The following is a 72,089-nucleotide window of genomic DNA, read 5'->3' on the forward strand; positions in this document are numbered from 1 at the left end:
ATGTACTCAAGTATGAATCACAGGATAGGAGATTTCATATGTAGGAAAAATGGTTCGTCTCCTAGATTAGAAACATGCAGGGTATTACACTAAATCATCACACCAAACGAATTAGAAGCACAAATAACACTAAACCTATTTCGATAAATCAAAAACAAGAGCTTAACTAGGTTGGTTTCATGATCTTTCACTTTAAGTTTCCACTCTTTCTTTGACTTATATGAACTTTGTACACTCCTAACAACTTGTTCCACATATTATAACACATTTAAAACCATAAGGAACACATAGAACTCAATAGAATCCAACAAGATAGACTAGACAAGAAACTAGCTCAAGCTAGGAAGACTAGTTTTCTCTATTGAACTCTAATTGACTCTTTTAAGTACAAACTCACTTAGACTTAACTTGAAACCTTATAAACACATGTTTTAACACATTTATATCATTATCAACCATTATATCTTAGAATAATCCTCAAAACAAGGCTAAAAAGGCTAGAATAGGGATGCTAGAATGCATAAATACACCCAACATCAACAACCCCCTTGGTTTAAATATACATTAACTTAGGGAATTACACAACCACTTATGGTTCAATTTAAAAACCATTACGCTTCATTTACTTTTCACTTTATACAATAGGTCAAGAGTAGTTCAATATGCATACTTTTCATATTCAAAAACCAATTTCACAATATGAGGCTAAGGTCATAACCACTTCAAAAGTCACAAGTTTGGGAAAATTACAATACCTTAATTTATTTACCATACCCATGCATCAAATCGGTTTTAAAACCACCCTATAAACAAAAACCATACAGGGATAAACATGAATCATCACATAGACAACAGTTATTCAAAACCCTCAACCCATGTTTCAAAACCATTATCAATACCATACAAACAACACTTTAAAACATATATTTTCAACAAATTAGCAATTAGGGAACAGTAACATGCCTGAAATATCCAAGTTTATGGAAAGAATTCCACCCTTGAGATCTTGGATGACCTATTTCTTAAAAACCCTAAGTATGATTGCTTGAGAGACTCGAGAGAGTTTTTGATGTGTTTGATTATGCTATGAATGGGAAATAACTCCTCTTAAGTGTTTTATGAATGCGGGGTTTTAATTAGGTAAGGAGGAAATTGTCCAAAGTTCGCTTAATTTAAAAGCTGAAATTTAGTCGTTAGTGACTACGGGTCACTATACGACTCGTAACGTATCATTACGACACATTACTGTGAGTCATAACCAAGATAGTTTCCAGGGAACCCACACACTGTTGGACCTATGACTCAACTGCTATGACTCGTTAAGGGACTCTACGACTCGTAGGGTCCAGTCGTAGTCAACACAGAACCCATTTGAGGTAAGCACTGTGTAAGGATGGTAAGGTATTACCACCTTATATGTAACACTTTATTATTTATTCAAGGTTTTGAAAAGGCGGTTGCAAAAATCTAAGCCCCCATTACTAATGATAGCTCAAGGTGTACAAAATTTAGAGAATATGTTCTTTTTTAAAAAGGTTGTGACACTATTAACTTCATTATTCAGAATTGAAATTTCCTCTGCCTATTTAAACATAGTCAACAGCCACCAAGATGTATTTCATTCCATGTGAGCTTACAAAGGGGCCCATAAAGTTAATGCCTCAAACATCAAAAAACTTGAGCTCAAGAATAGTCGTCATTCAAAGTTCATATATACACGAGAATTTCCCTTTCCTTTGACATTGGTCACAAGTCTAAGAATAGTCATGTGCATCCTTATACATGGTGGGCCATTAGAAACCAAATTGTAAGATTTTATGTGCGGTCCGTGCATCTCCATGATGACCCCCCAACTAGTGATGAGTGACATTTCTTTAAGATATATTCATTTTCTCAACCTCAGGAACACATCTCATTACACCATCTGCACAAACTCAAAACAAGTATGGTTTATCCCCAAAAAACTTCCTCTCCTCATGCAAGAACCTATTTTGTTGTTGAAATAACATATCTTTGAAACTAGATCACTTTCCAAATAATTGGCAAAGTTTGTAAACCAGGGAATCAAGTCTTGTAATGTTGCCAACACCTGCTCGTCTGGAAAAGTATCATCAATTTTAAGCTCATCCCATAGTTTCAGCATTGCCTCCTCTCCAAGGTGTCATAACTAGCCGACCACTTGATTCTTAGTCTTTTTTCAATCCATGACCCCAAAGTCAAATTCCTACAAAAAGAACCATATAATAAAATTTGCACTTGTATATTTCTTTGCAATAAGGTGTTTAAGAGTTGCATGGCCAGTATGTACAATCACTTTTGTGCCAATCAAGTACCACTAGAATTTTCAGAATGCAAACACAATAACAAGCAACTCTTGTTTAGTTATAGTGTAATTCTTCAGAGTGGTCTTAAGTTTTTGCTTACATAATATATGGGATGTAATATTTTCTCTTGTATTTGGTCTAGGACTACACATATCAACATGCCATTTGTATCCCACATAACCTCTAACGGCAAACTCTAATCCAGATATACAATGATGGGGGTTAAAATTAACCTCTCTTTTAGACACCTAAATATCTTTAGACACGTTTTGTCTAACACAAAGTTTCCATCCTTCTTCAATAACTTACACAATGGATTCATAATTTTACAGAAGTCTTTGATGAATCATTGATAGAAACCTGCATGCCCCAAAGAGATATGAATGCCCTTCATAGAAATTGGTGGAGGCAATTTCTCAATCACCTCAATCTTTTCCTTGTTGAACTCAATCCCCTTCTTACAAATCTTATGACCAAGCACAGTTTCTTTTTTAACCATGAAGTGGCACTTCTCCTAATTCAGCACTAGGTTGCATTCTTCACATCTCCTCAGAACATTGGCAAGATGTGCCAAACAATTATCAAATGAGTTGCCCACAACTAAAAAGTCACCCATAAAACCTCAATAGTGTCCTCCATCGTGTTAAAAAAGATGGACACCGTATAACACTATAAAGTAGCAAGAGCATTACATAGACCAAAGAGCATCCTCTTAAATAAAAATGTCTCATATGGATAAGTAAAAGTGGTTTATTGGTCTTAGGGGGTGATAGAAATATGATTATACTCTGAATAACCACCTAGAAATAACATCATCCTCTGCCGGCAAGATAGTCTAATATCTAGTCTATGAAAGACATAGGAAAGTGATCCTTCTCAGTCTATGAATTCAGTTTCCTATAGTCTATGCAAACACACCATTTAGTGTTTGGCCTCATAGGAATCATCTTATTCTTTTCATTGGGAACCATAGTGATTAAACCCTTTTTTGGAACATATTGGATGGGGCTCACTCATTTGTTGTCAGCAATCAAATAAATTGTGTCTGCATCTAACTACTTAATGATCTCTTTCTTCTCAATCTTTTGCATGAGTGGATTTAATCTATGTTGGTTCTAAATACTAGGTGTACAATCCGACTCAAGTTGGATTTTATGAGTATAAATTCCAAGTGAAATTTTAATAATGTCAGCAACGGACCATCCTATGGCCCTTTTGAATCTCCGCAAAACAGACACTAAGGTCTCAACCTACCACTCTAATAAATTATCTGTAATGATGACTGAAAAGGTATTGTTGGTACCTAAAATTACATAGCACGAATGAGAGGTCCTTGAGCTCCAAAATGGGAAGCTGCTCAATAGACGGTTTAGTTGGCGGAGTCACTCTATTCTTCGTATCAAAATCAAGCTTCTTTTGAGCATAAGTATATGAACCCATACCAACAAGTGCGCTCACCATCTCATCATACTTTTCAATACCATTATTATTAAAATTCATTGTTATTACTGTAAGTACATCAAACCGAGTCTTTCCTCAATAGGAACTACCAACTCATCCTCAGCTATTGTGTCTATCATTTTGCTACTTCATGGACTAGCATACGTTAAAAGTAACCTACTCGATATTCAATTTAAACTTCATCTATCATGTTTTCGTATCAACCAATGTTCGTCTTGTTGTGAGAAAAGGCCTTTCCAAAATAATGGGCACCTCAAAATCAACCTCACAGTCAAGAATCATAAAGTTAATTATAAATATATAGGATGCTACCTTCACCAATATGTCATATAAGATTCCCAATGGCTTTTTCAAAGTATAATCTGCTATTAGGAGTCTCATAGAGGTCGATTTAGGCGACCCTAATCCCAAATACTTGTAAATGACTTACGTCATTAAGTTAATACTAGCACCCAAGTCATATAAGTCCATTGCAAAATCAAAGACCCAATAGTGCAAGGAGTCGTGAAATCTCCCAAATCTTTCTTCTACATAACTAGAGAGCAAGAAGAAATTGTACTATAATGCTGAACATTGTCCACTAATTCAAAAATCACTGTCCACTTCTGTCACTAAGTTCTTAATAAATTTTACATAGCCCGACATTTGCTCTAGAGCCTCCACAAAAGGGAAGTTCATCGATAACTCTTTCAGCATCAAAATAAACTTTTGATATTTTCCCTTTTCAGTTTTTTTTCAATCTTTGGGGAAAAGGATGAGATTGTGGAATGGGCTTCAATACTGATGTGACCTCCTTATGCTTTTCTTTATCAAACTTAGCCTCTTTTTGGGCAACTGGAGGCTTTTTGGATATATCCTCATTCACCACCAAATTCTTTGCTTCGTTCTCATCCACGTCATCGATGATCATGGGGTCATCTCTCTTTTCATCAACCATCGAGATAGGTAAATCAGTAGTAGCCTAACTAATTCGATTAGTAATGGTCAGACAATGGCTATCATTCCTTAGATCTTAGATGGTGTTGCTCAAAAGAGTGCTCGGTTGATATTGGTTCAGTGTGGTAAACATTTGCCTAAATTATTGCTCAAGCTATTTAATGATGGTCATATGAGATTCAACTTTTTGGCTCAACCTTGAGATATCTGCCCTAATATACTTAAGGCATTTTTATTGGGCAACTTAATTAAGGGAGACAAAAAAGTTTCAAAACTAAAAAAGAGTGATACAAGTCTTAAATATTGAGTAGAAGTGACAATTTTAAGATTAGTATTAATGACACTAATTTTAAAACCCTCAAGTTTTATTATTTACGCAACGATTCCTACGTCATATTTACACAAAGATCCCTACACCATCACCACCATTCCTCCTCCACAACCTTTTTGTTGCCGCCACGCCGCCTCCTCTTCTTTCACTATCACTATCATGATCATTTCCATCTCTTCCAGATTCATCATTATTTCCTCCCTCTACATAACTATCGTTTATTTTCTTCTTTCTCATTCACCACCATTGCTATCACACCGAAACAAATGTCATCTTCTCAGTCGGCGTCACCACCAGCACCACCACCTCCCCTTTTAACCATAAATATCACTTTTTTGTGGGTTCCTCCTCCAACCACATCTTTTTTCAGAAATTAAGTATCGAAGTTGCTACAACAACTTTGACAGTTGTTGTAACATAACAACTAATAGTAGTTGTTGCAGCAATTACCGTAACTATTGTAGCAACTTTCGTAATTGTTGAATTTGCTTAATTATTTCTTCATTCATTTTTAAAAGAAATCAAAAAATTTCTTTTCAAACTTCTCAATTTTTTTAAAAAAAATAGTTCATAAAGATTAAAAAAGGAAGAACAAAATGAAAAGAGAAAGAAAAAAAAAAGAGAAGATGGAAGAAGAGGAAAATCTAGAGAGAGAAAAAAAATAAGAAGAAGAAGAAGAAGAAGATGGGAAAGAAAGAAATTTGGAGAGAGAAAGGAAAAAAAAGGGATTGAAAGATAGGAAAGGGGAAAATTTTTGAAATTTGAAATTTGGAATTTGAGGACTTTTAAAAAGTTTAAAAAATTATATTTTACACCCCAATTTACTTTAATTACTAATTAAAAAGAATTTGACTTAAGTTGGTCAAAGTTGTCACCAATTTTAATTTTAAAACTTATTTGTCTCCCCACACTTAATTTTCTCAACTATGTACTCCCTCCACCTTAATTTATGTAACTCTATCTTTTTTATTAATTTCAAAAAGAATGACACATTTTTATATTTAGTATAATTTAACTTTGAAACATCCATTATACCTTTAACAAGAAGATTTATAACCTCTCAAATATCTATGATTTTATTTTAGACCAAAAACAACAACAACAATAAATTCGTTGTAATTCTATAAGAGAGATTTGGAGAGGATCGTGAGCATACAGACATTATCTCATTCTTAAAAAGGTAGAGAAATTTCTAATAGAACCTCGAAATAGAACGACTTTATTTTAGACCATTTCTATTTTAAACTACATGCATAGTGAAACATCATTACATAAATTAGGTAGGAGATAGTGTGACAGATCTAAATTATAGTAATGGTTACCTTTGAACTATGCATTCCACAAACCAGTTATTCAGTATGACTACTTATTTTAATTATTTGTCCTACTTTATTATCCCCTGTGATATTTCTTGTTCTCTCCCTACAATTTTTTACTCCTCTCTCTCATGATTTACATATGAAGAATCTAATGTCATTAATAGAGAATCTGTGAGCACTTGAGCAATAATGAAAAAAGAAGAAAATTTTGGAGTAAGTGTTGGATTCATTCATCCAATTAATCAGTTATGGAGTATTTTTACTCTTTGAAGAGCTTATGGAAAAATTTATTGAATAATAAGAACAAGCAGTGCACATGAGAAAAAGAAGCCCCCACTAGATATAGATGAAAAAGTTAACATAGGGATGTTTTAAGTTAAGTTTGAAAAACTTAAGATATGTTTTCAATTAAGTGAGATATCACAAGAATGTAGTAGAAGTTGAGATGAAACAATACGGATTATGTTGTCTGAGAAAACCTCGAGTATTAGAGGACCACCTGTAAACTTTTGTCACATTTTTCAATATTAATGCATTCTTGGATTTTTATTTTTTTTTCCTTTTTGCATAAAAATTTAGTATTCGAATTTTACTGATTCAATAGATCTACTAAGGGGAATAAAACCCTTCCTAATTGAAAATTTTTCCTTTCTAAAGATCAAAATCGAAACTTTTCAACTCCGCCAACAACCCCAAGTAGTCATGGACGAACTTAAAACTTAGGATTTTGTGTTATTTTCAAGAAAATTATTTATTTAAACCCTTAACTTTTAGAAGAGTGCAAATGCACCATTTCTTCGTAAAAGCACAAGTAATGTTCATAGGATGTTAAAGGAAAATGTATCTTGAGCTAGAACTCTTTTAAGTGAAATGCACCATTCATGAGCATCATCAATTTAGGAAAAATTGATAGATTTGCTTACCATTCTTAATGGAATATCAAGTACGACATGTATAATAATATTGTGTTGTTTTCGACAAACATCTAAGTTTTTAAGCAATTTTTTGTTGGCCTGGCCAGTAGGGGTGGGCATGGTACTGTACGGTACGGTATTTTGAAATTTGGTACGGTAACTTCGATTTTCGGTATCTAAAAGAACAATACCATTACCATACTAAAATAGTTCGGTATGGTTCGATATTTTTAAATTCGGTATTTTATGGTATGGTAATTCAGTAACCATACTTTATTTGATTTCTAATTACATATATTCATATAAAAAAACTATAACTTTAAATTTTAAAAACGCCTCAATCATGTTAAGCTAACAATTATCTTTGTTAATCAATTACACAAAAAGAACATTTCAATCACGATTGAATAGTCCGAGATGCAAACTCTGAACAACAGTACCTAAACTTAAGCATAATATTCCTAAATAATAAGCTTCCCAAAAAATTTATTTCTGAATAAAAGCTACTTTTGTGTTCAATTGGCTAATGGATGATATATAAATATATTTAATAATCTTAAATATAATATATATATATATATATATGGGTTTTATATGTTATTAAAAAATTTCGGTGTGGTATACGGTATTTCGGTATTTACTGTATAAATACCAAATATCGTACTAACTACCAAAATAATTTAAAATTCCTACCAAATACCATAACATCCATACCGCAATATAAAAATTTTTGATTTCGGTCTGGTATTCGGTATATACCATACTATGCCCACCCCTACTGGGCAGGCCCTTTTATTATTGGGAAATTTCAGAAATAGCAATTATAGAACCTTAATTGTAACTTTTATATCAACAGTTTCATAATTACGAAAATAGCAAATTATATTTTGTATTTAAGTAAATTGTTGCTATACAAATACATATACAACAAGATTTACTACCTTTGTTTTACTCAAATTAGTTGAGTTAAATAAGGAATAATTATCTCATCTAATTAAATTCTCATAAATTACTCTTATTTAAATTAGTAGAGTCTTTTTCCAAATCAAACTCAAATATAAAGATTATTATTCCCATGATCTTCAAAGTTTCAAAATATCATTCTCTTGTACCTTTAACTATTTTTTCTTGTTAGTTTTTCATTTTTTTATCTTTTTTATTTTAATTTTTTTTTCTTTTTCATTTTTTTTCCACTTTATTTTCTCTCTTCTACTTCTCTTCTTTTTTTTTTCTTTTTCATTTTTTTATTTATTCTTTTTCTTTTTCCATTTTTTTTTTTTCGTTTTCTCTTTTTTTTTTTACTCTCTCTGTTTAAAAAAGAATGACTTACTTTGACTTGGCACAAAGTTTAAGAAAATAAAGAAGACTTTTGAATCTTGTGGCCTTAAATTAAAGTTGTGTCAAATATACCAAAATGTCCTTTAATCTTGTGGTCCTAAACATGTCATGTGGAAAGTTGAAATTAAAGTATTGCCAAAAAGGGAAAGGGATCATTATTTTTTAAACGGACTAAAAATAAAAGTAGGTCTTTCTTTTTCAAACGGAGGGAGTAATTTTCTTCGCTTTTGTTTTTACACTTCTATTTCTAGTTTATATTTCTCTTTCTTCTTTTTTTCCTTTTTCACTTCTTTTTTTTTGAATTTTTATTTTTCATTTTTGTTTTTTCTATTTTTTTCTTTTTTTTTTACTCTTCTATCTCTATCTTTAATTTTTAAAAGACAAATATCTATATCATATATACATATTAAAAAATTTTACAAAATAAATAGACATACAAATTTGCATATATATTTACGGTAAAAAAACATACATATAAATTTGCATATGTATTTACAGAAATACATATCTGACTCACATGTATATATAAACATATAAGACACAAAATCTTTATAACAAAAATGACAATGATATATATATACACATAGGTAATAAAAAATTACATGATACATACCTTAAACAGTAAAAGAAAACAAATAAGTACATATGTTACCCTCTAGAGTGACATAGTATATACAGTTCAAAGACAAATTCAACACCATATAAAATACATATAGCTCTGTATATGTATTTACAGAATACATACATGATCCATATGTATATTCTTATTTTATATGAGTCACCTTTGTATTTCGCAAATATATATGAAGATATAGAGCATAGTTATGTTTGTTACTGTTTATTATGAATATGATATGTATTTCGTAAATACATATGTATGTTGTACTGAAATACATATCCAAATCTGTATGATTATGTATTTTGTATGTTTTTTTGAATATGTGTATGTGATATACTTATTTGTTTTTTCAAAATGAAAGTTAGAGATAGAAAAGTAAATAAAGGGAAAAAAACAAAAATATAAAAAGAAAAAAAATGAAAAAAGAGAAGTGAAAAGGAAAAAAAAGGAAGAAAGAGAAATAGAAGTGTAAAAATAAAAGAAAAAAAGAAACAAAATAAAATAGAAAAAAGAAGAACAAAATGAAAATAGAGAAAAAAAAAAGAAAACGAAAAAGGAAAAAAAAAATAGAAGATAGAAAATAATATGAAAAGAAAAAAATGAAAAATAAAAAGAAATCAAAATAAAAAATAAAATGATAAAAAAATAAGATGAAAAAAAACTAACAAGAAAAAAAAGCTAGAAATATAAAAGATTGAAAGATAGTAATGATGTTTTATATTGAAATTTTGAAAATCATGGAGATAATTATCTTCAAATATGAAAAAGAAAAAAAAAAGAAAAAATACGAAAAAAAAGAGAAATAGAAGAGAGAAAATAAAGTGAAAATAAAAAAATAAAAATAAAAATGGAATAAAAAAAATAAAATGATAAAAAAATAAGATGAAAAAAAGGATAAAAGATATGACTATATTTGGGAGAGGTGAAATAGTAGAGTAAAAATAGAAAAATATAATGTAGTGAGAGTAAAACATACACTTACCTAGTTAATGAGTAAAGTAATGTTAGTCTTGCTATAAATGTAATTTTACAAAAGTGTTGCTATTTATTATAATTATAGTCTTAAGTATGCTACTTTCTGTAATTTTTTCTTTATTAATAGTATAAATAATATAAATACCAACCCTTTTGAAAGTAATTACATTCTCTCCCACTTTTTTAATTACTTTACTTTCTATCCCTATTAATATACATAACATAGCCGACATATACATAACATTCTATGTATATCTTGAGATTTTTATAATATATTTAGAGAACTGAAATTTTTTGTAATATTGAAAACATAAGTTATGTATTTGTATAATTTTTATTTATTAATAATCAACAGAATTAAATTGGTTCGGCCATAGGCCCAAACTTAACAAAAAAATAGCAACAATTACATGATGATCGGGTTAAGCCCCACTACAAAACTGATCTGCTCCTTTTTATATATGTCTTCCTCTACTCTCATTGCTAGGGGTAGGCATGGTATGGTACGTATTTAAAATTTTGGTATGGTATTTTTAGTATTCGGTTTTTTTAAATATTATATTATTATCATACCATATTAATTCGGTATGGTTCGATATTTTAATGTTTGATTTTGATATTTTGCGGTATGGTAATCGATAACCATAGTTTGTTTAACTTTTACAATATATACTCGTATACTAAAGTATTATTACTTCGACTTTTCAAAAACATGTCTTAATTATATTATAAATGCACATTACACACGTAGAAATATTGAAAAAGAAGTACAAACAATTTCTTTTATTAGTCCATTACACCAAAAAGACATTTCAATCGGTGTAAAGACATTTCAATCAAAATAGAGTAGCGAAAGTTTCAATGTCTAAACATTTTTATATTAATACTAAGTATGTTTTTGTATATATATATATATGTATGTATGTATGTATGTATGTATATGTATATAAAAGTTACTTATGTAATTATATATACTTCAGTATGGTATTCGATATTTCGATATGTCATTTGTAAATACCGAATACCATACCATATACCAAAAAAATTTAAATTATATATCATATCAAATACCATAATACTAAAAATCACGATATCAAAAATTTTGATTCAGTATGATAATTCGGTGTATAAAATATCATGCCCACCCCCTACAAAGAGAAATATATGTTAGAGTTAGAATTAGAATTATAATATATGTTAGAATTAGAATTAGATCTAGAGTTAAAAAATTTAACTACAAAATTATTAAATTAATTATGCGAAGACCATTTAAAAATAGAAAAGCTTTTAGAAAAATTAAAGAATCTTTAATTAGTAATTATTCAGAATATATAAGTCTAAATAAAACAAAAGAAAACCCACAAAAATTAGCCTACTTAATTACACTAATATCTAGTATTGAATCAAAATTAATAACATATTTAAAATCTAGAAGAATGAAACACATACCACCTAATTATGATAAAATTAGATTTAGATATCCGCCAAGATATTATAAATATAATTTAAAATAAATAAAGTACAACAATACAAAGAATTAAAACAAATTATCTCTGAAGAACGTAAAGAATTAAAAATAAGAATAAAAAGACTACATTATAACATATTTGCCGGAGTTAGTAAAAACTCAATAAATACACAAAAAGATGAAATATCAAAATTAGAATCACAAATAGATAGTTTAGAATATATATATCAACATGAACTATTCACAATAAAATGAATAAAGAAGAATTTATAATAGATGAAAAAATATATGAAAACTATGAAGGATTAAAAATAAAAATAGTATTTTCTAATCTAGGACGAAGATATAAGAAAATAGGTGAACATTTATATCTAATGTTAGAAAAGGAAGAATTAAAATTAGAAGATAAATTGACAGCAATGGTAAGAATAGAAAAAGAAAATGAAGAGATAGATAGAAAAAAGGAAATAGAAAAAATAAAACAACAAACTACGGAAGAAATACGAAAAATAGAAGAAACTAAAAATAATAGGATTGCTGAATTAGAAAAAGAACTACAAATATTAAAAGAGTTCTATGAACAAAGACAAAAAGAAAAAGAAGAAAAAGATAGAGAATAGAAATTACTGAACGAGATAAATCAATTTAAGGAAAAATTAGAAATAAAAAATGAAGAATTAGAAATAAATAATATAGATGTTGAAGAGACAGAAACAGATAACTATGATTCTGAAGATAGTGAAACATATACAGAAATATTAACAAATACAAAAAATTTAGAAATCAATGAAGAACAAAAAGAAATTAATGAAGAAAACTTAGAAAATACCCACACAGAAATAAATACTCTTGATAAAAAAGAAAATGAAAATATAATACCTAAAACAACAGGAATAAGAAAACCTATATATTATAAGAATAAGTTTAAAAAATATAATGAATATGACAAATGGATACCAAAACAAATAGTGAATAAAAATTATAACTTTTTAGACCTAGACTGTGTAATAGATCCAGAAAAAACAATACAATTATGGATAGGATATATGACAAAACAATTATTAGATAATAATATAAATATAACAGATGCACCGGAATATATAAAAAAAACGCTAATAGGATCAGTAAAACTATGGTTTTCAAATTTAACTGAAAATAGCAAAAAAGTATTAAGAACTAATAAACCTATAGAAGGAACATCATCGACAACAACTAAACTAACCCCTATAGAATTATTAAAAAAATATGAAACTGCTATAAAAGATGAATTTGGTAGTACGACAACAATCGAAGAAGAACAAAATGAAGAAAAAAATACAAATAGAAATTTAATGTTAAAATTAGCAATATGTAATATGTGTTATATAGATGAATATACTTGCGCATTTAAAGAATATTATTACAAAGGAGCATATAGTATAGAAGAAAGTAAAGAAATAAGAAAATTATATTTTAATAAATTACCCGAGCCATTTAGTTCGAAAATAATAAAAAGTTGGGAAGAAGCAAAAATAGTAGATACGTTAGGAGCAAGAATAAAATTTTTACAACAATGGTATAGAAACTTATGTGAAAAATATAGAGAAGAATTAAAAATGGAAAAAACATTAATAAGAAATTTAGCATGCTGCAAAAATAAAATAACACCCCAATTTGGATGCGAAGAAAGATATTATAAGAAAAGAAAAAGACATAAGAAATATAAGAAATATAAAAGATCAAAATATAAATATAAGAAACCAAGAAAAAGATATTATGTAAAGAATTATAAACATAAAAGACCATATAGAAAGAAGAAATCTATAAAAGAATGTACTTGTTATAATTGTGGTAAGTTAGGACATTTAGCTAGAGATTGTAAATTACCTAAAAATCCAAAAAATAAACAAATATCAGAAATAAAAATAGATAATACAGAATATATGCAGATAGATTATATAGATTATGAATTAGAAAGTGAAGATAGTATATATAAAATTTCAGAAAACGAAACAGATAATGAAATAGATAGTGAAATAGATGAATCAAATGACTGAAGAAGATATAAAAATAATAACAAAGGAAGAATATTTAAATGATGAAGGAACGGAACAAAAAATAATATTTGATAGTAATATATTTGATGAAATAAAAAGAAAAGAATTAGATTTAAGTGTAGAGAAAATATTTAAAATACCAACAATAAAAAATATTTTTACTAGGAAAAAGGATGAATATTATGTAGTATGCCAAAAAGAACATGTAATAGACTGCAGACATGCAAAAGGCAAAGCTAGTATACTACTACTAACAAAAAGAATAATTAATAAAGAAATAAATTATATAAAAAGTAAAGGAGATCCAATAAAATATGTACACCTTGGAGGTACAGAGATATTAATAAAAGCATGTTTTAGAGAAGGAATAGATACACCAATAGAATTATATTTAGCAGATGATAGAATTATAAAACCTATAGAAAAAAGCATAATAACTGCCGTAAAAGGAAATCTAATATATCAAAAATTTAAATTTATAATAAGTGCAAATTATTCAGTAGCAGTAACAGATAGAAATATAGATAAATCACTCGTATTATATTGGAAAATATCAGGAATAGAATTAACCCCAGGAAGTAAAATATTTACAGCAAGATGTAAAAATCTATATGTATTAACAACAAAACATAAAATAACAGGAAAAAATAAGATTAACAAAATACAAATAGAAAGCCCATTCGAACAAATTGTAAAAACAATAGATTATAATAATTATACCTATAGAGACATAGATACAGAAGAAAATTTAGAAATAGTAAATGATAGAATAAGTACAACGAAAAGAATAGCTAATGAAAAACCAGAATCATCAAGCTCATCAAAAAGAACAAGTTATGAAACAAATTCAATAAGTAATTTAAACCAATATTACATAACAGGAAAAATAAATGAAAAAGAATATCTAATACTTTTGAATACAGGACAAGAAGAAAATTATATAGCAAAATATCTAGTAAAAAATGAAGAAATAAAGACCGACAATGATATATGCTCAGATCTACCAAGAAGTTTAATAAATAATAAAAATATAGCAGAAAAAGAAATAATAATAGGAGTTAGAAAAATAAAAATAGAATTTGAAGTAAAGGAAGAAATGCAAAAAGCAGATATAATATTAGGAATAAAATGGTTAGAACAAGTAAAACCATATAATATAGAACATACACAATTAACCTTAACATATAACAAAGAAAAGTTATTCTTAAAAAGAGCCTTAACATGAAATGAAGATATATGTATTAATGAAGATAGTAGTAGAAGGATATTACAGTAGATATTATACGCCTATGATAGATACAGGAGCAGAAGCTAATTTATGTAGATATAATTGCTTACCAGAAAGTAAATGGGATAAATTAAAAATACCAATAATAGTTAAAGGATTTAATAATGAAGGAAGCCTAATTACTTATAAAGCTAGGAATGTAAAAATACAAGTATGGGATAAGATATTAACAATAGAAGAAATTTATAATTATGAATTAACATCAAAAGATATACTTTTAGGAATGTCATTCTTAGATAAATTATACCCACATATAATAACCAAAACAGACTGGTGGTTTACAACACCATGTAAACAAAAAGTAAGAGCAAAAAGAGTTAATAATAAAATAAGAAAGAAAACTGATTGGATAAAAGGGAGTGAAAAAATTACACAAAAGTTAGAAAATATAAAAAATACTGAAGATACAATAGAACTAGTAGTATTTTCGATAAATAAAACAGAAATAACTATATTTTCAATAAATAAAATAGAAATAATTCAGAAAAAATTAGAACAATTATATAGTGAAGATCCATTAAAAGGATGGGAAAAACATAAAACTACTATAAAAATTGAATTAATAGATAAAAATAGCATAATAACCCAAAAACCATTAACATATAATTTTGACGATTTAAAAGAATTTAAAATGCATATAGATGAATTATTAGAAAAACAATATATACAAAAAAGTAATAGTAAACATAATAGTCCAGCATTTATAGTAAATAAACATAGTGAACAAAAAAGAGGAAAAAGTAGGATGGTTATTGACTATAGAAATTTAAATGCAAAAACTATAACATATAATTATCCAATACCAAATAAGATATTAAAAATAAGACAAATACAAGGATATAATTATTTTAGCAAATTCCATTGTAAATCAGGATTTTATCACCTAAAGCTAGAAGAAGAATCTAAAGAATTAACCGCATTTACAGTACCACAAGTATTTTATGAATGGAACGTATTACCATTTGGATATAAAAATGCACCAGGTAGATATCAACATTTTATGGATAATTATTTTAAACAATTATCTAATTGTATAGTGTACATAGATGATATATTATTATATACAAAAACCAAAGAAGAACATTTAAAATTATTAGAACAGTTCACAGATATAATAGAAAAATCGGGAATAAGTCTAAGCGAAAAGAAAGTTGAAATTATGAAAAACCAGATAGAATTTTTAGGAATACAAATAGATAAAAGTGGAGTAAAAATGCAACAACATATAATACAAAAAATAATAAATTCGAAAGAAGAATTAGATACAAAAAAGAAATTACAATCATTTTTAGGACTAGTAAACCAAGTAAGAGAATATATTCCAAAATTAGCAGAAACTTTAAAACCACTACAGAAAAAATTAAAAAAGGATATAGAATATAACTATGATGAAAAAGATAAAAAACAAATTCAAAAAATAAAATTACTTTGTAAAGAATTACCAAAATTACAATTTTCAGATGAAAATAGAAAATTTATATATATAGTAGAAGCAGATACTAGTGAGTACAGTTACGGAGGAGTACTTAAATATCGATATGAAGCAGCAAAAATAGAACACCATTGTAGATACTACTCAGGTACGTTCAACGAGACAGAAATAAAATGGGAAATAAATAGGAAAGAATTATGTTCATTATATAAATATTTATTAGCATTTGAGCCATATATTGTATATAACAAATTTATTGTACGAACAGATAATACACAGGTACGCTGGTGGTTAACAAAGAAAATACAAAATTCAGTTACAACAAAAGAGATTCGGAGACTAGTTTTAAATATATTAAATTTCACATTTACAATTGAAGTGATCAGTACTAACAAAAATGTTATTGCAGATTACATATCAAGACAAAGCTACACAGACTGAAATAATAGAAGAAGATACTCTAGAAAAAATACTTAACACCCTAACTACGCTTTCAATGAAAGTGGACAGTATGGGTAATGAGATAGAAAAGCTAAAGACTAATGAAGATAAACTGAAGTCTATAGCTACAAATCAGCTAACTCAGCAGTGTGCAGAGCTATGTCGATCGGAAGACATTAAAGTTCCAGAGCTAGAAGGAGACGTTGGGACACTCCATAAAACCCATAACATTTATCAATCTACTTCTGCAGGTACAAGCAAAGGAGTTAATCGACCAAGATACCAAAATATAAATATGAATAAAATATTTGAAAAACCATTTACACCAAAAACACAAAAAGACCACTTATTCATACCCCCACAAGTTAATACATACCGAGATAGCCTAAACCAAGACAAAAAAGTTTACAACTACACCGCCCAGAAATACATAGAAAATATATACAGAGTACAAACCTTTCTAAACCATAACCCCAGAGCTACAAACATCAAAGAACCAAATACCAACTATATAACCCAAAAATTACAAGGATATAACAAACTAATTGCACTATCCAAAACTAACCCAAGCCTAGTTAAAACCTGTTTTGACTATGGACTACTAAACATCATATATACTCAAGACGGAGAAGAATTAACAGCTATGGAAGAATTATACAAGATATTCACCACCTACAAAAGAATAACAAAAGGAAATTTATTTTATATAAAGTGTTATACTGCACCGGCAGAGATACTATATGATGAAATAAAACCAGTTATACAAGTTGTAAAGATAGGATTAACTAGAGATATGATCATACCAGAAGATATTACGCAGCAACCGGAGATACCCAGAATTGAGATACCAGATTTTTATGCAAATAAACGACTTATTGGACTAGCTATGATCATTCAAGAACTAGCAAATAACTATACTAACGGAAACCCAATATGGAGCTATTATTCGAGAGATCATCAAATGATTTACTCAAATTCAAAAGAGCTACGACAAGCAGATATGGAAGATGTAAGACAATGGATAATGACGCTACTCAACCCAGAAAAACAATCTACCGCAAGAGCAATAAAAAAAGGATTTATTTCAGACGGACTGCTAACAAGATATTGTAAAAAAATTGGACACAAATATCCAGATCACCAATGTTCGAGGTGTAATGGAGAAGATAATATTATTCCAGAGGTACATCTAGAATAAAAATCAAGAAGACAAAATGTCAGCTGGAAAGATAAGAAAAGGAGCAATAATGGAGCAGATACGACAACAAAAGGAAAGATAAGATAAGGAGCAATAATGGAGCAGATACGACAACATCAAATCAACGGAAGATATTTGGACCTATTTATTGTACAAATTTTTACGATAAGATTATAATGTAGAGCATTTATGTAAAGTTTAACTTTTCTTAACTTTTTAGGGTAGGTAGCATAGCAGCCTAACCCCTTAGCCCCTTTTGTTGACTTTTTAGTTTTTTAGTTTTACAATTTTAAAAAACGTGTGATTGTAAAGATTATTTTTCATTCTATAAATAAAGAAAGCAGAAGGCATTGCAAAGGCAAGCCTTCATGCGTTGAAGCAACCTTTCTCTCCATTCCACAATAAATACTTTACTCAGTTAATTAAATAAACATATTTCAATGGAAAAAGCTATGGAGGAACAAAACTCAGAAATATCAAAACTACCCGAACAGGTATATTTATTTATGATTATGAATAGCTAAATTCATAATTCCCAACAATCATGATATGATAAAATAAATTCATATTAGTTACTTTATAGTAGAATTATTCGAAGAATAATATGTTAAGAAGTTTATTAACAAAGAGGAAACGGAGAAAAATCCCTAAGGACTATGCCATCCTAAAGGTGAAACCAATGAGGCAAGAAGCCGTGGCGGGGAGTAACCAGAGTAGAGGCGCTGTTTAAGGGAAAAAGTATCCGGATTACCATGTTAATAGTGACCGAAGAACATATTATTTAAGAATAATCTAGTATATAGTAAGCTAAGATGACCATATTTTGTTATGTACATGGTTGAAGGGAATATTTTGAAAAAAGCAATTTTATGAAAATGAATGATTATTTATCTGATGTGATGGTAGATAAATTCAAAATACTTATTTTGTATACACTTAGAGATATAAAAGTAGCAGATATAAGAAAAATCATATTAGAAAAAGCTTTTGGTAGAGACTACATGACTAGAGTAAATTATATACCATATCTACCTAACTACTCTTACAAATACTTACGATGATAAGTTACATAGAATTTTTAGAAAAAGATATAAGAAACATACAGTTACTAGAAAAACAGATAAAAATAAATATAGACAAATACATGGAAAATAAAGATATAAAATACATAGAATTTCTTAATGAAAATATGCAAAAACTACTAAGGCTAAAACAAACAACTACAAAATATTATAATAAAACCAATTTTAAAAGATAGATCATTTAGATTATCTTAAAGTATTAATCTTATATATACTTAAAGATATAGAAATTATAGATATTAAGAAAATAATATTAGATAAAGTAATAGACTACGAAATTGAAACTACAAATTGTCTAGAACAGTTATACGAAGAAATTTACCCAGTAGGATATTATTCAGATTAAGAGATGTTAGAATATATTAGAAAAACTAGAGAAAATCAAGAAAATCTAAATAATGAAATTAATTATAGAAACCGAATTAGAAAAATAATGGAAAATCTAAAAGAAAAATTAATATGGATAGAAAAAACCTTAGAAAATTTAGAAAAAAGTACATGTGATAGTTTATATAATTTAAAAAACTCACTACGAGAAGAACAACACAAGATAATAAATAACATTGAAAATATAGAATTAGATATACATTACAGTACAGATAGGATAAAATATTATACAGAAAATTGTAACTCTGCAATTACTACAGGATAAAATAATAAACCAAACAAATTAATGAATATATCTTACACAAAAAGTAAATCATTAAAAAAATATCCACGCATAAATAAAAATAGATTCACTAGAAACCTAATAAATCTATTAGAACTATTAAATCCGCGCACCCCCTACAAATGGTATCAAAGCCCAGCAATTTAAAAAGTATGGAAGAGAAATATATGTTAGACCATCAATATATGTTTTTGTGTGCTAACATAGTTTAGCCAAACTAGTTTTGCAGCTTTATAGACTATGTGTCATGGGGCAAACATTGATGTAAATATTGATGTTGGTACCTCTGCTTGTCTCCCCTTTAGTGCCCGATGTAAATATCTCATTTTTTTTCTACGAAGGGTTTATCAATCTCTTCTCAACTTAAATATTTCAATTCCCTAAAGTTGGAGAACTACATTAAATATCTCATTTTTTTCTATGAAGGGTTTATCAATATCTTTTTCAACTTAATTATTTCAATTTCCTATGATAAGAGTTTCTTTTAGAATCCTAGGACAACCGGCAGCCGCTACAATCTCTGCCCTTCAGGTGAGCACTTTGTGCATACCCGGTAAATCACCCATTTTTTAATAATCTATAAACCACATAGGAGATGTAAATCACACTAGGCAAATCCTATGTGACAGGCTTGACTCAGGATTTTTTTAGGGGGAGAGGGATCGATCTCGGATCATCTGTATAGATAACCACCCTTAAAACCAACTAAGCTATCTCGAAAGGCCTATGATGAGAGGTGTATCAATCTTTTTTCAAAACTTAAATATCTTATTTTTCTATGAGGGAATTATCGATCTTTTTTAAACTTTAGTGCAGATATACATTTCAATGCCCGATTTAGACGAAAATGGTCTAATTCAAGACCTTAAGGGGTTGTTTGGTAGCTAGTAGAGAAGTAAGTTATTCATGTGCTAATTCTCGTATAAGTTATACAACGCTTGGTAGCTAGTTAGGAAATAAGTTATTCATGAGTAAAATTAACACGTCTATTTTGCAATTTCGAAATCTGTATACCTAATACATGTATAAGTTATGAAAAAATTGGTGTATCTTATGCGGAGGTAGAAGATGAAATAGCTAATGCCTACATTATCGATACCCGCATAACAAGTACCTGATTTGCATTATTAAAACCTTCATAATTCGTACTAGCCACCATCCCTAAGTTCATAATGAGATGTAATGTGAAAGAAACTATTGTAGACATCAAAATTTTGTATGACTCTACAAGACGAATCCCAATTTCAGTGGAGTTCTTGGAGGCTATTTTACCCTAAACCTTAAATCATGCCTATTTAAAGAGCAAAATAGAGGTATCTTCAATATCTCAAAAAATTCATGGGATATTCATAAATAAATCAAAACTCTCTCTTCTTGACAAGTAAAACCCCATAAATAGATCAAAACCCTCTATTCTTGATAAGCAAAATCCTCTCTTCTTGATAAGCAAATACATCAAGAAGATCTACAAATCCTCCTTTCTTGATAAGCAAAGCAAATACATCAAGAAGATCTACAAATCCTCCAAATCCTTCTGTCATAAGATCAAATCCAAATATTACAACTTTCGAGAAATACGGCACTAACAACCCTCGAATTACGGAGAAATCCATATCAAATGCAAATATACCTACGTTCAAGAAATACGCCACTAACGACCTCAAATTATGGAGAAATCCATTTCAAATCCAAATATATCTTCTTTCGAGAAATACGCTACTGACGATCTTCGAATTACGGAGAAAATCGAGAGAGAAGAATCAAGGGAGGAATAGATTTGTACCCACATCGTTTATCTATAAAAAATCATGTTTCTTTATATTTATTCGTGATTGCAATTTATTTTTGTCACTATAAAAATTTGTTGCAAATAACTATATCTTTTCGTGTATCAACCTTTTGGTTATGCTTTCAAAATCAGCACACAAAATCAAATCATTGGGGGCAGAGAAACAAAAATGAGATGAATTGTATGAAGAGACAGGAGGATCGAAAATTTAGAAAGGGCTTAAGCCCATTTAAAAGTCTAAGAACTATATGGATTCATTATGTGATTGATTAGTAAGAAGTGCACCCAAAATCCAATTGTTTTGGGTGATTTATGAGAATGGATATGGAGGTGTGTTATCTTGACTTTTTGATCTGTTTTCTCTACGAGAAAACTTCAAGTTTAATTAACATGTTTTGACTTTTGCCCTTGAAGGTTTTGCTCACGAGACGAGACAAGACGAAGGTTAAGTTCAAGACCACCCACTCATAGGATCATGGAATATAATTGTTATTTAAGCTATATCCAAATTTTCATAGTATTTAACTAGTAGCTAGTGTTGACAAACTTCTGGCAAAAACATGTCGGTTGCTACCCTTTTTCTTGTCCATCCCTCTTCTTCTTATTAGTTTTTCTTGTTTATTATTTAGTCTTTTATGAGTATATTCGTCGGAATTTTGTCGTGTAAATTGTTCTTCAAAATGCATTATAGATTGATGTTTCAATTTGGTCACTATTGTTTATGCTCCTTCTACACAAATCAATCGCATATTCAGTTTTCAATTACTGATTATCTTCTAAATATTGATCCTGATATTAAAGAGGCATACTATATATATATGTTCGAGATCACCAATTTCTAAGATTATTGACTGCAATTTCCTTCTCTATTTTTTATTTTTATTTTTATTTTTGTTTTTGTTTTTGTTTTTACGCTACCACAACTAGCTAGACATTCCTTTTGTGTTCATTTCTTTTTTTTTTTCTTTTTTCCCATAGGTGTTCGGTCAGTTACTGAAAAATGTAAAAGAATTCAAATACTGTAATTAGCTTTGCGTGTCTTTCGTGACACAAGGAATTCAATTATTTAAACACGAATTTGAACTAGTAACTTTGAGTTCATTACTTTTAAATTTCCCGTACTCCAGTCAATGTCAGTTTTAAACCACCTAAGATTATAGCATATTTTAAGGATTGAATTGTCCATCAATTAAATTATACGTAAGTTGAAGTTCCAATTAGCAATAAAAGAAAAAAAAAAGTATTTCCATGCATATCCAATGTGGCAATAAGAGCATTGAGGGTTCAAACTTTAAGAATCAATCAATGTAGTGGTAAATCATTTCTTTCGAATCATATGAGGAACGCGACCCTCTTACGCTTACATAACCGGTTCTCTTATCCTTTTATAACGTAATCTGTTCTCTTATCCTTTTATAGGTTGTAATAGCTGTTTTTGTTTACTGATATGGTATATTCACGGTTAATTGCCAAAAAAACAAAAACTCTAGTCACTTCTTTTATTTGCTTGGAATATTTGGATTAATAGAAATAACACTAAGTCTAACAACATACTAGCCTTAATTTTCATAAATTATATTATCATGCATGCTGCTGGTTTCTATTTCTTGTTAATATTATAATCTCTTCTTCCCGTACCACCATCATTCTTGTCAAACATCAATTGCCTGCTAATGATATTGTTAAGTTGAATATAGATGGTGCTTACGATAATATCACTGCAAATAAAGGAATAAGGGATGACATTGGATACTTGCTTTTCCATATACCTTACGTTTCCTTCTATTATTCGTAAAGTTACTTTATTAATTTAATGATTTATAACCAGCCAAGAATAACTTTTACGTTGTATTCTCCATTCTCAATAAGTAATAAATTCTCATATGTCATCACTAAACACATATTATTACTCGATTATCCTGTAGGACCGTTTAGGCAACCCGCCTCCCAAGCTATATCTAATCAAATATATAACTTGCAAATAAAATAAATTTCCCAATCTAACAAGACAAATTATTCGCCTAAACTATATTTGAATTTTTTTTGAACGAAGACAAAATTTAAAATTGGCTCCTAGTTAAATTTTCTATCCTATTTGTGCAAATCTTCCCTCCCATTAAGATTCAATACCAGGCCCAAATTTAACTCTCCTAAACAATATCGGATAACGGTTTTGTTTTTATAACCTTCTGTGTGAAGCAGAAATTTTCCGTTTTTAACGGAAAAAATGTCGGTTATTCCAACGGTCACCGGATTGTCAAGCGGCGCACGTTTGCTATCGGTTCCGCGCACGTTAGCTGCAGCTACTAAAGCTGCGCCTTCTTCTCTTCCGTCGCTCTGCTACTTGAAGAAGAAGGGATATTATACTCTGCGACGCTGGAGTATTCTGCCGGCGACGAGGAAGCTTGTTATACGAGCTGCAAGAACTGAATCCAAAGGCGTCTCACTTGGTTTCAGAGCTCCTAATTTTGAGGTCATTTTTTTCATATATATTTTGAGTTGATGCTCAAAAAATGCTAAAGTATTCCCTTTTTTTGAGTTTCCGTACCTGAATTATCAGACGTCTGAGTTTCCGAAGCCAACTGTTTAGCAAAACACACCTGAACTATTAATTTTTTGAGTTTCATAGCTGCACTTCCAGGTAGTAAAAATGAACAATTAATAGTTTAGATGTGTTTTGCTAAACAGTTGGTTGATAGTTCATGTAGGAACTCACACAACTTTTAGTTTAAGTATGAAACTCAAAAAACTGGGATACTTTAGGTGTGTATTTAACCATTGAGGTTGCTTGCTAATTTTGTTAATTTTTGATGGGTTTATTGTTTCAGCTTACCGAGCCGCTCACTGGTAAAGTTTGGAAGCTTGAGGATTTTGAAGCATATCCTGCATTGCTGGTAAATAGAACAATATTTTTATCGTCCTTTTCCTGAAAATTTTTTCAATTGTCCTGTTATTGTATATGACTACTCTTTTTTGTCCCGCTTTAAGTGGATTAGTTTGACTTTACTGATAAAATTTTAAATTATTGAAGTGATATTTGAATCTTCCAAGTCTGCGAAATGTAGCTAAGGAGTGTTATAATGACAACAACAAAGACAATGCAAGTTGATAGTAGCAGTAAGTAAGGCAAATAAATGAGGTACAAATGTAATGGTTCGATCAATGTAACCTAATTCACATATGGATAGGAGCAATTTCACTATACCAATAACAATATAAAAGAGAGTACAAAATTAGTGATGATACTCTAGCCAACCCAAACTACCCGAAAAGAATAACCTCACAACCTCACAACCTCACAAGAACACTCCGAGAAAGGGGTTCATACAAGTGTTTCAACACTCTTCTATAATATAGAGATACAAGATTGAATTCTCAAATCTTGTTGGCACATTTTGTAAAGTGAGGGAGCAACCAAGTCCAAATTACTTGCCCAAGAAATAGCCACATGATAAGAATTGACCTACAATGCCTTTTGAAGCAAGGACAAAATGAGGCCACATTTTGGCTGATATAGGTAACCTGCTCCACGTTCTCAAAAGCCTCAATGAGCAAAACTATTTTTTATACATGCCAATTATATTCAAGCAGAACTTGAACTTGACAATAGGAAAAGGTTTCATAAACATGCCAGCAAGGTTGTCTCTAGTGTAGATCTTCTTGACAAAGACTATTCCTTTACTAATGGTTTCCTGAATAAAATGATACTTGATATCAATATTTTTTGTTCTCTCATGATACATTTGACTATCACAAAAAATGGTAATACCACCTTGGTATTAAGCGAGTTTAACAAATAAATAATTCAACCACAAGACTTCTTTGATTGCCTTGCTCACTATCATACATTCGGCTTCAATAATAGATAAAGCCACTATATGTTGTAATGTTGCTTTTCAATTGATAGCACAACCGCCAATGTAAAATATATAGCTTGTCATAGATCTTCTTTTGTCAAGATCACCAACATAATTAGGGTTTATAAAATTATCTAAAGTGTTAGTGTTTCTCCTGAACTCCAACATGTGTTTGAATTCCTTCGCAAGCAAGTATTTGAGAATCTATTTTACAACCTGCCAATGTGTTTTCCTACGATAAGCCACATATCGATCTGCAACACTGACCACTTTTGAAATGTCTAGATGTATGCAAACCATTGCCTATATTAAAGCGTCAACTGTAGTAGAATATGAACATGTGCCATATACCTTTTTTCTTCCTCTAACTGTGGTGACTTGGCTACTGATAACTTAAAATGAGCATCAAGCTGGGTACTCACTAGTTTAGCATCTTTCATGCGAAATTTCTCTAACACTTTGTACAAATAATTCTTTTGGTTGAGGAATAACCTTTTTGTCAAATCCTTAGTAATGAACATGTCGTCAACATATAGCAATAAGTAAACAAATAAACCATCATTCAACTTTCAAAAGTATAGACAACTATCGTATATGCTCCTCGAATAACCATGACCCTACATAAAGGAATCAAACCTCTTGTACTATTGTTTTGGAGACTACGTTAATCTGTACAAGGATTTTTTCAACAAGCAAACATGGTCTCCCTTTCCTTTATTCTCTAATTCTTCATGTTAATGCATATATATATATATATTTGTTCCTCCAAATTCTCTATGTAAGGAAGCCATCTTAACATCATGTTTTTCTAATTTCAAATCATATATGGTAACTAAAGCAACCATGACATGAATGAAGCTATGTTTAACAACAGATGAGAAAATATCATCAAAATCAACCCTTTGCACCTCATTATAGCTCTTTGTAACTAACCGTGTGTTATACTTTACATCTTCAACCCCTGTAATTCCTTCTTTTTCTTGAAGACCTATTTGCAACCAACAATTCTTTGTTTTGATGGTGGCTGCACAAGAGATCAAGTACCACTATTGTGGAGAGACTCAATTTATTCATTCATTGCAATCAATCACTTGGCTGAATCAACACCAAAAATTGCTTCTAAATATTTTGATGATTATCCAATTTCTTTAGTTGCCTTTGCAACTAAAAATCAAATGCAACATAACTTCTACACTTTTCTGGTCTTGGTAAAGAATGAAGAAATTGAGTCCCTCCACTAGAGTGGTACATGGTCTCTTGTGAAGCCTGTTAAAAACCCAGAGCCATAGCGCAATGAAAGTATGGATCGATGTACCTCCAACCACTGTTGTAGTTCGTCAGAGTGTTGGCGTCGTCGGCGTTTGCTTTCCTCTTTCGATGAGTTTTCTAAGCACTTGGAATATCTCACTGTAGATAGTGTGAGTTTAGATAAGGTTTCTTGTGCATACCAACCACCAACCAGTGTTGTCCTCTTATAATGCTCGACCATCAAGAGCAGCTACAAGAGTGGTTACTGAAAATGGGTGGCAACGATTTTTTTGTGGAAGTTATAAGCAATGCAAATTTGTAGTTACACGGACCATAATTGAAAGTTCAAAGTTCAAATTTTAAACTTCTTCTAACAAAGCCGCCATCAGAAGAAAAGAATTGTTGGTTGTAAATAAGTCTTCAAGAAAAAGGGAGTTCTAGGGATTGAAGATGCAAGGTATAAAGTACGATTAGTTGCAAAGGATTTTGTCATATACAATGGATTGATTTTAATGATATTTCTTAACCATTTTTAAGCATAGCTCAATTCATGTCTTGCTTGCCTTAGTTGTCATGTATAATTTGAAATAAAAACAACTTGATGTTAAGACAACTTTATTACACAACAATTTCGAGGAACAAATATACATTCATCAAACCTAAAGATTTGAGATTAAAGGAAGAAAGACCATGTTTTCTTATTTAAGAAATTCTTGTAAGGATTAAAGCTGTTTACAAGAAAATGGGTATAAGAGGTTTATTTTTTTATGTTGGATCATGGTTATTTAAGAAGCATGTATGATAGTTATGTTTCCTTTCGAAAATTGAACGATAGTTCATTTGCTTACTAAGTATGTTATATGTTGACAACATGCTCATTGCTGCTAAGGATTCGACAAGAACTCATAGTTTGAAAAAGTAGTTGAATGGTGAACTTTGAGATGAAGAATTTGGGAGCAACACAGAAAATTCTTGGCATGGAGGTCAGAAGAGATCGAAGAGCTAATAGTTTTTTCTTGACCTAGAAGAATTATTTGGAGAAAGTTTTGGAGAGATTTGACATGAAAGATGCTAAACAAGTGAGTACTCCTCTTGCTGCTCATTTTAAGTTATGAGTTGCTCAATCCCCGTAGTTAGAGAAAAAAGAGGTGCATGACACATGTTCCTTATTCTAGTGTAGTTAGTAGTTTAATGTATGCAATGGTTTGCACACGTCCAATCATTTCACAAGCGCTTTGTGTTCTAAGTTGGTATATGGCTTATCTTGGAAAACATATTGGCAGGTTGTGGAATCCAATCAGCTACTTATGAAGTACTTCAAATACATGTTTGAAGTTTGGGAGAAATACTAACACTTTGATTGATTTTGTAGACTCTAATAATGCAGGTGATTTTGATAAAAGAAGATCACTAACAGCCAAAGGCTATATATTTAGCATTGGTAGTATCAGACAACATGTAATAGCTTACAATATTTATCGAAACAAGACCAAGATGGAGATTTGTGATGTGACTTTATTTTGTCCTTGCTTTATTGGCTAATTCTTATTCAAGCAAATTAAGTCGCATGTGGCTGATCTTGGCCCTAGTTTCCAATAAAAGGCCAACTCGTCACACCTCACTTTAAAAATGCACCAACAAGAAGTGAGAATTTAATCTTGTAGATTTTTCTCTTCCTTTGTTAACTATAAGTAGTTTTTAAGAGAGTGAGTGTTGGGAAACATTTTGTGAACCCTTCCTTGGAGTGATCTTAAGAGCAACAACAGATTTAGGGAGGTAGGAGGATGTTCACCTGAAGCCTCTCGACAAAACATAAACCGTGTTTATAAAGTAATATTTTTTAGGTACATATATAGATTTTGAATTTCTTGAACAAAAGACTAGAGGTGTGTACACAAAAGAAAGATGTGTTAGATTTTGAATTTTGAATTTAGTTTGCTAAGTGAGAGAGTTTCTTTTTGATGCGTAAAGGGCAATTTTACTCACCAAGCTGCAGCAACAATGAGTTGCAGTGTGTACACAAAAGAAATTCACTATACTCAGATTTTTTTTGATAACCGTGGTGTCCGGACCAGCTTGCGTGCACCTCGACTAATTTCATGGGATACCTGCCACCTTCCACCAAGTATCAGATAACTCTGTGGTTATTTAGAACTGATGGGAAAAAATCACCTAGTGTTTGTCTCCGTTGGGAATTGAACTTGAGACCTCATGGTGCTCAACCCAACTTCATTGAACCACTAGGCCTCACCCTTGGATGTGCAATTCACTATACTCAGATTCCTTATGTATGTATGAAATGAGTTCAAGAAATCCTGATATATCTATGTAACCACAAAGCAAGTGTTGCACCAAAATTTTCAACTTCAAATGCATCTAAAGTTATCAATAGAAAATTTTTATGTTTTCCATTCGAAACACCTATGATTTTGTTTTATCCATATTATCCAAAGTCTACAAAGAGGAATAGTATTCCAGATTTGTTTATGCTTTTTCCTTAGTTACTGCCCTGCCAATTAGGCACAACTTGCTTTAAATTTCCTTGATTAGACATGACATGGAACAACTTCAACTTACCAAGGACATGATCCTAGATAGGAAGGTGTGGAGGATACGAATTAGGATGGAAAGTTAGTAGGAAGGAGTGTGTCCGTGTAGTAGATAGGATGATTTTTTTTGTTATCCGTGCTAGTAGTCATAGTGCTGGTCTTGTTTCAGATTGTGTTATCGTTTGTTATATTACTTGGTGATAGTCTTGTTTATTTTATTATTTGGTGTGTTAATACCTATTGTTTCTTGTTCCTTTACTATTTCTTTTCTAGATAGTTTGTCTTGAGTCGAGGTTCTATTGGAAACAACCTTTCTATCTCATCTCTGAGTTGTGATATGAACTGCGAACTCTTACCCTCCTCATACCCCACTTTGTGGGAATATACTGGACATGTTGTATACCATACATACTTAAAAACACCCACCATATCAACAAAATGTATTTATAGTGTAGTGAAATAATCCAACTGATTTCGCATCCCCTTTAAGGAAAGAAGAAGGTTTTTGCTACATATAATCTCCTCTTTTGTAAGTCTTCCTTGTCGATCATCTCCCGTGTAGGGTTGTCCACAAATGCGAATCCAGGATTTCAACAAGACTAGTGCACCACTACTTTAAAGATAAGATCTAAAACTTTATAATGACAATTACTTGGCGAGCAAAAGATAATTAATTATATTATCACAAAAAATATCATCAGTTTACCATTATAATCGACGAGACTCATATTTTGAAAACAATCCATAATAGCATCATTACTTATAGTTGCAAATATCTTACGCTCAATTTTTATGAACTTCATTGAGAAGAATGCTCTTTCCAAACTGACAGTAGCAATAAACAAAATCAATAATAGCATCACAAGTAAATAAACAAGAGACCAAGTTTGATCCAATTTTATTTTGCCATCCTAATAGCAAGATCCTTAATCTCCTTCAAGTTGAGAAAATTGCTTTCACACTCTCAAGCATAAACAATAAAACTATGAGCTGGTAATTGAGATCTCGAAGTTGATTATCACAAAACTCGCTTTTGTAATACCTGATCAACTTTATTATTCTATTTTTGTCAAAATTAGCAAATGAATCAAATTGATTCAAATTAGCCATATCAAGGAGCAAGTCGCCAGTCACTACATCAAAATGATTATTGAGTCCCTTAAGTTGCATATCCATATATGTGTAAAATAATTCCACACGAAAGTGATGTAAATATGAAACTTTAGACCTCTGACGCCTCAACCTTGGATAATCTTCATCCCTTTTGGGAATTAAAATATCATGTTTGCCACAAAATGAATAAACCTCATCTATCAGACTATAAACCGTTCTCCCTCATTGTTTGCAATCTTTTCATTGCAAGGTTAAGCAACCTTGTAGAATTGCAACCTTGTAGCATTGACAATATCTTGATCTTTCTTTTGCAAATCTTTGTTCAATTCATTGGTGGAAGAAGCAACATAAAGACAAATTAAAATTCTTGAATTTTATGTACTTCCCTCCGTTTAAAAAAGAATGACCTAGTTTGACTTGACACGGAGTTTTAGAAAGTAAAGAAGACTTGATTCTTGTGGTCCTAAATTAAAGTGTCAAATGTACCAAAATGTCCTTCAATCTTGTGGTTTTAAGCATGTCACGTGTCAAGTTGAAATTAAAGTATTGTCAGAAAAGGAAAGAGGTCATTCATTTTGAAACAAACTAAGAAGGAAAGAGGGTCATTCTTTTTGAAATGGAGGGAGTAAAAGATTTCTTGCTGCAAGTTTATCAAGATCATGTGGAAAATCTTCTTTTATATCTTTGAGCACATTAGCAATTGGAGAAAATACAAGCATGAAATTTTACGTCTTAAAATGAGATCCCAATTAGTATCACCTGGTCGTTGGAGGCCACACTCTTTTTTCAATCCTTGCCCAGTAAGAGTTTCTCCATATTTAAGCAATTCTTTTAACTTCTCTACTTGGTGTTATCAAAGATATTCCTTGCGTTTAAAAGATATTCCAATAGTATTCAATACACTAGTGACAATATAAAATAAATTTTCACATTCGGCTGCTTTTTAGAAAGAGTTAGGAGTGTCAATTGCAACCGATGAGCAAAAAATGAATATACTATGCAAATGAGCATCTTGCAAAATCAAAGACTTTAGGCCATTTTTTCTCCTTGCTTATTACTAGTTTCATCGTAACCTTGTCCACGTGATCTAGATAGACATAACGAGTGATGCAAAAATAAAGAGTAAATTGCTTTTTGTAATGAACCTGCAGATGTATCACTCACATGGACAATGCCCAAAAAGCGCTCTATCAACTCTCCATTTTTGTTAACATATCGTAAGACTAGCTCTCTCTTTATGTGAGATGTCCTTCGATTCATCAACAAGTATTCCAAAACAATCACCATCCAAGTCTTTGATGATAGCTTTAATTGTTTCTTTAGCACAAGCATCTACAATCTCCTTTTGAATTGTCAAACAAATCACCATATCATTTTTGAAGCATGTTGTAATATTACCTTTCTCACATTTGGATGGTTAACACCATGAAATTCCAAAAGTTTGAGAAAAAGACCTTTGTAATCGGAATCTTCACTCTCATCATGACCTCGAAATAGTAATTCCTTTTTGAGGAATAACCTTACCACATTGATTGAGGCATTTAAGTGAATAATAATTATTTTTTGCTTTATCACTTTGCTTGTGAAAAAAAGATTGAATTGATTGACGTTGATTCTCAAAATCTAGCATCCTATTGAAATATTTGTTATGAATACTATTTACTTCACCAACATACAATTGAAATTTTTTTGGACCATGGTTTCAACTCTTAAATCCATTTTGTATAAATGATTTTCCTGCATTACCATGACGTTCAAATTCATTCTTGAACAAATAACAACACAAACAAAATGCAACATCATCTTTTATGCTATATTTCAATTAGGTAGAATATGGAGGTTTAAACCACTATAGATTAAATTAACAATCTTTGTTCCCAAACTTAGTTTTAGGATATTCACGAAGTTTCGGTAAGGCTCCATCAGAATATAATGTCTCCTCTGGTCATGTTGAATATTAAGACTTGTATTGAGAAATGTGTTTTCTTTCTTTGAGATCCCATTTAAGAGATCCCACCCCGAGAATACAATCAACATTTGAAGAAGGAGCTGGAATTGACTCTCTTTGAACTTCTGGAGCTACATGTAAATTAACAGATGGAAGACTGCTAGAACTTGGTTGCCTGATATAACTTAGTCATGTATTTAACCATTTAGATGTTCAAGGATAAATAAGTTCAAGTACCTCGGGTCCGTGATCCAGAGTAACGGTGAGATTGACGAGGATGTCTCGCACCGTATCGGGGCGGGATGGATGAAGTGGAAACTTGCATCGGGGGTGCTGTGTGATAAGAAGGTGCCGCCCAAGCTTAAAGGTAAATTCTATAGGGTGGTAGTCCGTCCGGCCTTGCTGTATGGAGCGGAGTGTTGGCCAGTTAAGAACTCCCACACCCAAAGAATGAAGGTGGCAGAAATGCGGATGTTGCGCTGGATGTGTGGACTGACCCGAAGGGATAGAGCTCGGAATGAGACTATCCGGGAGAAGGTTGGGGTGACTTCAGTGGAGTGTAAGATGCGGGAAGCACGATTGAGATGGTTCGGACACGTGAAGAGGAGGGGCATGGATGCCCCGGTCCGTAGGTGTGAGAGGCTAGCGTTGGATGGTTTTAGACGGGGTAGGGGTAGACCGAAGAAGTACTGGGGTGAGGTGATTAGGCGGGACATGGAACAGTTACAGCTTACCGAGGACATGACCCTAGATAGGAAGGTCTGGAAGACGCGAATTACGGCAGAGGATTAGGGCCTGTTCGGGTCGCTAATGTAGGGAGGTAATTGGTGGGGGTGTATTCCTGGTATGATTCCGTATTTCAATGTTCTGTTCCGTGTTCCGTGTTCTATGTTTGTTACGAATCTGTGTGCTTTCCTCTGCTTTATATTCCTGCATTCCTGCTTTACTCTGTTTTATATTCCTTATGGCTGCAGTATCTATGTTATGTCATCTGCTTCTGTGCTGTACTATGTGTTTGTTTGATATCTCGTAACTTGAGCCGGGGGTCTTTCGGAAACAGCCTTTCTACTTCATCAGAGGTAGAGGTATGGACTGCGTACATCTTACCCCCCCCAGACCCCACAAAGTGGGAATACACTGGGTTTGTTGTTGTTGTTGTTGTTGTAGATGTTCAAGGATAAATATTCCTACAAATTCAAATTACTATTCAACTTAGTCGCAAATTTATCACTTGCAAATTCAAAATAAAATAGGGGAATCATACCCTTTCACATTGAAAAATAAGAGAATCACACCCTTGTAAATTCAAAATAAAATAGAGGAATCACACCCCTTTCACATTCAAAAATAAGGAATGACACCTTAGCAAATTAATTATAAAATGTAGGGGAATCACACCTCTTTCACATTCGAGAATAAGAAATCACAAATTCATAATAATAAAAAAGGGCTCACACCTCTTCTGTCTTCGAGAACAAGAGAACCATAAATTCATAATAAAAAGAGGAATCACACTCCTTTCACATTCAAAAATAAAGGAATCACACCCTTCCCTTACTTCACATGGTATTTTCCATCCTTCTTCATTGTCAATACAAGAAAAGCTGTTTTGAGCTTCATCTAGGTTTACTCCTAGTCAAGGGCAAATTTATGTATAAAAAAGGGTCATGTGAACCTGTGGTCATCCGACTAAATTGAATAGTTCTTAAAAAATATATCAAGTATTAGTTAAAGGTACTCATGCTCAAAATGAACAAATGGTTCACTTGTTAGAGGGTCGGTATTTAACCTCTCGGTCGTGGGGCGATTCCCTTATTTTTGAATTACGCAACAGTGTGATTCCATTATTTTATTTTTGAATGTGAAAGCAAATTCAATGAAGCAACAACTGGTACCATAGAGAAGCGGCCATAAACTAGAGAGTCTTGACCAATTTGAAAGATCATGTAATGTAGTTGAAATAACTGAATTTGGGGCTGTTCGATCAAGTAAAGGAAACTGAATGGAATTCATAACTGTCTCAATCTTATTTTTTCCGTTTTTCTTTTTATTGTCACTGCATGACTAAGTTTTATATTGCGCAACCAAGGTCTAGTAGTCGTTCATCTGTTAGTTCACATGTAGCTTCAGAAGTTCAAAGAGAGACTATTCCACCCCCTTCAAATGTTGTTTATATTCTTGGGGTTGGATCTTTTAAATGATATCCCAAAAAAAAAATCCCATTTCTCAATATAGTTCTAATATTCAACATGATGTGAGGAGACATCATATTCTGATGAGGCGTTATCAACCGGAACTTCATGAATTTCCTAAATCTAAGTTTGTGAACAAAGATCGTCAATTTTATCCTCAATGGTTTAACCCTCCATATTCTGCATGGTTAGAATATAGCATAAAGATGATGCTCCATTTTGTTTGTGTTGTTATTTGTCCAAGAATGAATTTGAAAGTCATGACAATGCGGGGAAATCATTTATACAAGATGGTTTTAGAAGTTGGAACCATGTTCCGGAATTGATAACAAATGTTTCAATAGGATGCTAGATTTTGAGAGTCAAGAACAATCGATTGAATCTTCTTTTCACAAGCAAAGTGATAAAGAAAAAAATGATTATCGAATTCACTTAAATGCCTCAATCGATATGATAAGGTTTCTCCTAAAAAATGAATTACTATTTGTGGGCATGATGAGAGTGAAGCTTCTTATTATAAAGGATCTTTTTCTTGAACTTTTGGAATTTCATAGGGTTAACCATCTGGAGGTAGGAAAGGTAATATTGCAACATGCTTCAAAAAATGATATGATGATTTGTTCAACGTCAAAAGGAGATTATGGATGCTTGTGCTAAAGAAACACCAAAGCTATCATCAAAGACTTGGATAGTGATTATTTTGGAATATTAGTTGATGAATCAAAGGACATCTCACATAAAGAGTTGCTAGTCTTATGACATATACACAAAAATGGAGAGTTGATAGAGCGCTTTTTGGGCATTGTCCATTTGAGTGTTACATCTGCAAGGTCAGTGCAGAAAGCAATTTACTCTTTACTTTTGGATCACTCGCTGTGTCTGTCGAGATTACGTGGATAAGGTTATGATGGTGCTAGCAATATGCAAGGAGGAAAAAATGGCCTATAAGCTCTGATTTTACAAAATTCTCCATCTGCATAGTGTATTCACTATTTTGCATATTTTTCTAAAAAGCACCCGAATGTGAAAAACTTCTTTTATGTTTTCACTAATGTATTGAGTACTATTACACCCTTGTGGTGGGGACCTTCCCCGGACACCGCGCATAGCGGTAGCTTTAGTGCACCGGGCTGCCCTTTTATTGAGTACTATTGGAGCATCTTTAAACGCAGGGACTTACTTTGACAACACCAAGTAAAGAAGTTGGAAGAATTGCTTAAATATGGAAAAACTCTTACTGGGCAAGGACCGAATCAGGAACATGACCTCCAACGATTAGAAAATTTTATGATTATATTTTTTTCAATTACTAATGTGCTTTTAGATATGAAAGAAGATTCTCCACATGATCTTGATAAACTTGCATTAAGAAATCTTTTAGATAAAATTCAAGAATGTCTTTATGTTGCATTTGATGTTCAAGATGTTGCTTATTACAAGTGAATTGAATAAAGCTTTGCAAAAGAAAGATTAAGATATTGTTAATGTCATTGGGTTGCTTAACGTTCCAAAGAGAAGATTGCAACCAATGAGTGAGGGCAGTTTGGAGTCTTTGATGGATGAGGGTTATTCATTTTGTGGCAACCATTATATTTTAATTCTCAAAATGGATGAAGACTATCCAAGGTCGAAGCGTAAAGGGTCCGAAGTTTATTTCCATAACTTTTGTGTGGAATATTTTATGCAGTTATTGATTTGCAACTCCAGGAGCTCAATAATCGTTTCATGTTGTGACTAGTAACTTACTCTTTGGGTGGCTAGATTGAATCCAGTTAATTCATTTGCTAATTTTGACAAGAATAGAATAATGAAGTTGGCCGGGTATTACAAAAGTGAGCTTGGTGATAAACAACTTCGAGATCTCAGTTACCATCTTGATAGTTTTATTGCCTATGCTTAAGAGTGTGATAGCAAGTTTCTCAACTTGAAGGGAATTAAGGATCTTTCTATTATATGACAAAAACAAAATTGGATCAAACTTGGTCTCTTGTTTACTTGTGAAGCTGACATTGATTTTGCCCATTTCTACTGCGAGTGTGGAAAGAGTATTATAATAGCAAGATATCTGCTATTATAATAGCATGGATGAAGAATTTTTGAACGGTTGTTTAGCTTGTAAGATAGAGCATAAAATATTTGCTATTATGGATCGTTTTCAAAATATGAAGTCTCATCTAGTACAATTGTAAATTGGTGATATTCTTTTTTGTGATAATGTAATTAATTATATTGTGCAGGCCAACTTATTGTCACTGTAATGTTTTAAATCTCATCTTTAAAGTAGTGTTGCACCCGTCCTTCTTGAAATCCCGGATTTACCTCTGCTCCTAGTATCCCCAATAAAGAGTTTACTCCAGCCTCCTTCGTGTGGAGTATACGGGCTAATAATTGTCGCTACTATTAATGTCTATTTGGGTGAGCTTGTCTCTTGACCTTCGTCCAGGGACAGATGTCCATTGTTGGCTACAAGTTCTGCCGCACCCAATAGCTTTGACCTAAACTCTGTATATTTAAATGTACATAGTATAATTTAAAACCCATAAGTAATTCAAAAAGGCTAGAATCAAAAACCCATAAGCTTCAAATCCTAGAACCGCCTTTACCTTTGTCCGTGCCATCATTAGTTTCTTGTGGTTGTCTTTTATAGTTGTCAACATGTACAATGAAACAATTCTGTAGGCCATAAAATATTTCTGTCCAGAACTAAATGAATATTTCTGTTAGCCCTAAAATATAAACTTATGCCTGCACAAGGTTTTAACTGAAAATTCGAAGCTTTTTTGTGTATGAGCTGAGGGTTGAAAAAAGAATCAAAGAATCGTGAATTTTCTTTCCCACTTCTTTATTAACAGGCGTTTACTGTGATTCATCTCTAATCGTTTGATTTGTAGGTTATGTTCATCTGCAACCATTGTCCATTTGTCATACATTTGAAGAAGGAAATTGTTAAACTCTCAAATTTCTACATGAAGGTAGGTAGAAAGCTGATTCCATTTCCCTTCTTCTCTAATTTCAAGTATTACATGCTCTCTCTGCTTTCTGTCAGCTCAGTTGTTGAAAAGAACAGAATAACATCAAGAAGTTCATCTTTGCTGCAGAAAGGGCTTGCGGTGGTAGCAATATCTTCAAACTCTGTAGTTACACATCCACAGGTTCAAATGCTTTATAACTTATCGTCTATTGATTTTGTGAGACCATTGTGCGATTATTTTGTGAGTTTCTCCATCTTTCACAGGATGGACCCGAATTCATGGCTCAAGAAGCTACGCTCTTCAAATATCCTTTCCCGTATCTTTATGATGAGGTGTGCTTCTATAATGAGTTCTTGATGATAGTTTTCAATTAAATTGCTTGTATTTTATTGCTCTCTGATTTGTTCTTGCACTATGTTGTAGCCTGTGGTATCGTTTCTGATGCATTTTTCTGTTTGTGAAGCTGTTCACTCTTAGCTTAATTTTTGTATACATCACATCCACTGTCCTTCCCATTTCCTTTCTCATTTTCTATGAAAATATTTTGGTTGCTTTATATCAGTGTCTGGCTTGACCCAAATGGTCACCAGTTCACTGTTACCCCTTATTTCTCCATTGTATTGTTTCTACAAGATTGCTCCAGTTCCATCGAGAACAATTACAAATCTATCTAATTTTGTTACTGGTTTTACTCCCACTGCCCTAATTGCAAATGCTGGGATTTTGGAAGCTTACTGTTTCCTATGTAGATGAGGTGCCTTGGTGAGAGTTAGGGCAATGCCCAAAAATATATAGCTATTTAACAGAAGCTTATATTATTTTTTAGAGGATTGAGTAATAACAAAAAGTATAAATGAACCTGCTGCTGAGGTATATCTCACCTTGGTGAGAGTTCGGCAATGCCTAAAAATATATAACTATTTAACGGAGGCTTATATTATTATTTAGTGGATTGAGTAATAACAAAAAGTATAAATGAATCTACTGCTGAGGTATATCTCACCTTGAGCCGCTTAATCTACTGCGTTTTAAATACACATTTTGGAAGTTTAGTTAGGGCAACCATGACAGAACAGGAGGTCTAGAATGATTGCTTGTCACCTTTCTTGGGGCCTACCAAATTTCAGCTCTTGGTTTAAGAAAAAGCTTTTAATGGTTGTTGAAGAGTCCTACATCAGATGAAAAAAAACGAGTGATTTCCTTAAATGGTCTTGAGCAATCTTCCCCTCTAGAAAAAGTTTTACGGATTGAGTTAGACCCAAGTGTCATATCTTTAAATGGTATTTGAGCTGACCCATTACAATTCTTGTTACCCGATGTTCGCCCCCCATATTAAATTGTCCACGCTCTAGATGTCCATCCCTAGGTGTGAGGTGGGGGAGTTGAAGAGTCCCACGTTGGATAAAAATAGGATGGATGGTCTCCTTATATGGGCTTGGGCAATCCCCATCTATAGCTGACTTTTGGGGTTGAGTCAAACCCAAGTGCCATATCTTTACAATGGTGGTGGAAATTTAGTTCTGACAATGCATATGTAAAGTAAAGAAATCAACTTTTATATTCTACAACAACAACAACAAACCCAGTGTATTCCCACTTAGTGGGGTCTGGGGGGGGTAAGATGTACGCAGTCCATACCTCTACCTCTGATGAAGTAGAAAGGCTGTTTCCGAAAGACCCCCGGCTCAAGGCACAAGATATCACACAAACACATAGTAAAGCACAGAAGCAGATGACATAACATAAATACGGCACCCATAAGGAATATAAAACAGAGGAAAGCAGAGGAAAGCACACAGATTCGTAATAAGCATGGAACACTGAATACGGAATCATAACGGGAATAAAAAATAAAAAAACCCCCACCAAGTAATTCCCTACACTAGCGACCCAATCTGGCCCTACTCTTCTGCCGTAATTCGCGTCTTCCAGACCTTCCTATCTAGGGTTATGTCCTCGGTGAGCTGTAACTGTTCCATGTCCCGCCTAATCACCTCACCCCAGTACTTCTTCGGCCTACCCCTACCCCGCCTAAAACCATCCAACGCTAGCCTCTCACACCTACGGACCGGGGCATCCATGCCCCTCCTCTTCACGTGTCCGAACCATCTCAATCGTGCTTCCCGCATCTTACACTCCACTGAAGTCACACCAACCTTCTCCCGGATAGTCTCATTCCGAACTCTATCCCCTCGAGTCAGTCCACACATCCAGCGCAACATCCGCATTTCTGCCACCTTCATTTTTTGGATGTGGGAGTTCTTAACTGGCCAACACTCCGCTCCATACAGCAAGGCCGGACGGACTACCACCCTATAGAATTTGCCTTTAAGCTTGGGCGGCACCTTCTTATCACACAGCACCCCCGACGCGAGTTTCCACTTCATCCATCCCGCCCCAATACGGTGCGAGACATCCTCGTCAATCTCACCGTTACTCTGGATCACGGACCCGAGATACTTGAACTTATCCCTCTTACATACCTCCTGTGCTTCCAGCTTCACTACTACCTCGTTCTCCCGCCTCACGTCATTAAACTTACATTCCACATACTCTGTCTTGCTTCTGCTCACCCTGAACCCTTTAGACTCAAGAGTTTGCCTCCACATCTCTAATTTGTCATTTACACCCCCTCGAGTCTCATCTATCAGAACTACATCGTCTGCAAAGAGCATACACCACGGCACCTCCCCTTGAATACGCCGCGTCAACACATCCATTACTAACGCAAACAAAAAGGGACTAAGAGTAGATCCCTGATGCAATCCTGTCCGGACAGTGAAATGCTCTGAGTCTCCTCCAGCCGTCCTCACCTGGGTTTTCGCTCCCTCATACATATCCTTAATTACTCTGATATATGCCTGCGGTACTCCCCTCACCTCCAAGCATCTCCAAAGCACCTCCCTGAGGACTTTGTCGTAAGCCTTTTCCAGGTCGATAAACACCATGTGCAGATCCTTCTTCCTTTCCCTATACTGCTCCACCAACCTCCGTACCAGGTGGATTGCCTCCGTCGTCGAGCGGCCGGGCATAAATCCGAACTGGTTTTCCGAGATAGACACTATCCGTCTCAGCCTCACCTCGACCACTCTCTCCCAGATCTTCATAGAGTGACTGAATAACTTAATCCCCCTATAGTTATTACAACTCTGAATGTCCCCCTTATTCTTATAGGTTCTGAAGAAAAACTGACAAACGCCTTTGCAGAAATCCAGTTTAATTCAGCTGTAGACTTGCTGTTGTCTCTTGAGGATTGGCAGAAGGAAAAGCATGTAAATCAACTGTTTAAGCCTCAGACACGAGGGAGATTGCCTTCTTTGGACAGATTGCAAGGAACTTTATCAGTACTTCTGTACGAACTTAACATCAGATTGTTCAACACTCACGATATGTTTATGAAAGTAAAACATATAGTTTCTGGCTCTTCAATAAAAAATGATTCTTTTATCAACTTGTTTAACTAGTTAGTTTTAACATTAGAAGCACTCATACTTGAGACTCTAGTATGTGCTAAATTTCAATTTTCAAGTAACCATGAGACATAATTAGTTGGATTTAAATCTAGTCAAGAGATATTACGTGTAGGGAAAAATAGTGTGAAGTATAATGAATTATATGTCAATGAATACTCTAAGAAAGTAATCGTACCCAAAGGGGTATCCAGGGTTTGAATTTGAAGGTTTCAAATATTTAGGTTCTTTTTTTTTGTTTTGGATCTCTTAAACATATCAAATTTTTAGGTTCTAACATTGAACCCTTAAACTTCTAAAACAATCAAAATTTAATCTGTTGAAATTTTAGTGATTCCTTACACACACAAACACACATATATATGTCTGTGTGTTTATATGTGTGTGTGTGTGTGCTCCATGTGAAAATGTTGGATTCAGTTGAACCAAGTGATTCAATGCTAGATACACCTCGGAGGACTACTTGTTCTCGCTTGAGGCTGCAATTATGTATACTATGTTTTGGAAGTACAATTGTGTAGTCATTATGATTGGTAAGAAATCTTCCAAATTGCATTAAATTTTTTACTCATGATTATACAAAGGTGAGGTGTTCAATACACTACATGACATGTATGTAGTAATTATACTGTCTGCTTCTTAGGATTTTAGTTTAAATATTGTAGAATCCATTTCTGCTAAACTTGTTCGAACTTCTTCAGCTTCATGTTTTTCTTGTAGTCACAAGAAGTTGCAAGAGATTTTGGGGCTGTCTGTACACCGGAATTTTTCCTGTTCAAAAAGGTAATGACTGCTCGAGTTATATCTGAAAGCTTCAGGTTCAGCATGGCACATTGCACCTCCGCTTTGGAATTTGCATGATTTTCTGCCCCTTGCTTCTTTCCCTAAATATATGTGTTATCCCCCTTATGGATGTATTTGCCCCCTTGATTGGAATCTGATCAGCACAAGTGACTTTCTATCCTATTTCTTATTGAGTGTTTCCTCTTATTTGTTTCATCCCAAGTTGATAATACTAACATATTCTCGGAGCCTCTATAAAATGATTCACAACAGAGTTTTAAGCAATCTTGCTTTTTAAAATTTATATTGGGATTATTTACTGATTTGAAAATTTTCATTTTGCGTCAGGATGGCAGAAGGCCCTTTGAGCTAGTGTATCATGGACAATTTGATGATTCAAGGCCAAGTAACAATGTGCCTGTCACTGGAAGGTTAGTTACATCTCTTCTCAATTTTCCCTCAAGAATCTATTGTATTGTGAATTCCTAATGTAGTCGTTATCACACATCCTATAGGGACTTGAGCCTAGCGATAGACCGGGTACTTAGTGGTCAGCTAATTCCATCAACCCAAAAACCCAGGTATTTATTTGCATTTGTATTCCTCTTTTTCTGGTTTTCTTCTGGTGATAAGCCTAATGGAAATGGGTGGATAGGGACTCATGTTCTTAGGTTGTGTACTAAATTTTATTATTTTACTTTCTACTAGCATTGGTTGCAGTATAAAATGGAATCCAGGTGGCAAGCAGTAAGCACCATCTGAGCTGCCTATGGGAAATCCAGGGGGCAAGCAGTAAGCACCATCTGAGCTGCCTATGAGTTTTTTTCCAGCAACACATTTAGCTGCTTCAGATTATCCATAACAGGGCTGATGCCAGTAGGAGTACTGGCACGTTTGTGTTATTTTTGCTATGCCTCTTCTAGCATTGTGGGTTGAGCTTCGAGCTCAGCATTGATTAGCAGAACTGAGATTCTTTGCTATGCCAATCATCACACTTAATGTATATATTACTTTGTATTTCCATGCAAACCCAAGCCTTTTACATTGTATGTGCTGTCCTTACTTGCAGGGGTTGACATACTTATTTTTTAAGATTTAATGCCGGTTCATGCAATATGTTCCCAAAAAAGCTAAAAATAAAAGAAATTGTTGCCAAAATGAGCAATATGCTACTACACGCTAGTAGCCGATTGGAAATAAACTTCGGTTCTCTTTGATACTGTAACACGGAGTTCTGTCAGGCCGGCTCAAGGGTGAGGCTAGTAAAACATTTGCTTCCAAAATTTTGAGGCCCCAAAAAGTTTAATATGAATTTTATGATTTTAATTTTACTTAAAATAATATTAAAGATTGTAAAAAATAAAAGTTACAAAATTTAAATAAAAAGAAAAGAAATCTACTTTTATCAAAAATATTTTCGAAATTTGATTTGAACAACTCGATAAATCAGTCTCCAATAACGGCTCTCATCTCTCTCTAACGGCTCTCATCTCTCTCTAACGGCTCTCTCTCTTCCTCCCTACCCCCTCTCTCGCTAGCTCCGGTCACCGGCCCCCGTCGCCGTAGCCGACCCGACCCAACCTCCGGGCCCGACCTCCGGCGCCGACCCTCTCTCCCTCTCTCCCGCACCGGTCCCCGGTCCCCGGCGCCGCCGCTGTCCTTTGGCACCGATCCGACTCCACCGCCGGCACCAACCTCCGGTCCGCGGCGCCGATCCCGTCGCCGCTCCCCGCCACCCTCCGGCGCCGACCGCCGGTTCCAAGCCGGTCCCCCCCTCCGGTTGTGCAGACCCCCACCCCACCCTTACCTGTCCTGCCCGTACCCCCACCCGGCAGGGTACACCAGCCCAGCCCTCCCCCAGCTGCCACCCGGTCCCCAGCCAGCCGCCGCCCAGTCCCCAGCCGCTACCCGCCGCTCCGTCTCCAGCAGCTGCAGCCCCAAGCGTAATTCGGTGACCTCTAACCTTTGTTATTTTCGTTATTTCATATTTCATTGTATTTCATTATTGCATATTCCATTCTTAGTATTATTTCAGTATTGCATATTCCATTATTGAGTATAGTTTTGTTTCGGGAGTATTCCTTTGAATTTGTGTGAGCCTTGTATTTCTTTGTTGCTGCTGCTTTGATACTACCACCGTGTATATCTGTATATTTTTTTATACTTTCGTGTAGTTGTGGCTGTGGGTGTTAATGGGTGGATAGGGTCATGTCCGAGGGGGTTGGGGCGTGGGGCCGTGGTGGGGGCAGGGGATGAGGAGAGGGCGGGAGTGGGAGGGAGGCCAAGGTTTGGCCGCGGGGCGGGGAGGGGGCAGTGGAGGGCGGGACGGTAGACTGAGGGTTGGGTCTTGGAATATAGGGACCCTTCAGGGTAAGTCCATAGAGCTCGTGAAGATTCTTAGGAAGAGGAGGATCAATATTGCGTGTGTCCAAAAGACCAAGTGGGTAGGGTCTAAGGCTAGGGATGTGGATGGTTACAAGCTGTGGTACTCTGGGAGCGACAGGCGTAGGAATGGAGTTGGCATCTTAGTAGATGAAGAGCTTAGAGGTCAGGTAGTGGAGGTGTAGAGGATCAACGATAGGTTGATGACTATTAAGTTGGTCATTCGGGGGTTTACCCTGAACATGTGTAGTGCTTATGCGCCGCAAGTGGGATCGGAGGGGGAGGAGAAAACGCGGTTTTGGGAGGCTTTGGAGGAGGTGGTGAGAGGCGTGCCTAGTTCGGAGAAGATTGTTGTAGCAGGGGATTTCAACGGGCACATCGGGGCGCTACCGGGAGGCTTTGGGGATGTGCATGGTGGTTTTGGTTTTGGGGAGAGAAATGAAGAGGGGGCGACCCTATTGGAGTTTGCGAGGGCCTTTGGGCTGGTGGTGGTGAACTCGGGCTTCCCGAAGAAGGACGAGCACCTGATCACCTTTCGAAGCGCGGTAGCCAGGACTCAGATTGACTTTTTGTTGCTTAGGAAAGGGGATAGAGCGTTGTGTAAGGACTGTAAAGTCATCCCGAGTGAGAATCTTTCGACCCAGCATAGGCTCTTGGTTATGGATTTGGGTATAAAGAAGAATAGAAAGAGGAGGAGTAAGGAGGGTAGACCGAGAATTAAGTGGGGCGGCCTGACGCCAGTGAATGCGTGAGAGATAGGGGAGAGGTTGGCGGGAATGGGGGTGTGGGAGTGTAGGGGGGACGTGGATAGTATGTGGGACAGGGCGGCAAGGTGCATCAGGGAGAATGCAAGTGAGGTGTTGGGTGTTTCTAGGGGCTGGGCCGGGCACCATCGGGGGGATTGGTGGCGGAATGAAGAGGTGGAGAAGAAAGTGGGGACCAAGAAAGGGGCGTATGCTAAGTTGGTGGAAAGTAAGGATGAAGAGGAGAAGCGGGTGTACAGGAAAGAGTACAAGCTAGCGAGGAAGGAGGCGAAGTCAGCAGTCACGGCTGCTAAGACGGCCGCTTTTGAGAGCTTATATGTAGGGTTACAGGGGAAAGGAGGGGAGAAAAAGTTGTTTAGACTCGCTAAGGCTAGGGAGAGGAAGGGTCGTGACCTCGATTAGGTGAGGTGCATTAAGGGGGAGGACGGTAGAGTGTTGGTGGAGGACGGCCACATCAAGAAGAGATGGCAGTCGTATTTTCATGGGCTCTTGAATGACGAAGGGGATAGAGTTATTGTGTTAGGGGAACTGGAGCACTCAGAGGAGCGTCGGGATTTTAGCTATTGTAGACGTTTTAAGGTAGAAGAGGTTAGACAGGCTGTCCGCAGGATGCGAGGGGTAGGGCGACGGGGCCGGATGAGATACCGGTGGAGTTTTGGAAGTTCGTTGGAGAGGCTGGTGTAAGGTGGTTGACTGGATTGTTTAATGAAATTTTCAGGACGGCAAAGATGCCCGAGGCGTGGAGGTGGAGTACCATGATCCCTCTCTATAAGAATAAGGGGGACATTCAGAGTTGCGATAACTATAGGGGGATTAAGTTATTGAGTCACTAGATGAAGATCTGGGAGAGAGTGGTCGAGGTGAGGCTGAGACGGATAGTGTCTATTTCGGAGAACCAGTTCGGATTTATGCCTGGCCGCTCGATGACGGAGGCAATCCACCTGGTATGGAGGTTGGTGGAGCAGTATAGGGAGAGGAAGAAGGATCTGCACATGGTGTTTATCGACCTGGAGAAGGCTTACGACAAAGTCCCCAGGGAGGTGCTTTGGAGATGCTTGGAGGTGAGTGGGGTACCGCTGGCATATATCAGAGTAATTAAGGATATGTATGATGGAGCGAAAACCCAGGTGAGGACGGCGGGAGGAGACTCGGAGCATTTCACTGTCCTGACAGGATTGCATCAGGGATCTACTCTTAGTCCCTTTTTGTTTGCGTTGGTGATGGATGTGTTGACGCGGCGTATTCAAGGGGAGGTGCCGTGGTGTATGCTTTTTGCAGACGATGTAGTTCTGATAGATGAGACTCGAGGGGGTGTGAATGACAAATTAGAGGTGTGGAGGCGAACTCTTGAGTCTAAAGGGTTCAGGGTGAGCAGAAGCAAGACAGAGTATGTGGAATGCAAGTTTAATGACGTGAGACGGGAGAATGAGGTAGTAGTGAAGCTGGAAGCTCAGGAGGTATGTAAGAGGGACAAGTTCAAGTATCTTGGGTCCGTGATCCAGAGTAACGGTGAGATTGACGAGGATGTCTCGCACCGTATTGGGGCGGGATGGATGAAGTGGAAACTCGCGTCGGGGGTGCTGTGTGATAAGAAGGTGCCGCCCAAGCTTAAAGGCAAATTCTACAAGGTGGTAGTCCGTCCGGCCTTGTTGTATGGAGCGGAGTGTTGGCCAGTTAAAAACTCCCACATCCAAAAAATGAAGGTGGCAGAAATGCAGATGTTGCGTTGGATGTGTGGACTGACTAGAGGGGATAGAGTTCGGAATGAGACTATCCGGGAGAAGGTTGGTGTGACTTCAGTGGAGTGCAAGATGCGGGAAGCACGATTGAGATGGTTCGGACACGTGAAGAGGAGGAGCATGGATGTCCCGGTCCGTAGGTGTGAGAGGCTAGCGTTGGATGGTTTTAAGTGGGGTAGGGGTAGGCCGAAGAAGTACTGGGGTGAGGTGGTTAGGCAGGACATGGAACAATTACAGCTCACCGAGGACATGACCCTAGATAGGAAGGTCTGGAGGACGCGAATTACGGCAGAGGATTAGGGCTAGTTCGGGTCGCTAGTGTAGGGAATTACTTGGTGGGGGTTTTATTCTTGTCATGATTCCGTGTTCCGTGTTCCGTGTTCCATGTTGTATTACGAATCTGTGTGCTTTCCCCTGCTTTCCTCTGCTTTATAGTACTTATGGGTGCCGTATTTATGTTATGTAATCTGCTTTTGTGCTGCACTTGTGTTTGTGTGGTATCTCGTGCCTTGAGCCGGGGGTCTATCGGAAACAACCTTTCTACTTCATCAGAGGTAGAGGTATGGACTGCGTACATCTTACCCCCCCAGACCCCACTAGGTGGGAATACACTGGGTTTGTTGTTGTTGTTGTTTGATTTGAACAACTCAAATCTTCGTATTAATAAATAAAGTTTTTACAACAATATTCAATGGAATGTGTTGCAAATAAATGACTAACATCTTATAATTAATTAAAGTTAGTCTTTTTTTTTATAAATAATAATATTAATATGTGAATGTAATTGCTTAACATCTTCTAAGAATACTATCCTAAAACAAAGTAGTTTATACGGACCAAAAAATAATTTTATATTATTAATAATATTTTTGTTTTGGGTATATATTTAAAGCCACATATTAAAATTTGGTTTTAAGTCATTAATTTTATTGATCGATTTTAAGTCATTAATTTTATTGAAACTGGCTGGATTAATTGAAGAATAATTTGCATATAGTAATCAATCCTGAATTATATCTGTTCTGTTTCCGTCGAGAATTGAATTGACCTTTCTCTTATTTCGAGCGGAGAATCTAACAGAGACATTTCCCTTATTTCGAGTGGAGACCTTATTTCGAGTGGAGAATTTTATTTCGAGAGAATCTAACAACATTATTGTGGATATGTTGACCAAAAAATGTGTCATTCTATGCCCTCGAAGAGTGCTTTGTGGTGGTTACTGACATATCTTTTTTGTCTTTATTTGACCCAAGAATGGATTGGATCGAATTTTGACCCAAGAATGGATTGGATCGAATTTTGACCCCAAGAATGGATTGGATCGAAACCACTAGATTTTTGTCTTTATTTGACCCCAGATTGTATCGAATTTTGTGACCCCTAGAATGGATTGGATAGAAACGACTTTCTGTAGGGAGTTTTGATTGCTTTTGGAACGAGTTTTGTACCTTCTCTAGATTATGTCTATTTTTGTAGAGAGTTTTGATTGCTTTTGGAACGAGTTTTGTACGACTAAGAAAAACGGCAAAAGCAGTAATTTATATCTGTTCTGTTTCTGTAGAGAGTTTTGATTGCTTTTGAAACGAGTTTTGTACATTCTCTCTACATTATGTCTGTTTCTGTAGAGTTTTGATTGCTTTTGTAAAGAGTTTTGTAACGGGAAAATCGTTGTCTGAAAGTTTTTAAACGGAAAACGTTGTCTGAAAGTTTCTAGCGTACATTTGTTCAAAGGCGTATTTGCACCCGGTTGCAGTGTCACTATTGTACCGATGGTTTTAGTGGAAGCTTTAGTCGGAATATCTATTTCTGGTAACAATGTAGATCTAGATCCTTGTTTCTGCAAGTCTTTATACTTTATTTTTGTGCATATTTATCTGAGTCTTGCCCTCTGTACACTTGTCTGGGTTGTCTAAAGCAAACCTACTAGAGTGATTACTTCTGTGGAACTTCTCTTACTTCTTTCTGTTGTATTTTAAAACCAAGTGTGTGGTCAACTTTACTTCAACTTTAAGAGCACTTGATTGTCAGCAATCTTCTGTCAATGAAACTTGAAAGAGATCAGAAAGTGTTAAATACTGTTTTGCTACTTTGTACTGATTGAAATGTTTAAAGTAGAATGCCAAAACTGCGATTTTTATCATCCGATTTTCTTTTGATTTGGTGCTGGGTATCAGACATCTGGCACAAAGCGTGCAACTTTTACTACACATTTTTTGCTGATTCTTATGTTTGAAACAAATTTTCTTGCATAATGAGTCCCGTTTTATGTAAACGTCTGTGACGCAAGCTTCAATGGTTGATACTATGCTTGAACCCATCACCTCTAAATCACACGAAATTACAAGTTATGTTATGTGTCCAAGTACTCGTACTATAGCTCTTATACTATCAAAATGAGCTACCTGATTAAGACTGTTTTTCTTGGGTTATTCAAACGAGTGATTATGGGAAAGTTATATAAGTAAACAGTCATTTCAATTGCAAGAGTTATTAGTAACTAGTCCATCAAATTCACCTTTTGTTTTTTCCTTAATTCTGTGGAAATAACCAAATACCAACTTTGTTGAAACTTTCACAAAAATTCTTCCCAGGTTTGATTATACCTTCTGTGCTACCACTGACCGAGGAAAGCTTAAAGACTCTTCACCCCTTATAATTGTCTTAAATTTAACATTGACTTATCTTATTGCCGTTTAATTTGTATTGTGGGTTTACCTTTTGCACTACTTTTACATCTATCACAATTGACATTTAGTGATCATTATAGATCCTTGTATTTGCACTCTTTTGTCCTTTCCTCTTTGAGCACATGTCCGTTGTGTGACTTGTGTCTATCTTGCCTTGTATGTGCCTGTCTAGAGAATGAAAGAAGTTTTTGACCCTCCAAATTTTACTATGATAAGATGGATAGCGTGCGAGGGGAGATGATTCACTGATTATATATAAAGAAACCATAGCCTAGCTTTGATACTTTATGCTCATAAGTCATGTTTTAATTGGATTTTCTAAAGTTTATGGTTTATGTGTTCCAAATTTGCATTCTATGCTGATGCAGCAGTATCATGCATAAAACACAAACCTAAATGAATGTTGCTTTAGTACTTTATGCTGATTGACATGTTTACATATCTTTGAAACTTGCATTACTATCATCCATCAGTTTTATTTTATGGTGATGTGCCTTTATCTTAGCTAGCTAAGTGCTCATATGGTACTTTTTTCATTGGATAGAGTGGTGTTCTGGTTTATATGCTTATCAATATACAAGATTCTTTCCTACCTATTAGTAGCTATTAGCAAAGAATTTTTAGGGTTTAATTTAGCGATAAAAGTTGTTTGTTGCTCCTGAAGCTTGACTTAAAAGAGCAAGCTTAGAAGCACAAGAAAGACAAGATGAGAAGGCGTTAGTACGATTATTCTCAAAGCAAAGGCCCATACAATTTTTTGTTGTTGTGTAGTTTGTATAAGGCAATACATGGATAAAAAGATTCAAAGATAATTCTATAGGTTTTTGTGATAAAAACAATACTAATTAGCCATTACTAAAATGTCTTTTGTAAGAATAGTTAATGATGTATTGGACTTTGCCTTTCGCAAAAAAAATAAATGCAAAATATCATATTTCCCCTTATATTCTTTGATTTCTTGTAAATTTTTACCATTGCAGTTTCAAAATAAATAAAAATAAAAAGAGTAGGTCAAAGAAGCATAGAGTGATTTTTAGATTATTCTTTTTGCATTAATTACTTCATTCTTTGTACCTCCTTTACGTCTAGCTAACACACTTGTTCTTTAGTGATCACTAAAGATCTTTGTATCTGCCAACCTTTGTCCTTTCCTCTTTGTGCACATGTCCTTTGTGTCTATACATCTTGCCTTGGTATATGCCAGTCTGGGGTTGAAAGCCAAGTTGTTGGATCAACTACCCTCCAATTTTTACTATGACAAGACGGATAACAAAATAAGGAGGATAATGTTTAGTGATTATAGACAAAGAAACCACCAAGTATGAAATATGGATTTAATACTTTTTGCTGATTAGTTAGTCATGTTTAAAGTGGATTTTCTAAAGTTAATGGTTTATATCATCCAAATTTACATTTTATGTTGATGCATCAACTACAAACACAAATGTTGCTTTATTACTTTATGTTGATTGTCATATTGTACATATCTTTGGAACTTGTGATTACAATTATCCATAAGTTTAATTTTATGGGGTTGTACCTTATCTTGATTAGGTACTCATATGGTACTTGTTTTCATGGGAATGGGATAGAGTGATGGTCTCTTATATGCTTATCAATAAATGAGATTTTCACCTACCTATTAGCTATGTTGCTCATACTTTCCAAAATTTTCGTCGTATCGACATGACATGGGTATGAATATGGGACCCGTACTAGATTTAAAAAACTTACCTCGAGTGCTTTGACTATATCTCTGACCGAGAAGTATAGATTGATTGAGCATTTGGTTTAATTTTTAGGTTTGTGAATGTGATTTGCTATTAGATATGTTATGAATAAAATATTAGGCGTTTATAAAGAACTAAATTTTACTAATTTTAGTTCAGTAACTTTAATAAATCTAAATATATATTGTATATTAGGTTGTATTCAAGACTCATATCTGCAGTTGGATCCATACCCCATCCCCGAATACTAAAATTTATGTAAAGAATCTGACTTCTAGATCAGTATCCATATTGGATACCAACGGCGGAGACCAAGCAGCATAGCCAATTCGTATCCATTCTATTCTATTTGAACCTATTTCATTAGAAGACTCAATAACATCTTTTAAGTCGGATTATATTCAACTGATGGTAGAAAAAACTAAAAAAGGGTAGACTGGTGCACTAAAGCTCCCGCTATGTACGGGATCCGAAAAGTGCCGGACCACAAGGATCTATTGTATGCAGTCTTGCCTTATATTTCTGCAAGGGGCTGTTTCCATCCGTGACCTCTTGGTCACAGGACATGAAATTTACCAGCAACTTTTGACAGTAGAAAAACTATTTAAAAGAATTATTTTCTTTTTGGCAATGAGTAGCTAGTAATCAAATGCTTAGGTAGAATCCTGATTTTAAGAGAACATTTTTTTTATTAATACCCTGTATGCTCATAGAGATTATAGAAAGTTGATACTTACATAATGTATGCTTTGAAACTTCATGATGTATTACTGTAACCTACTTGTGGGCCTAAAAAGGTTTGATATCACATGGCCTAAAAAGCAATGTACCTTTCAAGAACATGGTGAAGGAGTTGATGCTGCTTCATCTCTTTTTTTTGAAAATGACTAATAAAGAATTTGGTAGGGACATGGTCCCTTGCTTTCCCCATATTACATGTTTGATCAGTTTACATAGTGCCAACAAAGATCTTGTCACAACCTTGCCTTTTATCATCACCCCCACAAACTACAAATGGGACTTCACAGTTTTATGCGGATCTAAGATTTAAATTTAATGTGCTTTAACTTTTAAGATTCTCAATACTGAACTGATTGTATTCTTAAAACTAATATTTGTTGAGAGTTGAAATTCTAGTAGATATTTTTACATATATATTTATATTGTGTGTAAAAGGCTACATACGCCCCTGGAATCAGAGTTACCCATTTATATGCAGGGCCCCAGTTGGAATCTGACACTGCAGTTGCTGCTACCTTCTCTAATTGATATCTGGTTCCTAATATTTAATCATCACCTATTTATGCTTCTCATTTAATCAATCACCACACATTAATATTGGTTTACTGTCATTTCAATGATTGTTCTTGCACTTTTACTCTCTTAATTTTCTGTTTATTATTGTAAATTAAATTCGCCATTTTCCGAACGTGTTAAGTCTAATGATGAAGCAGTAAGCGGTAGATTTGAAAAATAAAAAACTGTTTATGACTTCCTTTTTTGAAACAAGTTTAGTTTGTTAAAAGGACAAATATTTGGTACTGGAGAGAGTAATGTAATTATTTGAAATGAATATTAATGCACATCGATAAGCTATACATCCTTATTAGTTACTACTTGAAAGAATCAACAAGTTAGAGCTAGATAAAGACAGAGTTAACTAGTGTTACTGAGGAGGTGATCTAATGAGAGGTTGAGATGAACCAGAGAAACTAGGGCAACTAGCTGCTTCTTTAGGATTCGGTACCAGTCCTCGATTAGGCTTCTCGAGATCTTCATTTTCATGCCTTATTTCTAGTAGCATTGCTGCTACATCCTTCATTGTTGGTCTTTCATTCGCGCATGGGTTAACACTAAGTAGTGCCACACCAAGAACTTGAAGCATCTCCTGAGTTTGTGTACCAGACCTTAAAAGTAATTGCTGATCAAGAATTGTTGTGAATTCCTTATGTTTTACTCTTAGCTCCTGATTGACCCAAGTGACAATGTGGGCACCTTCTGGTATCCGGGAATCGGTTGGTTCCATCCCTGTCAGGACTTCAAGGAGCACAATGCCATAGCTATAGACATCACTCTTCTCAGTTATTCTTAGACTATATCCATATTCTGCAATGTAGGACCAAAACATTTAGAATGCTTTCCAAACATAGTCATGTACCCAATTTATAACCACCATATGTATTGCACAGATAATTTCTCAGGGAACAAGACTAATATAGTGAACTTCAAGTGTTATTATAAAGCTATATTCAATAATACTGGCATAATGATGTTATCCAAAATGTTGAGCACTTTGTAAATATTTGAATATTTAGCACGAAAATTTGAGAAAATGTACTCACCTGGAGCTATATATCCATAGGAACCAGCTATTACGGTGGAAGCTCTTGAAGTATCTGATGACGAGTTTAGTAGCTTTGCAAGTCCAAAGTCTGCAAGAAAAGCTTCAAACTGTGGACCAACCAAAATGTTATTGGCTTTGATATCACGATGGACTATAGGAGGATTACAGTCATGGTGAAGATAAGCTAAACCCTGAGCTGCTCCGAGTATGATATTAAACCTAGCATCCCAATCCAGAAATACCCTCCTTTCATGGAGCAGTCCGGCTAAACTCCCATTACTAATGTAATCAAACAAGAGCAATCTTGTTTTCCCATTATTACAACATCCGAGAAGCCTCACTATGTTCTTATGTCTGATTGATCCCAGTGTTCTAACTTCAGCAGAAAAAAAGTCCCTCTGGGGAACCTCACCGATTTTCTTAGCCAATAGTTTCTTCACCGCTATCACCTGTCCTGATGGAGTCTCAACGCGATAAACAAAACTGGAGCAACCCTTTCCGACAATGTTAGATTCACTAAGTCTTGGCACTACATCATTTACAGAGAAGCTAAGCTTTCGGAATGGGGTGAATTCCCACTGCAAACCATTTTCTTCGTCATCCTTCTGGCATATCTCTCCCTGTGCCCGGATGAAAATGGCAACAGAAGCTGTCAAAATTAGCATGGCCATGAAAATGCTGAGAACAATAGCAATGGTGATCTTTCTTATGGATTTCAATCCATGGTGATCACCACTTAAGTGACATTCAGTTCTGTCAGTGCAGAGTTCTTGATTACCAATAAAGGCGCTAGTAGGGAGACCTTGAAAGAATTTTGTGTTAGGAAGAACCCCAGAAAAGTTATTATATGAAACATTCAGAGAAACAAGGTTATCAAGGTTACTGAGTACTCTAAGGTTTCCAATCAACATGTTATGAGAGATATCCATGCTGGCTAGCTTGGAAAAATTGGAGAAACTTTCAGGAATTGGCCCGGTCAGGAAATTACGACTTAAATTGAGTAGAATATCAAGTCCTTGCAGGTTCCCAATCTCTACAGGGATTAACCCCGCGAGTCTGTTGCTGCTCAAATCCAACAGCTGCAAATCCTGGCAGAATCCGAGTGATTTAGGAACCGTTCCATCTATGTTGTTTCCATTCAGTATGAGCTTGTTCAGTGATGTGAGTTTCCCTACATCTTCTGGAATGCTGCCTGATATTCTGTTCATGGAAAGGTCTAATATATTAAGACCAGTAAGGGACACAAAAGAGGAAGGAATTGGCCCTTGAAGATTGTTTCTATGAAGATCAACCATTTCTAGCTGTGCACAGTTGCCAATAGCTGGAGGGATTGGACCAGTGAATCGATTTTGTGACAATTCAAGAAAACTCAAACTCGGCAGGTCCCCTATTTCTGGAGGAATTTGACCATCTAACCTGTTTGATCCAAGGCGTAATCTTGATAAGCTGGTGCAATTGCCAATATCAGGTGGAATTTCACCAGACAGAACATTTGATATCAGCAACAACTTAGTCAAATTCCTGAGATTGAATAAAGTGTTTGGGATGGACCCTATAAGGAAATTGTGAGAAAGATCCAAAGACTGAAGTTTCCAACAATCTGCTAGCTCTGTCGGTATGCTCCCATGCAGTTGATTCTGCCAAGCGAAAAACAGATTTAGCTCCTTTAGTTTCCCAATGGTAGGTGGAATCACACCTGAAAAGTTGTTGTTGTCCAATTCTAGTTGCTTCAAGCTGGAAAAGTTGCCAATATAGTATGGGATTCCACCAGAAATGCTGTTATCTGATAATAGAAGCTCCTCCAATGCACCTAAATTCTCGAAAGATGGAGGGATTTCACCATATAAATAGTTCAAAGAGAAATCAATCACTTTCAAACTCGAACAGTTTCCAAGACTTACTGGAATTTCCCCTCTCAGATTGTTCTGCCATAGCAGAACCTTCTTGAGATTCTTCAGGAGACCTAGTTCACTCGGAATTTCTCCTGAGATTTGATTCTCATAGACAAACAATTCCTCTAAAGCAGTACAGTTCCCAATTTGTGGAGGGATCTCACCAGTCAGATTAGCTGTGTAAACAGCAAGAGTCTGCAGCTTCTTGAGTTCACCTATACTATATGGAATCTGACCCGAAACACCGGTATCTGCAAGACCCAAAACGACTAACTCTTTGCAGCTTGATATCTGCATTGGGATTTCTCCTCGAATTCCAACGTTACCACCAGCTCGAAAGATTTCAAGATTTGTTAACTGGCCAATTTCTTCAGGTATCTTTCCAGAAAGCTGGTTATCAAAGAGCTCAAGTTGCTGCAATTCAGTGCAACTTCCCATCTCCTTTGGTATCTCACCTTGAAAGAAATTGGAACTCAATGAAAGTCGCTTTAGTCGTGATAATCTTCCTATTTCAGGTGGAATACTTCCTCTTAGAGCATTGAAACTGAGATCCAAAATCCTCAACGACAACGACAAGTTTCCTATAGAAGTTGGAATTTCACCAGTGAGGTTACAATTTGAGAGCACTAGCACTTCAAGGAACGGAAAAGAAAGAATCTGAGTTGGGAATATCGCGGGAAGATTTATGGACCTGATCTTGATATCAGAAACAAAGCCATTACTCGTGCATTCGATATAATCCCATTTGCATGGACTTTCATGACTTGGATTCCATGAAAAGAACGATGTAACAGTAGCAGAAGAGTTAAAAGTGGAAAGCCATGACAGTAAAGAAACACCTTCTTGATTTAAACCAGAAATTGAGGCAGGGAATAAACAAGATATGTTGAGGAACAAGAAGAATAAGGTGATTGTCAGTCTGCCTGACATGATTATGATTATGATGATGATGAGGCTGTCTATGTATTCTGTTCAACTGTACTTCTATTTTAGTTTCTTGTTGCACCAAATGGAGTCATTAAAGGTTATCTGCAATGATTTCTTTATCATGGTCACTGGTGTTGGAAAAGCACCACAGTTTTTTGCCAGAGTTTACAGCAATTATGTAAGAGAAACGAAAAAAAACAAATGGAATTTTCAGAGATCTTGATTTTTCCTCCAAATATATCTGTCTTCAACTAAATTCATTGTCAAGAATGACACTTGACACAATGTAGGACAGGGTTGGCCATAGGGGTATTATTGCAGTGATGGTTTGGAAGATTTTGTTTGTACAAATATACCTTCTGGCTGGTCACGTCTATATGTGTGTAATGTGATAAGTTCATATCTCCACACATGACTACTTTTGTTATTACACCCTTCATTTCTTCATTTTTGTTGCCTCTCACCTTACTTTCTGATCTCTGCTCCCCTAATATATCGTATCTCCTTATAAAGCCCAGTGGTGGGATCTTTAAAATTTTGTCTAAATTTCTTATTGGTATCAAATATTAGTGTCTTGTTGAGATTTAGAAAAATAGATTAATATGTTACATAAAGACTATCTAATTTAAATCGGATAGTTGAAATGGAAAGGTGGTACCGGCCGTGGTGTTATGGGATAGAAGAATGTTTAACAAAGTGAAAGGCAAGTTCTATAGGTAGAACACTTATAATGCCGACAATGTTAAATCAGATGGAATGGTGAGCCGCTAAAGATTCAACACATTCACAAGACGAGTGTCGCAAAGATGCGGATGCTATAAATATGCAGTAAAAAACTAGACAAGATTAAAAATGACCGAATCTATGAGAAAGTTCAAGTATGAAGTAACACACTTAGGAAATATGTATGAGATATGGTTGCTTGCCATGATGGTATGGTCATAGATAGCCAGATGCACTAGTAGCAAGATGTGAAACCATGGTGAGTCCAGAAGTTAAAAAAGTGTTGAGGTAGACTTAAAATCAATTGGAAGAGAATTATTTGGAAAGATGTACTTTTTTTGGGATCCATGCATATACTTAGCAAAAGTAGGACAAAACACAAGAACAAGACCAATTAGGTGATACCTTTAAGTTGAGAATATGTTTTCACTATTACTTTACATTGTATGCTTTTCTAGGAATTATTAGCTTTTCGGAGATTTATACATTAACAGAAAATATAAATAACTTTTAGTACTATTTATTTTTATTTTTATTGACATGAAATGATTTTAAACAGAGTAAACATGATCCGTAAAGATTTATAACCGTCATAAAATTTTGCCGACTACAGCAATACGTATTTGTCAAAATCGAAGGCCACAAAATCTAGAAAATTATTTGCTTGATCTTTTGATCCTTACCTTTTTTGTGTCTTTTTCCTTAAGGCCCCCACTTTGGTGAGACAAGTGTTTAGCACAACTAATCCTTCATTAAGGGGTTGAAATGCCAAAAAACAGGATTTTATCTTGAGTTGAAGTGTCTAATTAGAAAAACTAATGAGAAGGACAAGACACCACCATGAAGAGGTGCAATTTTAGGGTATACCCTTGTTGAGTTCATATAATGTAACCAATCGGTCAAATGTGTTACGAACTTCATATTTCTACATTATATAGTCGCTCATCAATAGAATGCCAAATAAATATATTTTTATATATTAATTATAATATATATATATTATAAGAATAATTAATATATATTTATTACATATTGATAAGCAGCTATAATTATTTTTGACGGAACGACTAAATTTATTAAAAGCTCATTCAACAATAATAGTAAGATGCTCGAAAATGAACTTCATTTTTCTCACAAAGTAGTCCTGTGAGGGACAAATAAACTAGGGCCACAACAAAGTGAAAAAGCCCATTCTTTCGGCCCCCATTCGTGAACCTTCCCAACAAAAAAGACATGAACTAAGGCATGGCCTTCTTCAAGTGCTCCCATTTCTATGCCATTATTTAACTATTGCCAGTATGTAACGTAAATAATTGAGATCAGTTATTTCTGTCTTTTTAACGTTCCAATTCTTTTCACGTTTAATATTTTAAAGTTTATTTTTCAATCATTGCAAGCAGCAGTATCTCATGAAATTCTTATCTTAAAGTATTAATTTATAGCAAGTTGCAAATCTTACCTTCACCAAAATCAGAGCTCATTCATTCAGAAGAGAACCAAATAATATAGGTAGTCAGAATTGTGATTTTAAGTTCAGTTGTAGGCTTAATCTTCACAAAAATCATTGTTTGTTTTGTAGTAATGTAGTCTCCATCTATCTTATTATTAGTTTTGTAGTTCTTACTTCTTACTTTCAGTAGTCAATAACTTTATTCGATTTTTTTTTTTTTTTTTTTGCCTTAACTTAAATCAGGTGATTCTAATTTTTTAGGGCAGTTTAAATTCTTTTAGTAGCAACTAAAAAAATAAAGGAAGAAGGGTGAATTGAAAGCCTAAGGACCTTTTGACTTATTTGACATCAATATACATAGGCTTATGTTTGAACAAAAAACCTTCCTATGAATGTTTTGAGTGTTAAAATAACATAGCAAATCTTCTGGACCTAGATTCATGGTGGTGACTTACAAACAGATTTTTGAATATCACATCTTATAATCGTGTAATTTGATTTGAAGTTCTCTCCACTTCCCGTTTTCTCTCTCTCCCGACAAGATCCGGCAGCCATAGGTGAGCCAACCACCGATGAACGTGTAGCCCTCACCACCTCCGGTGAAAAAACCTCTCCGCAACCCTAAAAACCTCGCCGGAAAATCTTAAAACCATCTTCCCCTCGCCGAAAACCTCAAAGTAAATCAGCGACTCAACATCCCTTACTATTCTGGCGGTGAAATCCGTCGTCGGAAAACCCATTAAAAACGCCAAAACCCAACCCAAAACGATCCCACCCGAAATTCGACCAAACTCACCCAAAACTTCCTCCGAACAAGCTTCAAGAATACAAGAACTCTGTTTCTGACCATCTCATCGGGAGTAGAATTTCCGACCATCTCGTCGGAATAGAATTTCCGGGAAAGAGTCCTCCGGCGACTTCTCCGGCGAACATATTTATGCTCATTCTTTTTCTCTCGGCTCATTTTTTGTGTTTTATAACCTTTTTCAGGAACCGAAAGTTCGGGCAATCTGCCACGTCATACATTTCTCGATGAACAATATATTTTTCGATTATCGAGTCAAGGTTTGGTATCAGCAGTAGATAAAAGTGACGACAGCAATTCCGGCGATCAATTTCTACATCAAATTGTCGGAATCAGACAAATGGATTCAAGAATACGTATTCACTTCATCTTCATCTTCATCTTCTCCCCGAATCAGGTGTACTCATTCCATCTCTTCTAGTTTATTTGGTCTCGATTTCTCGACTATTGAAGGCAGATATGTCTTGTCTCATTTGATATATTTATATATTTTTTATCTGGTCTGGTTTTTGTTTGCTTATTTAGCTCTTTTTAGCCGTCCCTTTTTGCTCGTCGTGTTTTTCTTTATTTTCTTCTATCGTATCCATTTGAGTGGTGGCTGGGGTGATAGATACTGGACTAGGGTCATGTCATAGGTTGGGGTCGGGGCTGGGATCGGGTCTAGGTTCGAGTTCGGGGTTGGGGGTGAAGTAGGATAAGAGTGCTTCTAAGTTGAGAATTGGGTCCTAGAACATAGGGTTTCTTCAAAGTAAGTCTATAGAGCTGGTGAAGATTCTTAGAAAAAAGAGGGTTAGTATATGTAACGCCCCGAAATTGGGTCCCGAGACGTCACACGGTGCTTAGGATTACAAGTGACCCCAAGCTAACCCTTCTACTAGCATAACTTATAAGCAACTGAACAAAAAGTATAAATCTATACAAATTTGCGGAAAATAACTCTTTTCTGAATATGATAGATACAAAACTAAATTTACAAGATTACAACTCTGCTTTTACAACCAAAACTGAAACGGAATACATCAACTTCTACTGGCTGTCTATGAAGCCTCTACTGGTACTGACTGTAGGTAGCCAGGTCATGATTCCCGACTAACCCAACTCAATACGACTGAATAAAGAAAATACAACACTTCTCTAACTGTATAACTAACTCAAGCCCTTGAATCAAAAGGACTTATCACCTGCTGACTGGATGCAGCGAACTGACTGGATCTAAAGATGTACACTATACCTTGTACCTACATTCCGAGAAGCCCACATACAAATATGTGGGTCAGTACCATGGAAACGTACCGAGCATATGGGGGTGCATGCAATAAGTAAAATAATATCTCATAATCATCATTTATAAATCATGCATACTAAATGTAAATGACTCACAAAGCTCGAGTAAATCTGAAATCTGAAGATATAAATCATGAATAGTAAAGCACAAAATCTAGATCTTGTGAGCCATTACACTTAGTTCTAAAATCTGAGTCCTGTTTCTGTTCTCAAAACTCATAGGCTAAATGAATTCTGAAACTCATTATGCATAGTAAATACTTTATCTTAAAGCTTTAAATCTATAAACTGTTTTAAGAGTGGGGGACATCTATTTGGGAGGTTCTTCTAACCGATATGTACACCATGTGAGCATCTATGATGTCCCACGACTTGCCCCGGTAAGGTTAGAGCTGTTCTACCCTTGCCATCGGAATAGAACAATCTTATCTTAGTGATCACTATCTCAGCCATCCACGTATAGTGGGAATAAATATCTCAACCTACGGTGGCACGTAGTTCTGGGGTATGAAACCGTAGTAACATACCCAACTCGGTGCTAAATACTACTCCCAATACTATGCTCAAAATCTCAACAAAATCCACTTTAAAGGTAATCTCATATTTCATAAGGAAATCAATGATAAAGTCTCTAATCTTGTTTCATAAAGTGGATTTCAACTCTATTGTGGCCAAAAGGTCAAATCTTTCTAAATTGCTTCTAAATAGTCTAAACTTGGGTGCATGTAGCATATAAATTCTCAAAAACATCAATCTCAAAGAGGGTTTAATGACCCATATATCAATACTTTGACAAAACATCTGAAAGTTCATGCTTTATATCATAAACATGCATAATTCATTTAAAAATCCGGAAATTTCAGCTTTAAGCATAATAACAACATCAAACTCATGGAATTTATCTTCTAGGCATTTAGAAATATCATAATCTCTTGAACAACAACATGGTATATAAAATAATATTTCAAATTCACAGTAAAACATGTAAAATCATGTATCTTTCGTAATTACATAAATATTTTGGGCATAAGAACGAAAGGGTGTTCTTGTTCATAACCCCACATACCTTTATGGTAACGGATTCGTTGAAAGATTGGACCTTCAAGCTTGATTGAAAGAATCCTTGTAGAGAACTTTGAATTCGGAGCTTAACTTCTTGATTCTTGAGAGGTAAACTTAGATTTTGTTCTTGGGAAGAGAGGAAGGGTTTTGGATCGTAACTTGACTGATTTAGGGCTTAGAGATTGTAATTATGTGTTTAAAAATCCCTTATCAACGATTTGGAGTGATTAGGGACGGTTTAGGGGTGTGAAATGACTTCAACACCCTTGGCATAAGTCAAAACGGAGTGTTTTTGGCACTTGGAACTGACTTAGACGGCGCCCAAGTAATCGCACAAGCCAGGTTGGGCGGCGCCTAACCAATCACCTAAGTTTGGTTGGGCGGCGCCTAACCAATCGCATACCCTTACTGTCTCTCACAAAAATGGGCATAACTTTTTGCTCGAGTATTGGATTAAGGCGAAATTGGTATCGTTGGAAAGATAATTCGATTCTCTAAAATTTGGTGGGTCTAAATATGACAAAATACCACATATTTGTCAAGTTATGCTCATTCAAAAATGACTCTTGCGAATTCAAACACTAAAACTTGATGGATTTCAAAACTCTTAGCTTGTACTACCTTAAGTGACTCATATAACCACACTTAACACATCATAAGCTCTCTTGTAGCTAGGGTACTCTTGGTGATTTAGGTTCCCAAATATGGCTTACAAAATTGGGGTTTTCAGATAAACGAACAACGGTTTGTTTTCTAGCTTAGGAAAGTGCGGGGCATCACAGTATAGCATGTGTCCAGGAAACTAAATGGGTAGGCACTAAGGTGAGAGATATGGATGGATAAGTTATGGTACTCAGGTAGCATGAGACATAGAAATGATGTAGGTATCTTAGTAGATGAAGAACTTAAGGAGCAGGTGGTAGAGGTTAAGAGAGTTAGTGATAGGTTGATGTCTATTAACTTGGTCATTGAAGGGTATATGGTGAACGTTATTAGTGCCTACACCTCGTAATTAGGTTTGGACGAGGAGGAGAATAAGGACTTTTGGGACGTTTTTGATGAGGGAGTGAGGAACATCCCGAGCACTGAGAAGGTTTTTGTGGGAAGAGATTTCAATGGGCTTATTAGGTCTTTGTCGAGAGGTTATGATGATGTGCATGGCGGTTTTGGTTTTGGGGAGCAGAATGAAGGAGGAGCTTCTCTTTTATTTTTCTAGGGCTTTTGGGTTGTGGATAGCGAATTCAAACTTTTTGAAGAAGGAGGAACACCTTATTACCTTTCGTAGTTCAGTGGCCAAGACTCAGATGGACTTTTTGCTTCTTAGAAAAGGGGATAGAGCGTTATGTAAAGACTGTAAAGTCATACCTAGCAAGAATCTTTCGACTCAACATACGTTGTTGGTGATGGACTTAGTTATCAATAAGGGCAAAAAGAAGAGAAATATGGAGGCTCGGCTCAGGATTAAGTGGGGTAGCTTGACTTTGTCTAGTGCTTTGGAAATGGGGGAGAAGTATAACGCCCCGAGATCCCATCCCGAAATGTCACACGGTTCTTATAACCAGGAAGGACCACAAGCTAACCCTTTACTGATATTTGTACCTGTGCACTGCATAATATCTGAAATAAATGTGGAAACTAGCCATAAGGTTCCACACATCTATGAATAGTCAAAACTGAAAACTGAATACTAATATATCCATCTGAAAATCCTTTAAACTATCTGAACTGTGAAGTTGATGGGACATGTCCCCAACTAACTCCGCCAACTGAAAGTAAACAAAATTTGATGCACTAATAGTAAACTGAGATTCATCCTCGAAAGAAGAGGACTCACTGCTATGGCTACTGCTGTTGGATGGGACTAAAATGCTGAGGAAACTTTGGATCCTGTGCCTCTGAACCTATGGTGTCAAATAAAACACCATAGCGTAAAAGTGTCAGTACAAGAATGTACCGAGTATGTAGACAAAGTTGGTTAAATGCAAGGGCTCATGCATGCATAATATCTAAACTGAATAATCATGAAAATGCCGCACGAGAACACATACACATGCATGAATGCATAGACCATAGTCACAATCATCACAACTCTAGAAACTAAAACTCGGATACTGCCTTACTGCAGACTGAACTCACTACTGACACTGAGATACTGACTCATCTGATACTAATGACTGAGAAACTGGATGTACTTATATCGATGACTGAATTCTGATCTTACTGCTCTCGACTGACAAGATTAAAGATCAACCTCTCTAATGGATGATTAAGGAAGCTATTATCAATGGTAAGGAAATGATTATATCTGAATCTAACAACAAGAATACTCAATAGAATATGAGACTATGATCAAGCCTGTCTGGCGGTATATCTCTGATTATGATATCAAATAACTGTACATGAGACCAAGTCTATTTGACAGATGGTCCATAAATCAATGGAACTATATGAGTTCCTCATAGAGATAGATGACTGTATCTGATAGTCTTGATTTCTGAAGATTGATACTAATACTAAAACTGAATCTGAAATTGAAATTGAAACTGTGGGAAGTAGTTACTTAACCGACATGCCCTAACCTACCACAGGTGGGGTCCAATCTGTAACCCCAGCTGGAAGGGTGCCAATACCGTGCCACGGGTAAAGACCTCTCTCTGGTCAATCCTCTCTAGTGGATGACCCTTACCATAAAGTCCACCTAAGGCAATATAATAGTCAAATACTCTCTCTTTAGAAATGACAGCCTTTTCCCAATAGTGACTCCTGTATCCTGCGCTGGCTATGCAGTTCTGGAGGTTAGGGATTGCTACTAACGACTCCAACCTCTCTCTCGCTGACGGGAGGAGCCGCCATTCCTTCCCTCACTCGATGCTAGTTTTTACTCCCAACTGAAAGACTCTGACTGAATTCTTAACTCAACACAACTGAACTGAATCTGATACTGATCATGTTTATCAAAAGATCTGACTGAGCTACACTGATATCACTTAGTTCCGTATCTGACAAAAATGGTATTGAATCATGATATCTGACTGATGATACAGAGCTTGAATAGATTATTCGGTCACTACCGAGATTAGAATTGACCACTTGCATACTGTTAGATCTGAGCTGAGTACAGAGCTGAGGCTAGATTACTAGCGATACGGAGATTACAGAGATTACTGAGATGTCTGAGCTTTCTTACATTCTGCAATTGTCTGAGGATATAGAGTTCTATAGCTCACTGAGTTCTGAGAATCATGGCTCGACTGGATTTACTGTGAAACTAACACGGGCTCTAGACAACAGCTAAATTATCGGGTATAAATACCTCTAGGACTCGATAACATAAAATAAAGAATAATCATTCCTCCATCATCACAACCATTCATTCATCATCATCATCATCATCACAGTCATTCATTCATCATCATTATCATTAAAGCATCTCTTCGAATATTTAGGAAACATAACATATCTTTACCTTTACAATCATTAAGGCATCACGTCAAGCATTTAGGAAACATCAACATATACTAGCGTAGGGAAACATGTTACTATATTATACTTCCTTCAACAAGTTCTTACCTTAAGTACTTCACACCTAAATCAGTCTTGACATGTATTTGGACATCACATAATTGGGGGAAAACTTTATACTATAATGTCTCAACTTACTTGCTAACCATTTGGCATGTATTAAAAGCTTAGCATATATCATAGAGCACATCTCGACTTTTTGACTAAGGTCTTTCAATAACACTAAGCAAGTACGGTTTTACACCTACTTGGGGATTTCATACTATCATGGCACATTTCACTCACTAAGGCATTTTATCAAACACTAGGCATACATGGACTAGCTCCCAATTGGGGGGTTTCCTGTTCAAGATACTATAATGGCCCTTATGCTTCACCTAAGCTCTTTATTAAACTTATGGGGGACATGCTTCGCTTATTCAACTATTTCTACTCCTATTTAACATGAACACTTCATATAGGAAGCATCATTAAGAAAATTCATCACCACCCTCATAAGAATTCCACATACTAGGGTTCATCACCACCAGTACAAGAATTCCACATACTAGGGTTCATCACCACCAATACAAGAATTCCACATACTAGGGTTCATCACCACCAACACAAGAATTCCATATACTAGGGTTCAAGTTCATAAATCTTGTAGACAAACATAAATCAAAACTCAACAACACATGGAATATCAATTTCAACTCATATGAATCATTAATAACTCATAAACATAAAATCTTTGAGTTTTAGAAAAAGGTACTTGAGCTTCTTGGATGAAAGAGACCCAAGAATCAACATCTATATACCTGGGGAAACTTTTTTCTTGAAGGTTCTTGAAAATATTCTTGATTCCTCTTGATTCTCCCTTGATCTCTCTTAATTTTTTATTGAAGGAGAAGAGAGGATTTGATTTTGGAAACCCTAGTTTTTGGGTGGAAGAAGAGAAAATGAGATCGAAGGCCCTCAACTGGGTATTTATAGAGGTTGGGGAAAAGGGGAAAAGACCAAAAATCCCTTGGAATTAAACTAAAAAAATCCCTGATTTTACATGCTGGTGCGACGCGCCATAATCGCACCAGTTCGCTGGAAATTGGACAATTAGGAAACTACATGACGGTGAGACGCGATTGAAATTGTGTTGCCATCTTAATTGTGAACTGGAACTATACCGCGACGCGGTGGAATTGCAGAGGCTCTCTGGATTTTGATGATTGCCATTTTGGATGGCTCCGCGATGCGCTAAAGTGCCAGGTGGCACACTATCACACTAAAATGACTCTAATCCTTCACCCAAGTGTCGAATTTGGGCAAATTTGGTATCGATGGAAAGCTTATTCAATGTTCTACATGAAAAAGAGTTAAAATTAAGGAAATTCTACACGATGCAAAGTATTTTATACTTAGGAAGATATTTCTGAGACTTTTAGACTAGGATTCTGCTTTACTGAATATGCTCTAAGGCTCAGACTGAAAGAGGACTTTGTGGGGTGTTATAAGAAGTTAAAGAGTAAGAGGTATGGGATAGTAGAGAGAGTATGGATAGTATGTGGGAGATGACTATTATTTGCATTAGAGAGACCTCTAAAGAGGTGTTGCGTGTCTCGAGAGGTCAATTTGGCAAGCATCGAGGAGACTAGTAGTGGAATAAAGAGGTTAAGATAAAGGTGGAGTCTAAGAAGATGGATTATGCTAAGTTGGTTGAGAGCAAAGATGATGAGGAAAGGCAGACGAATGAGTAGTATAAGGTAGCTAGAAGAGAGGCTAAGTTAGCAGTTACGACGGCTTAGATAACAGCTTTTGAGATCTTGTATACAACTTTAGAGGAGAAAGACAAGGATAAAAAGTTGTATAGGCTTGCCAAGACCAGGGAGCAGAGGGCTCGTGACCTTGACCAAGTGAAGTACATCAAAGGAGAGGATAGTATAGTGTTGGTTTTGGATTCCCTCACAGAGAGAGGTAGCAGTCCTATTTTCAAAAACTTTCAAACGACGAGGAGGATAAAGGTTTTATGTTGGGGGACCTGGAGAAATCTAAGGAGTGTTATGATTATTTTTATTGTAGGCGTATCGAGGTTGAGGAGATCAAAGAAGCTATTCGCAGGATGCGGTGGGGTAGGGTGACGGAGCCAGATGAGATTCCAGTGGATTTTTGGAAGAGCACTAGCGAGGCAGGTTTGGAGTGGTTGACAAGGTTGTTTAACATTATTTTTAGGGCGGCGAAGATGCCTAAAGTGTGGAGGTAGAGTTCGATGATTACAGTGTATAAGAATAAGTGAGATATCCTGAGTTGCAACAACTATGGAGGTATTAAGTTGTTGAGTCATACTATGAAGGTTTGGGAAAGGGTGGTAGAGTTGAGGATGAAAAGTATAGTGACGATCTCTGAGAATCGATTTAGTTTTATGCTAGGTCGCTTGACCACTGTGGCCATTCGCCTTGTAAGGAGATTAGTGCAGCAGTTTCGGGAGAGAAAGAAGGAATTGCACATGGTGTTTATTGATCTTGAAAAGAAATATGACAGAGTTTCTAGGGAGATTCTGTGGAGGTTCTTGGAGGCTAGAAGGGTGTCCGTGGCAGATACTAGGTCGATTCAGGATATGTATAATAGGGTGAAGACTCGTGTAAGGACAGTAGGTGGAGATTCGGAGTACTTCCCAATTTTGATAGTGTTGCACCAGGGATCGACCTTAGCCCATTTTTATTTGTCTTGGTGATAGTCAAGGAGAGCTGCCTTGGTGTATGTTATTTGCAGATGATGTGGTACTGATTGATGAGGCTCTGGGAGAAGTTAATGATAAGTTAGATTTTTGGAGATAAACGCTTGAGTCTAAAGGTTTCGGTTAAGTAGAACTAAGATAGAGTACTTGGAGTGTAAGTTCAGTGATGTGTCGCAGGAGGCTGGAGTGGTTGTGAAGCTAGACTCTCAGGCCATTCAGAAGAGGGAGAGTTTCAAGTATCTGGGGTCTATGATTCAAGACAATAGTGAGATTGAAGAGGATGTCACGCATCGTATTGGTGCAGGGTAGTTGAAATGTAGGCTCGCTTTGGGAGTTCTATGTAATAAAAAGGTAAGCCTGTCAAACGGGCCGGGTTGACTCTGCCCAACTCGACCCGAACCAACCCATTTAATGAAACCAACCTGTTTTGACCCATCCTAGTAAGCCCAAGGGCTTTAGGGTCCCGAGATATTTTTTTTATTTTGGGCCCGGTTAACCCAGCCCGGACCCAACCTGGTTGGGGCCCGTCAGTTAACTAGCCCGGTTTAATTTTTTTTTTGGATTTTGGGACGAACTAGCCCAACGACTATATAGCCGTTTTTGGGTCCAAACGGCTAGTTTGGGCCCATTAATTAAAAAAAAATTACTTTTAAAATTATTTTTTAATCCCAAAAAGTTTTCTATAAATACCATAACACCTTCAAATCATTTTTCACATACTTTTTAATTCTGTCAAATCTCATTCTCTCTCAATTATCAATTCTCAATTCTCAAATATTCTATAAATTTAATTTTCTAAAGTGCTCACTTTAGTTTTTTAATTTTGCGATTACAAAGTACGAGTGGAAGTTTCCAAAGTCGCAACCTTCGGATACTTCTAAAATTTGGTATTATCATTCCATCTCTTACGTTTAATTTTTATTTAGTGTATTAATTGTTGAATATTTAATTTTATTATATTTGTGTATTTTGAATTTTTTTAGTTTAATTTATATTATGGATAAATTAAGAAACCTCACTACTAAAGGTGTTAAAATTTTTTATCCCGAAAGCGGTAGTGGTAGTAAAATGCAAATTACTAGTGTTAGAGGTAGTTCAAGTAGTAGGTATACCTGTGTGCCTCCGACACCGCTTAGTCAACCTTTTGAGGAAGAAGTAGGTGTACCTTTAAGTGTAGGTGCTCACGATATGAATTATGTAGAAGCTCAAGAAAATTATAGTATAGAAGAAGAAAATGAAGTAGATGCGGTTAATTTAGATGAAGATGATGAAAATATTGGTGAAACACCCGCAGTAGAAAATGCTAACGTTAGATCTGAATCGGTTAATTTCCCTTTCCGTCCTCCCCGTGCCCTAAGAGCTCATAAAACAACTAGTATTGCATGACAATTTTTGAATGTATATCAAATACTGAGGTGCAATACAATATTTGTCAACAAATATATAAGCATAAAAGTGGAGGCAAGCAACGGGTACGGGTACGTTAATGAGACATATAGGTGATGCTTACGAAAGAGAGTTAAATATTGCACGAGGTGGTGGAGATATTGGTGGGCCAACCCAAAGTAGAATGAACCCAGTAACCGATTAGGTAACGAAGAAGTATAATAAATTAAAGGACTGAAAAGAAATAGCTAATATGGTAGCTGTGGGTTGTTTACCTTTTAGTTTTCCTTCTTTTTATGTCTTTATTCATTATATTCAAGCAATTTAGAATCCTATGTTTAATGGTGTTCCTAGAAGTACTTGTCGATCTGATATTTTTAAACTTCATTCACAATATTATTTTTATTTATCAACATTGTTAAAAAATATTCAATGTAGATTGTCTCTAACTTCTGATCTTGATCGTGTTGTAAATAAAAATAATTATTTAATCGTTACTTGTCACTGGATGGATAGTAATTTTGTGATGCAAAAACGTATTCTTGCTTTTTTATATGATGAAGATCGTAAACATATTGGAGATTTTGTTACTGATTCTATTGTTAAAGTTGTCAGATTTTATGGTATCGAAAATAAAATCTTATGTATTACCTTTGATAATGCTTCTAACAATAAGATTGCTATAAAAAAATTAAAATCTAAGCTATCTCCGCCGTTGCCTGAAATTTTTCATATTAAGTGTGCATGTCATATATATAATTTAATTGTAAAAGATGGTCTTGAGTTTTTGACCTTTATATTGAAAAAATCCGTATTGCTATTGGTTTTATTCAAGGAAATAATCGAAGAAAAAGAATTATAGAATTTAAAGTTAAATGTCAAGAAAATGAACTTACACCGATATTGATGCCTAAGGAAATTGATATTAGATGGAATTCTACGTATGACTTTTTAAAAACTTATTATAAATATAGAGTTCCTATAACACTAGCTTTTAACCAACATTGCGGTTCATTTGTTGATTCTGCTGATTACATGCTACATGATTCTGATTGGGTTGTAATTAATGATCTTGTTAAGTTTTTAGAAAAATTTTATTTAGCTATAGTTGAATTTTTCGGTGCTTATTATCCTACTGTTTGTAAAATTTTGGCATGTATAGCCGATATTTCTGGTTTGCTCAAAGAATATAAAAATAAAGAAGGTTATAAAGAAGTTGGTGGTGTCATGTTTACTAAATTTAAAAAATATTTTTTTCCGATTCCCCTTATTTACTTGGTTGGTGCTATGCTAAATCCGTTCATAAAATATAATACTATGTGTCACTTTAGTACTATTATTTATGCTAATTTAGAAATAAATACTAACAATGATTCTGAACAAGTACAACCTGATTTGTGGACGGCTATGGGTGATGCGAATGAATACATAGAAAAATTATATAATCATTATACTGATTTATTTGATTTAGTCGTACCTACAAATATCACTCCAACTATCGCTTCCCATCCTTTCGAGGAGCCATCATCTTCTAAAGGCCGGCACATAGTGGTTTTCTGATTTCTTTTATGATTTACCTTGTTGGAACAGTGTTGATGACAGAGCTTACACATCAACTTATCGAGAAAAGATGAAATATTATCTTCGATCGCCGCCAGAGGATCGCAGACGACGAATCAACACGTTGGATTGGTGGAGGAGTAATGAAACACAATATCCTGTACTTTCAAGATCAGCTAGAGATATCTTAAATGTTCCAATGTCAACCGTTGCATCAGAGAGCGCCTTTAGTCAGGGACGACAGTAGCTTGGAGACAACCGACACTCATTGGGAAGCAATGCAATGAATGCTCTAGTTTGCCTCAGAGATTGGATTAGAGCGGAAATAAGAAACCAAGGAATGGAACCGGAGCCGAACGACGAGCTGAAACTTGAAGAAATTATGTCTTCACGAAAGAACTCAGCAGAATCAAGTCCAATGCATGGTTTTGCCCTTGTTGACTTTGATTATCCTATGCAAGTTCCCATTAATATTAACATGAATGAGTTGGAAAAAATGATGCATAATTTTTAGATTTTTCATTCGTGTAAATTATAAATTTTGGATCATTTCGCAATCAACAAAATTCAACATTCATTCACTCCTTGGTCCTTGCTTTGTAATTTTTTTCATTTAATGATTTAAATTAAATTTCTACTTTAAATAAAAAACTTAGTTCTAATATATTATTAATTTACTACCAAGTATTATTAATTTATTATATTAAGTAGCATATGTTTTGTATATGTGTGTATATATCTTCTATAGATGTGTATATTTAATGTATATATGTGTATATGTTTTATAAATTGTATATATATTGTAGTGTATATATATACATTGTAGTATATGTTTTATTTAAAATAATACATATATATTGAATGGTGCAGATATGTGTGTATATATCTTCTATAAACGTGTATATTTAATATATACATGTGTATATGTTTTATAAATTAGTATATAACTATATATATATATATATATATATATATATATATATATATATTGTAGTATATTTTATTTAAAATAGTACATATACATTGAAGGTGCGTATATTTGTGTATATATTTTCTATAGACATGTATATGTAATGTATAAATGTGTATATGTTTTATAAATTAGTATATAACTATATATACATATATATATATATATATATATATATATATATTGTACTATATTTTATTTAAAATAGTACATATATATTGAATGGTGCGTATATTTGTGTATATATCTTCTATACACGTGTATATTTAACGTATATATGTGTATATATTTTATAAATTTAATATATATATATATATATATATATATATATATATTGTAGTATATTTTATTTAAAGTAGTACATATACATTGAATGGTGCGTATATTTGTGTATATGTC

At 34.7% G+C, this 72,089-nt stretch overlaps 2 protein-coding genes across 5 annotated transcripts; one reads left to right on the forward strand and one right to left on the reverse strand.

Annotated features, from left to right (window-relative positions):
• The first annotated feature begins 23,618 nt into the window (after positions 1-23,618).
• On the forward strand, positions 23,619-42,867 carry LOC107867717. 4 transcript variants are annotated; one of them, XM_047410385.1, is made up of 10 exons: positions 23,733-24,094; positions 24,450-24,515; positions 27,752-27,805; positions 37,420-37,500; positions 37,627-37,680; positions 37,764-37,832; positions 41,691-41,753; positions 42,102-42,184; positions 42,269-42,334; positions 42,462-42,867. In XM_047410385.1, exons 1-10 carry the CDS (start codon positions 23,849-23,851, stop codon positions 42,502-42,504), a joined length of 825 nt encoding a protein of 274 aa, XP_047266341.1. In that variant the 5' UTR covers positions 23,733-23,848; the 3' UTR covers positions 42,505-42,867. The 4 variants fall into 4 exon arrangements, with proteins under 4 accessions (XP_016569570.1, XP_047266341.1, XP_047266342.1 ...); XM_047410386.1 differs by having other exon boundaries at positions 27,755-27,805; XM_016714084.2 differs by lacking the exon at positions 27,752-27,805 and having other exon boundaries at positions 23,619-24,094.
• Positions 42,868-52,609: 9,742 nt separating this feature from the next.
• Positions 52,610-56,664, reverse strand: LOC107867716 (LRR receptor-like serine/threonine-protein kinase RGI1). Its single transcript, XM_016714083.2, has 2 exons — positions 53,398-56,664; positions 52,610-53,161 (listed from the first exon to the last, which is right to left on the reverse strand). Exons 1-2 carry the CDS (start codon positions 56,219-56,221, stop codon positions 52,722-52,724), a joined length of 3,264 nt encoding a protein of 1,087 aa, XP_016569569.2. The 5' UTR covers positions 56,222-56,664; the 3' UTR covers positions 52,610-52,721.
• Positions 56,665-72,089: the final 15,425 nt, after the last annotated feature.

This window comes from Capsicum annuum, chromosome 4, assembly GCF_002878395.1.
Source record: "Capsicum annuum cultivar UCD-10X-F1 chromosome 4, UCD10Xv1.1, whole genome shotgun sequence".
NCBI lineage: Eukaryota > Viridiplantae > Streptophyta > Magnoliopsida > Solanales > Solanaceae > Capsicum > Capsicum annuum.

Coding starts and splice junctions, on each gene's coding strand:
- LOC107867717 (XM_047410385.1), top strand. CDS start 23,849: ATGTCGGTTATTCCAACGGTCACCGGATTGTCAAGCGGCGCACGTTTG. Junction 42,185..42,268: donor AATGTGCCTGTCACTGGAAG/GTTAGTTACATC, acceptor CACATCCTATAG/GGACTTGAGCCTAGCGATAG. Junction 42,335..42,461: donor CCATCAACCCAAAAACCCAG/GTATTTATTTGC, acceptor ACTTTCTACTAG/CATTGGTTGCAGTATAAAAT.
- LOC107867716 (XM_016714083.2), bottom strand. CDS start 56,221: ATGTCAGGCAGACTGACAATCACCTTATTCTTCTTGTTCCTCAACATA. Junction 53,162..53,397: donor CTATGGATATATAGCTCCAG/GTGAGTACATTT, acceptor CCTACATTGCAG/AATATGGATATAGTCTAAGA.